Below are 72,089 nucleotides of genomic sequence, written 5' to 3' on the forward strand. Positions count from 1 at the left end.
ACAAGGACTGCCCTCAGAGCACGGACTTCCACCTGAGACGACAAAGAAGATCGTGGCCAAGACAACCCCAATGGCTACCCCCGCGTCCCCTGTTATGCTGCAACAACCTGGGGACCAACCGACCTTTCATGGAGCAGCTACAGAAAACCCTGAATCCTGGCTGGAGCCCTATGAACGAATCGCGACTTTGAACAACTGGGACTTCGACGACAAGCTACGGCATGTATACTTCGCATTAGAAGGCGCCGCCAGAACGTGGTTTGAGAACCGGGAGTCGACCATGACAACATGGGACCTGTTCCGTAGCGGCTTGCTGCGCACCTGTACGAGCGCCGTGCGCAAGGAAAGGGGCGAAGCTATGCTGGACGCCCGAGTGCAGCTACCTAACGAGAACGTTGCCATCTTTACGGAAGGAATGAGCCGTCTGGTCCGCTATGCCGACCCGGATATGTCCGAGGAGAAGAAAGTCCGTCTAGTGATGCGTGGTGTAAAGGAGGAACTTTTCGCCGGAATGGTACGAAGCCCACCCAAGACTGTCGACGAGTTTCTTCGCGAGGCCACTAGCACCGAGGAGACACTGGAAATTCGGAACCGGCAATTCAACCGCCGCACGAACTCGACAATCTACGCCGGAGTTCAGTCACTGGCCACCGACGACCTGCGCGAGACTATCCGAGCTGTCGTGTGGGAGGAGCTACGGAAGCTGTTCCCGTCATCACAGCCTCAAGTGGCTTCGATTGCCGACGTCGTACGTGAAGAGCTCCAAAAACAACTCGGAGTAGCCCCTGAATCTCCGCAGCCTCCGCCGCAAGCGATGACATACGCCGCTGTAGCCCGCCGTCATGTTCCGCCTCCGCGCCCACGGCCGGGCCCAGTAACGACACAGTTCCGTCGTCCGCCACCACCCCCACCGCCAGCACGCCAACCCGTCACCCCAGCCGGCATTCCAAGGAAGACCGACGTTTGGCACACCCCCAACCGCCGCCCCCTTTGCTACCACTGCGGCGAAGCCGGATATGTGCCGATGCCCATACCGACCGCCGATGCCCATACCGTGACCTGGGATTGCGAGGCTGCGCCGTCAACGCACAGCGCCCGAGGGAAGGTGAACGCCCTCGTGACATCGCCGACTACCTCGCCGCTACTGATTGGAGCCCTCGACGACCGTCCCGTTCGCCGCCACCAGGCCGCTACCTGTCGCCGCAGCGCCGACCATACACTGGCCCAGCCCGGGGCGGGTCAGTCAGCCCATATCCGGAAAACTAAAAGCAGCAACCAATGGAGGTGCGGTTGCTGTTCGTCGAACTGACGAAGATCCTCCGCCGCCGACGAACACGCCGAAAAGACGATCTCGACGACATAACAACGAAGACACACCGCCATCCCGACGAAGCCTGGCAGGAAAGAACACGCTGACGAAAGACGACTTGACGACGCGACGTTCCAGCTTCAGTTCAACAAGACGCAGCTGTGACCTGCCGCCAAGGCCTAACTGTAACGCAAGACAAAGAACCACCGACCTCGACGTCCTTCTCGACGGCCACGCAGTCACCGCCTCAGTAGACACAGCAGCCGATTACTCCGTCATGAGTGGACCCATCGCAGCCCAATTGAAGAAAGTTAAGACTGCACGGGAAGGCCCGTTAATTCGGACCGCGGGAGGACACCTCATCACGCCGACTGGAATCTGCACGGCAAGAATTACCATTCATGACCGGACTTACCCTGCCACCTTCCTTATCTTGCAACAGTGCTCACGAGACGTCATTCTCGGCATGGACTTCCTGAACCAACACGGCGCAATCATCGACCTGATGTCGAAGTCAATAATGCTGTCGAAAGATCAAGCGATACCGCCGGAGAGCCCTCGTAGTCACCACGCCTTGAGTGTGCTCGAAGATCAAGTTAGCATCCCGCCTCGCTCCAGCATTGTTATGCCTCGCCTCGCTCCAGCATCGATGACGAAGAAGGCGTCATCGATGGCGACTAACGTCTACTGCTCGACCGTGAAATTTGCGTCGCAACAGGGATCGCTCGACTGCACGGAGGAAACACCAAAGCGTTGCTGACAAACTTCAGCCAGGAGTTCAAGCACATCAACAAGGTCACGACGATCGCATCCACCGAGGAAATTCAGGAAACCAGCGATGCGTTTGTCCTCTCTTTTTCTGTCGCATCTACCCCGTCGACCGTAGTTCCCGAGCCGGACTTCGACATAAATCCATGTTTCCCCGTGATCAAGCAGCAACAGCTCAGAAGACTGCTTCGACGATACAAACACTGCTTTTCGACGTCGTCGAGGATTCGACAAACGCCAGTCGCAAAGCATCGCATAATAACCGAAGAATGCGCTAGACCACTCCGCCAGAGCCCTTACCGAGTTTCGACGCGAGATTGAGAAGCCATAAGACAACAAGTCGACGAAATGCTGCGCGACGACATCATCCAGCCGTCGAAAAGCCCGTGGGCCTCTCCTGTAGTCCTGGTAAAGAAAAAGGACGGAACCCTACGCTTCTGCGTTGATTATCGTCGACTGAACAAGATCACGCAGAAGGATGTGTACCCCCTTCCACGGATAGACGACGCATTGGATCGGCTCTGCAACGCTAAATACTTCTCGTCGATGGACCTCAAGTCTGGCTACTGGCAAATAGAAGTCGACGAGCGAGATCGCGAAAAGACTGCCTTCATCACGCCAGACGGCCTCTACGAGTTCAAGGTCATGCCATTCGGACTGTGCTCGGCGCCTGCAACGTTTCAGCGCGTCATGGACACTGTGTTAGCCGGACAGAAGTGGCAGACGTGCCTTGTTTACCTGGATGACGTCGTCGTCTTCGCCGGAAATATCGACGATCACCTTAGGCGGCTTGCGACAGTGTTCGAAGCCATCAAGTCATCAGGGCTCACTCTGAAGCTGGAAAAGTGCTGCTTCGCTTACGATGAGCTTTTGTTCCTAGGCCACGTGATCAGCAAATCAGGAGTACGCTCCGACCCACAGAAGACAGCTGCCATCGCAAAGTTCCAGCAGATAATCGGCAAGAAGGCAGTGCGCAGATTCCTTGGCATGTGTGCCTACTACAGGCGCTTTGTCAAGGATTTTTCAAGCATCGCGGAGCCGCTAACACATCTAACGGAATGTGATGTCGAGTTCAAGTGAGAAACGCCGCAGGCCGACGCATTTCAAGAACTCAAACGACGCATGCAGTCGCCGCCGGTACTTGCACACTTCGACAAGGAGGCCGATACTGAAGTCCACACTGACGCCAGTAGCCTAGGCCTCGGTGCCGTCCTAATGCAGAGGAACTACGGGCTTGAACGGCTGATATCTTATGCTAGCCGGTCGCTGTCGAAAGCCAAGGCAATTAGGCCTCGAGGCAAAAGGAATGCCTCGCCATCATTTCGGCTACAGCAAAATTCCGCCCTTACCTCTGTGGCAGGCCATTCAAAGTCGTCAGCGACCATCACACGTTGTGTTGGCTAGCTAACTTAAACGACCCTTCAGGACGGCTGGCACGGTGGAGCTTCAGACAGCAAGAATATGACGTCACCGTAATGTACAAGTTCGGAAGAAAACGCTCTGACGCCGACTGCTTATCACGCGCCCCCATCGATCCACCGCCGCAGGACGACGAGGACGACGACGCCTTCCTTGGAATAATAAGCGTGGAAGACTTCACTAAACAGCAGCGAGCAGACCCGGAGTTGAAAACCCTCGTCGAGTATTTGGAAGCACTTCCGCCTTTCTTTCGACGTTTCACAAACCTCTCTTGGCCGTGCATCGACAGTCAAGCATTACATCGACAGTGGCACTCACTCACCCCTGCGACAAAGACCATATCGCCTGTCCGCTACGGAACGTCGCGTCATTGCAGACCAAGTCGATGACATGCTCCGTCGAGGCGTCATTCAACCGTCCCAAAGCCCATGGGCCTCTCCCGTGGTCCTCGTCACAAAGAAAGACGGTTCCATCCGCTTCTGTATTGACTTTCGACGGTTGAACAAGATCACGCTGAAGGACGTCTACCCATTACCACGCATCGATGATGCTCTGGACTGTTTGCAGGGAGCCAAGTTCTTTTCTTCGCTGGATTTGCGGTCAGGCTACTGGCAGGTTCCGATGGCAGAGGCCGATCGCCCGAAAACTGCCTTTGTTACACCAGACGGCTTGTATGAATTCACCGTCATGCCTTTCGGACTTTGCAACTCACCTGCTACGTTCGAAAGAATGGTGGATAATGTTCTGCGTGGCCTCAAATGGAAGATATGTATTTGCTATCTTGACGACATTGTGGTGTTCGCCCCTGATTTCCCAACACACCTGCTCCCCCTCCAGAACGTACTCACTTGCTTGACCAACGCCGGATTGCAACCTGACTTGAAGAAGTGTCGATTTGCTGTTCGTCAGCTAACAATTTTAGGCCATGTCGTGTCAAAAGAGGGCATTCGCCCGGATCCCGAGGAGCTACGTGTTGCTACTGCGTTCCCAAAACCTACTACTATGGAAGAGCTACGCAGTTTTATCGGCCTCTGCTCTTACTTCCGGTGATTCGTTCGAAACTTTGCGTCAATTATATCGCCTCTCACGCAGCTCCTTGGTGGCACTAGAGATCTCTCATCATGGTCTCCAGAGTGTGACGACGCCTTCACAATCTTGCGCCGTCTTCTCACGACGCCACCCATTCTTTGCCATTTTGACCCACAAGCGCCAACCGAAATCCATACCGATGCAAGCGGTGTAGGCCTTGGCGCTGTGTTGGCACAGCGTCAACCTGGCCACCCAGAATACGGCGTCGCATACGCGAGTCGCACGTTAACCAAGGCGGAGACCAATTACAGCGTTACAGAAAAGGAGTGTGTGGCCATTGTGTGGGCGCTTGGCCAGTTTCGCCCATAGTTATACGGCCGATCTTTTGACGTAGTGACCGACCACCACACACTATGTTGGCTGTCGACGCTCAAAGATCCATCGGGCCGCCTTGCCCGCTGGGCATTGCGAATCCAAGAATACGACATCCGCGCGGTGTACCGTTCCGGGCGAAAGCACTCCGACGCTGACGCGCTATCCCGACCACCGCTTTCCCCGAAGGCCAGTCAGGACTGCCCCTGCGAGTGCACCTTATCCTCCCTGGAACTTGACACTATCGCTGCTGCACAGCGTAATGATCCCTGGACTGCATCTCTGCTCGACCTTCTCTCGGATACGTCGAAAGTTCCAGCGTCACGTACGCTTCCGCGCCAAGTGCCTCATTTTGCGATTCGCGACCAGCTACTATATCGACGCAACTATGCCCCAGAGGGACGCACCTGGTTACTCGTCATTCTGAGAATCTTGCGATCAGAACTCTGCTCCTCGTTCCACGTCGACCCTGAGTGTGGTCATGCGGGAGTCTTCAAGACCTACGAAAGAGTTCGACACCGCTATTACTGGCGGGGAATGTATAATTTCGTTCGAAAGTTCGTCCGTTCTTGTCATGAGTGCTAACGCCGGAAAGCGCCACCGCACAACTCCGCCGGTGAACTCCACCCTTTACAAGGCCCATCCCGACCCTTTGATCGCGTGAACATAGATCTCTACGGGCCACTTCCGTTGGCTCCTGCCGGCAACAGGTGGATAATCGTTGCGGTATATCACTTAACCCGTTATTCGGAGACTGCTGCTCTACCAAATGCTACAGCGCAGGAGGTCGCCAATTTCCTACTTCGCCGTTTTCTCCTTCGTCATGGAGGTCCACGTGAACTTTTAAGCGATAGAGGCCGCGCCTTCTTATCTGAAGTCATCGAACTGCTTGCTGAATGCACTATTGTTCATCGTAAATGCACTGCTTATCACCCACAGACTACCGGTACCACGGAACACTTTAATCGAACTCTTGGTGACATACTCGCCATGTATGTCTCACCTGATCACCATAATTGGGACCTAGTTCTTCCGTTTGTCACCTAGCCTACAACACCGCGACTCAGGCCACTACTGGATTCTCACCCTTTTACCTTCTTTACGGCCGTCATCCTTCGCAGACCATCGACACCATTCTGCTCCACCGGCCGGACCCATCCGAATGCCTGCCGATCTCGGAAGTCGCCAGACAAGCAGAGGAATGCCGCCAGCTTGCCCGCCGATTCTCCTCGGACGACCAGAACCGCCAAAAAGCCGTTCACGATGCCCAGAACTCGACCCCCACTTTTCTCCCGGGCGCTCTCCTCTGGTTGTTAGTGCCACACCGCACGCCTGGGCTCGCTTCAAAACTTCTTCCGAAGTACGACGGTCCATACCGTGTTCTCGAGAGAACATCACCCGTTAATTACCTGGTTGAGCCGCTAACGCCGCCGTCCGATATGCGACGTCGTAACTGCGAAGTCGTTCACGTTCAGCGTCTCAAGCCGTATCACAATTCTACCGTCTTTCCAGAAAACTTAGTCGCCAGGATGGCTCCTTTATTTCCGCGGGGCCATTGTAAGGAAGATGACGAACGTGCGCGCAGTCAGCAGCATCGGCAGCATCAAGCGCGCAGCCGAGGCTCGAGCTCGGGGACTGTGCTCGGTGCATCGCAGAACCGGTGGTCGCTACGAACCCCAATAAACCTCCTTTATAATATATATATATATATATATATATATATATATATATATATATATATATATATATATATATATATACATATATATATATATACATATATATATATATATATATATATATATATATATATATATATATATATATATATATATATATATATATATATATATATACATATATATATATATATATATATATATATATATATATATATATATATATATATATATTTTGGGGGGGGGCGGGAGTTACTGCAAAGAACAAAAGAGATGAAGAAAGGTACAACACGAAGCGGTCGTGTTGTCTGCTTTCTTCGTCACGTGTCTTCTTTGCGGAAGCTTCCCAAATTTGAATTACCAAGCCCACACTCTCCTATAAAAAAGGATATACCAGTGTTTTCAATATCGGCAACAATATTATCACGTACTACAATAATCCAAATTCAGCGGCTTTACTCGTTTGAAAGGCATACTCATTCGTGCGTATAAGGTAATGCTTTTCATGGTGTACAAATATTCTACAATTTCCGCTTTTTTTATAATTTTAGAAAACAAGAAGTATGAACATCGGTCGGTAAGCAGTGATTCAATCAGTGAGACCACCTTTATGCAAGGGAAGTATTCTATCAATTTCCAGCTTATCAGGAAATGTGCCGGTGGAAAAGATGAGGTTTGTAATGTCCCAAAACCAATCGCAGAATAAATGTGTGACTACTTTATTTAGTGCTGCTTCAATACCGTCATAACTACAAGAGTAGCTCCTTTAAATTCCTAATTATGTGTGCAGTTTCTGTATGTGTAAGAGGACAAATATACTTACTATTCTGCAAACAGGTATTCATATAGTCATCAATGTTGTTATTAACTACCGAGTCAAATGATCCAAAGCATAAAAACTGCTGATTGAATACTTTAGCGAGGGATTTGCTGCTTAGCACTTCATCGCCGGCTGTGAATTCCCGAGGAATGCTGCTTTTTGCGTGCGGCAATAGGGCCTGCATATATAATAAATATTAAAAAAACACAATATAAGGGAACATTACAATTTACAAGAGGATAATGTCGGTAAGGAATGTCATGCCTAGTCATAAGATTGCGAAGCACAATAATGGCCTCACGCACACCGTCTGCCAAGAGTTGTCAGCGTACCGGAAGCACCGAAATCGTTTGATTTGACTTTCTGCCAGAGGTGAAACGCATTCATTTATGGCACATTCTTAACGTGTTTCATCCTTGTACGATATGGCTACACCAGAGGTGATGCACCAGGAAAGCATGCTTTTTTTCCTATGTCAAAACTGCATTAACACACCCAGAAGTACTTAAAATTGATTGGTGTCTGTTCTCGCAAATTGTGCTTACCATTATTTTTTTTTGCCTTACGGGACTAAAGATTCGCCCACTGGAAATAAGAGGCCGAAAGAATGAGTGTCTCATTACATAACGGTGCTGAAACAGAAAACAGCGTACAGCTGTAGTTTCCAGGGCAGCCACACTGTCAATTGATATTTTCTACACCCAAGCTCGCGCGTGCTCTGTTGTAAGAAGTCTATCATTGATTGTCTGCTCTTACTAAAATGGGACATCGAATGCGGGACCTTTTCGTGCTATAATTAGCAAGGAGCACCGCGGAAATTAACCGTCAGTATACGTTGAGAAATTTGATTAATATCAGCGTCAGATCAGGTCAGGTGATGACCGAACACAGATTAGAAGCATCTGAAGTGAGCCGGTCTTCTTAGACGTTTGAGGTAAACTTTTGTGACTTTAACGTTACGGAATCCAAATATACTTCCTCCTTTTCTGGTGCCCCAGCAATTGCTTCTTAATGAAGGGGAAAGCGGTAAAAATTTCGCCAAAGGACATGGCCATGCATCGACAATCCAAACGAGATAAAACAACGTTTCTATCATATTGATGACCTGCGCGACCACTACGCCACTCTTTTTCCGGCAGTAAAGCCCGATTTTACTTGTGCAAAGGTAAGACCTGCGATATGGAAGTATACTACAAAATGTTACAGTGACAATTTATTGATTTCAATAATATTTGCGCTTGCTTGTATGGTTGGTAGACTGTATGCAGTGCCACAAGGAAACAGCGGGGCTATGGGAAACACTACAGTTGAATGCAATTGTATACATCATTTCAGCATTTATACTAAATGGTTGCCGAAACGAAGGTACTGGGCGCCCTTGTGTTAATCTAAATATTAATATGGCCATTGCTGCAAGAAGTTGAAACCAGGACATTGTGTTCAGCAGCAGAATGCTATATCAATGGAGTCACCGTGGTTAGGGCTTGATCACATATGTATTTAGTGTAAAAACGCACGTGTTCCCGTTGTAGCCTTTGAATATGCTGATTTGTTTTTGACACAACGGAAATTATTAAAAACTTGACACTTTCGCGGTGCGATATATAGAAACGTAGGCTACAGTTTATGTCACTTGCCATTATTACTGAGAACGAAATAAAGCAACATGTTTTAACGCCAGGCGGCATTCTACTCCTTTTTCACTTTGTGGCGCGTCGCTTCCTGTATCGCCTCGCTTTATGTAAAATCAAATGTTTGACAGATTTGGGAATCGTCAAGCACATAATCCGGATAATCTCACAATCCATATATTTCGTTCAATATTTTTTAACAGGCTCTAGTTTACGTGCATGTAGGCATACTTCGCCCTTCTTTCTTGTCGCATTATGCTAGCAGTAGGTGTATTTAGGTACTAATGTTACTTATGCTCAAGTCAATTCGACGCTCAAGCACAGAATATAGTGACACAAGTGAAGACGTAAAACTAACGTGAGGTCATTTCTGTAGGGAAGTTGTCTGCACCACTTCTCGGTAGCTGTGATGTAAAGCGAGCGCGACAGAAAATAGAACGTTCTGGAGAGGATCCTACACAGGAGCGAATGCACGCTGTAGTGACGGTCAGGTTCAGCTCACGCAGCAGTGAACGTTGTTGTTATAGGTATACGCTATGGTATTTATATATTTAGAACTCCAAGCATAAATGAACTGCCAACATAACGTTCACACTTATAGTTCACTCGTTGAAAAGCCGGCCAGCTTTTTCAGGCACTCGGCTCGTGTACCCCGTGCCATTACCTCTTCTTGTGGCAGCTCGTGCTTTGAGGCGCTGACGTACAAAGTGTGCGACTGTACAAAATTCACGGTCGGCCCACTTCATAAAGGTTTTCTTCGCCGAAGTAGAAATGTCATTGTCGTTTTAACTTACGCAACATGAAATTACGATATTTGCGTATTACTGTATAACACATAGTGGCTAATAATGTCACAATCCGTGTTTGTCTAACCAACGCTCGTCCGCTAATTACGTAGAACCCAGCAATCGCGATGTCATAAGCTCTCGTCAAACAGATGGCGTAGAAATCATGCCATTACCCTCATACGATCGTCAATAACGCGGTTGTCACCGTGCTGCTGTCGTCAGGTATACATAAGTTCCCGACCGCGCACGCAATTATTCAAATTGGAGGAATGCTTTCGTGCAGATGGTATCGTTGTGCGGAACACAAAGCAATGCTAGGTACCTGTAAAATAGATTCGAACGGTGAATGATGTCTGTTCGCACTTAACATACGGTGAGAAAAGATAACCCTGGGGAAATTTGAATGAAATCAGATTGGAGTGTGCTTTTCCTTTTAATTTGTGTGGGCAGAATGCCAAATTTCTAAAGGTCTGCAATTTCTCTAAAGCTCAACGACCGGGTGGACAACCTGAAAGACAAGGTCGACCAAATCGAGGAACACCTCGATGGGCTCGAATATTATATTAAGACAACGTTCACCACGATGATTAACGACAGGTTCGCCGCCATCGAGCGGACGTGTCAGCAGTTAACGAACGCAATACAGCAAATAACGCGGCAGTACAATCAGCAACAATCATGGCCGCTCCAGCAACAACAACTACAGCAGTGAAGGGTCTCGTGACCTGGCACTGGAACTGTAACGGTTTCGCTAGCAAGAAGGCAGTCTTGCAGCAACACATAACACAAGTAGCAAACAAGCCTGATATAATCATGATACAAGAGACTCGCACTGATACAGTGTCGCTACCCGGTTATCGCGTATACGCCAAGTCTCCAAAGGTCAGCGGCGGCAGAGGGATATGCACATTGGTTCGCAAGGGACTCACCTTCATTGAGCACGAGTTGCACAATAGTAAAATTGAATACACTCTCATCGAGGTCGTTACGGGCAAGAAACAAAAGAACAGCACCTTTCTGCTTAACGTCTACAGTAGCCCTTCACATTGGAAGCAAAAATTCAAGACGCTCCTTCTGAGAGCCAGCACCGTGGCGGGGACTCACAGGCTCGTCGCCTGCGGGGACTTCAACGCGGCACACCCGGCATGGGGATATAACAAGCAATTGGCCAAGGAGCGAGACCTGTTCCAAGACACATTAGACCTGGGCTTCACCCTCATCACAGACCCGACTGATCCTACGAGGATTGGCAACTCTCTGTCCAGGGATACGACGCCGGACCTCACGTTTGTGAAGAACGACGAGAAGGGGAATATCTCCTGGCGCAACACGGGGTCAGAGCTCGGCTTGTGCACTCCTTCGTAATCAGCCACGTCACCTACGTTGCAGCCTTCCACAACTGGATGCAATGTGAAAGGAATGAAATCGACGCCCTGATACGCCGAGCTTACAAGGCGGCGCTCGGACTACTCGAGTGTACGAGCACCAACAAGCTCCTGAGCCTGGGGGTACACAATACCCTCGAGGAAATTGCGGAAGCGCAACGGACCGCCCAGCTGGAGCGGCTCTCTATGACCGAAGCCGGCAGGCGCATACTTCAATACTTGGGCTTCACGCCCGGAGCGAAAGCGGCGAGTAGCGACGTTTCTGTCCCGGACGGAACCCGGCGCCGGATTCGGGTGGACCTCATCCCGAGAAACATGAACCCGGAGTACAACAAGGAGAGAAGAGCGGCGAGGGCCAAGGCGCTCATCGACTTTCACGCCAAGGACGAGCACGCAAGGTTTGTGGATGCGGCAGAATACCAGGGAGACTGCGCGGCGTTCGTAGCTACCGTCATCGAGGCGTCGTCCGAGGCGACGAGGGCAGCGGCGAGCTTACGGGTCCGCGAGGCGTGTCAGGCAGAGGAGGTGACCATTGCCCTGGCCATTGCCGACCCCGGGTGCCAGACGGTGTTGTGCGATTCCCGAAGTGCAGTGCGGAATTATGCAAAGGGCAAGGTGTGTGGTGAGGCTGTGCGTGTTCTGTGCTCGGCTGACCTGCAATGACAGAATCGGTGTGTTAGAATCAAGTGGTTCCCGGCGCACGCGGGCAACGATGCGTCCGAGAAGCACGATAACCACAACGAGACGGCACACGCAGTGGCGCGAGCGCTAACCAACCGCGCCGCTGCAACCGACCGTCCAACGTGGTGTAGTGCCAAGGACCGCATTACGACGTTCAACGAACTTACCCAGTTCCACCGCCTGGCTCGAAGGACTTTCCCACCCCCGCACCCGGGGCTGAGCCGAGCGGAGGCGGTGCTGTTCAGACAATTGCAAACTGGTTCTTTACCCACCCGAGTATTAATGACTCATCTATACCCTAAATCATATGTGAGTGATGTGTGCCGCGTGTGCCAGCGGGAGAGGGCCACCCTGACGCACATCCTATGGGATTGCACCAAGTTCCCCAATGAGGCTTCGACAAGTACAACGATTCCTCCGCGACTCGCGGCTGCGGCGGAATGCTACGACCACAAAAGCAAAACCTGGGCCGTCCAGCAGGTCTCGGCGGCTCTTGAAAGACAAAGGCCGAGCGAAACCGACGGAACGTTGCCCCACAGGGCGACCAACCGCGGGAGTAACACGCGCTGGAGTTGAGTAGAGACCACCCGCTGAGAAGACGTCAGGGCCCGCGTCACGGCGCCATTTAGTCATGGTGTCGTTCTGCAGGCGACTACATGAAGTTGTCTCTCTCTCTCTCTCTCTCTCTCTCTAAATTAGCCGCTAGAATTAAAGTAGACCGTACAGTTTGTTGCGCGTGTATGGTTCTCAAAAGTGCGCAAAGAAAAGAAATCGCGCAAAAAATTCGCTCTTAAAGGGGCCCTGAAGCACTCTTCTCCGAAGTCTGAAAAGCACCTTCAGACAAGTCTTGTAGCTCCCAGGAACATTTTAATCGAAAGAATTAAAATAAATACCTGCCAAGAGCGTAGATATCACGATAGGAATGTTTATCTTCCTCTTTCCCCCTCAATGTCCTTCGTTCCTACAGAGGGAGGCGGAGCCTATGCTGATGCCCGGCCGACGGCGTTGCGTCACGAGGCTTTAGTGTCGTGCTTGATCTTTCGCTGTTACTTTTCGCGCAAATTAACGAGGGCTGCGTGTTGTTGACAGCATGGTATCTCCGGTCGCCTGGTTTTCAGTGCACGCGGCTGTGGAACTGTGCACTGTGTGTTGGTGCAACTTATGCTGTTCATTGTTCTGGTGCTTCAAACCGCTCTTTGTAACGTCGTCTGTGCGCGGCCTGTTTCAATAGTTTGCTTACTTACATTGGTAGCGTGCCTAAAAGAGCTCGGCGATGGATCCCGCGCTCCGTGCTCGCATTGAGCGGATGACTAACGAAATGGCTTCGACCCTTATGGCGCAACGCCTTGAAGGAGTACAACCGGACGACCCAGAGCGTCCAGGACCTCCACAACGCTGCGGTCACGACATGAATTGGTACGTGAAAGTTTACATCATCATTGTATATTGGTTTTACTAAGCGAGAAACATACGTTCAAGCTTGGCACCTATGTTGCAATTTTCCGTGTGCTTTGCAACGTCTGTTGTAATTGGCGCAAAAGTTTAGTTGCTGAAAGTGTGGTTGGTTTCGCTTGATCGCTTCGCTTCGCAGACGCCGTCTTGTGCAAAATTTTTCGTTTTCTGGAGGCTTGCGTGCGAACACTTTCGTGTGGGTAATGGCTGCTGGCATATGTGCTACGTCGCGATGACACACAGCTGTGAAGTTGTCTTTCAGAGCGTTAAGCGTGCTTTGTCCAAACGGGTCGTTTGTGCTTGAACTGTCGTGTGCACTTAATAAGCAATATAGCGTGGTCGGACCACCTGCCCCACTGCTTTTTACTCTCTGGCTAATGAGCGCCAACCGCACCAGCAGCGTTAAGGCGCCAATACACTTCGACGTGACCCGGCGCGCGCGCGCGCGGTGCTTGCGCTACGTCACGCCACGTCGGCTACACCGCGCCGGGCATATGTCCGTCCCCCTACAGTACAACGTGGCGCAGCTGCCGCAGCTGGAGTAGCGCATGCGCAGAACAACGCGCCGCTCCGTGCCGCCTGTCGGGAAACATCCAAACAAATCTTTTCGCGCGCTTTCTCTGTCGGTAGCGATCGCCACTGCGGACCGGACTGTTGCTCGGTGATGGCACGGACGCAGACACACTCCGCAAGACGAAACATCATTCTCGCTTTGTTGGTGCGTCGTCTGCGTCGCAAGAGGAACAGGTCTCTCTACACTCTTAAACTGGTTACACATAGGTTCCTCTTAGTAAGGGCAACTTTTTTGCAAAAAGTTCCCCTTATATATGAGTAACACGGGAGCTGGATAAATTTTAAATATGAAGAACATTGTTGCTCTTAAGTTTACAATGATGTAAGAAAAACGAGGTTCCACACATTAATGTGTGGAACAATGTTCCCCTTCAGTGAAGAATGGTATAAGTAAAACCATGTTCCACATATTTATTCCTGCAGTGCCGTTTTCTGTAAATTGACTTCTATTTTTCCTGGTACAATAGGACATATAAATAATATCTGCAACACTATTTCAGCCAGCCAGGTCATCTATGTAGTAATAAATGGCAGGAAGTAACCCTGTAAAGAATTCTGCTAGCAGTCTTGCCGGAAAATGGTGCCGAAAACAGAGGTCTGCTGTTTTAAAATGGAAATACACTTATTCAGTAGTACGAAACACTACTGTAATAATTACACCGATGCTGTATTTGATACTTTATTACATAAAAACTTTTACATAATCGTTCAGAACCGCAACAATGCAAAAACAACATCATTGCAAACTAAACAATCAAGAGACCCATACTCCACAGCAATAAACAATGAAGCCGACTGCATGCCATCAGTACAATGTGGAATCATTAAAAAGAACGCTAAATAATAAAAAGCAGAGTTCTTCCAGTGTATTAAAAATGAAAATAGCATATATAATAATCAAGGTCACGCCCAACAAAAAGCAACATTTTGATAACGCAAAACATTCAAACATATCTAGATGTCTTAGCACCACTACTACAACAAGGTAGTGCTAAAGAAATAGATAACTCATAAAGCATTAAAAGAACACAGCTTCCTCCAAATGGGACTTTTCTGCCCGACTAGATAAGACGAAACTATAAGGCAGCTTGTAGTCTGAAAAACAGGTACAGACATTGCTTCAAACTAAATGTGCAGGCAGGCATAAACCTTCCAGCATTAGCTATTAGTCATAACAGATTACAATTCACAGCTACTCAGCATTTCCTACTGTATCATGAATTTTATCAAAACCGCTAAAGCAAGCAAGGTAGCTTCCTAAATTGCTATAACACCGCTCACCAGAGCTAAGCAAGCACAAGCACTAAACAGCTACTCCACTGCATCGACCACAGAGAACAAGGAGTAATTCAGAAGGCTACAAAGAGGAAAGAACAAGATGTGTTGCCACTAAAATGAAGGCTGACGGGAATGCTTCATATAAGAGGTCAAAATTCTTTTTTAACCTTTACATGCTTAGAAGGGAAGGGCTGCCTCTGCATCTAAAACCGTTATACAGCAAGAAGACATTCAAAACAGCCGATAAAAACACTAACTTTCAGCAATCACAAAATACTACTCTCACGTTGCAAGCCCTGTATATAAGGACACACTTTTCCTCCAAAAAGCATTTCTCTGACTATAGATAGGACAACTTGCAAGTCATTCACAACTCGTGAACTGAAGGGCAGGTGCAGACCTTGCTAAAAAAACAAAAGAACTGCCTACTAGCCTCATGTAGCATTCGACAATGCTTAATTTTTATGCAGGATGTCATATAAAAAAAGGTTTGAAATTAAAAACAGGCTTTCTTAGTTTAAAAAATTTGTCATAAGAAATGGAATTTCAGTAATGTCAGTTTTCCTGACATCTTAATAATGATCTCCATCCACAAATTGCCTTGTTCATTTATATTTGTAGCACATATACACTAATTAAAAACTGCAGCTTAACACAATTTCTTGTAGATACAATATTAAGTCTTTATAATCAGACTATCCTGGAACTATGACACAAGACTTGGTTATTCTAGTTCACCCAACGAATGCGTTTTTGGTCGAAATTTGGGCTCGAATGTTCAGGACCAATATTTGAGAACAGCGGGTTTGGCAATTCCTAATATGTGGAAAAGTTATAATCGGTGGAGGGCTGCAATTTTGCCATTACAACATACGCACAACAAATAACTACGAAGATCAATGCTTAGCTACGAGCTTGGAAAATGACACTTACTGCAAATTTGCTGATATGACAGCTATTTTCTTTTTTAATCTAGAAAGAGTAATGTATTTAATGCGAGCCTCATAAGCGTTGATATGCCTCACTGTAGCAACACGCATTTTTCTACAAAGTGCAACAGTATCGCTTTGAGTATGGCGCATACACTTGCAAAAAATCACACCTATCATTTGTCGCCCAAAGTCAAAAAAGAAAATAGACCAATAAACAGTTGCCATAAATGTGGTGACAATGCGTGCGCATGCTTAAAGCACAGCTGTTATGACTGGCCACAACTTTAAGCAATGCGTTTTTAGAACTACCAAACCCAAAAGCTGTCCTTTAGAGTTTGTAGGTTTGTGTGAGTCACTGCTACCTCTTTGCATTGTTTGTGCTCAAAGAAAAAAGGAGATCTTACATACAGCATCTCGTCAGCTAACGAGTTCTTGCAGGATGTTTCAACTGTTTTAAACACAGCGTAAGCTTGTGTGACATCAAGCAGCGGGGAAAAGGCTCCCTCTTAGCTAATACTGTCTGGACCAAACCCAAAGTTTGACCAAATGCATTTGGGTTCGTGATATCTAAGATAAAATAAAGTGTTACGCAAATGATTAGAGCATGCTCCAGTGATGATCCCGCAGCCAGATCAATGGTGTGGCCCTTGCAGACGACTTTGTGTCCATCTTGGGCGACGATACAAGGGCCAGGAATAGGCACACCTTGTTCATGTGTCTCCTTGAAAAGAAACTTTGGTTCACTGCACTGCAGCTAAATGCCCTCTAGCATTTGCCAGAACTTGTAGCTACTCAATTCCTTAAATAGGTATCTACAACTTTAGCAAAACTAAACAAAATGGCATCTAAGTTGAAAACTTTTTTTTTGCCAAAGCATAAATGTGACTAGATCAATGATTGATTTTTACAAATGTGCGAAAGTATGGACTAGCACGTGAGTGAAGGCGTGTTAGCACGTTGAGCATAAAGAATGCTTACCAATGAGATCAGGGCAAATTCAGCTTTTTTTGGCCGAAGGTACTCGTCAATCTCGATGAAGCTTGTTCGACCCAGCAGTTTTCGAATATGTTGAAGCTTGGCTAGCATGTCTTCAAACGAAACTTTAAACCTCAGTTCGGCCTCAAGTGCAAGCTGCAAAAATGTACACAATGTGCTCAGTATACCTAGGAGGCTAGACACAGTGACAAGGCTGAATCTCTGGAACTACACATTTCAATTGTGGTGTTCTTAGGTTTCAAAAAATGGTGTCACACAAAGCTAACACAGCACTAGTTTTGTATATAAAACAAGAATCACATTTCAGAACACAAAAACTGCAATTCCACAATGCTTGCACCTTTGGGCAGAAATGTGCGCATTAAAGAAAGTTCCTGCCGTGTAGCAATGTTCATAGTACTATTTTTTGCAACTGTAACAAACTTTACCAAATCAACTAGAAGACATGGTGGACAAGACACCTAATGTGTGCACTACATGCACCACTCTAGTGTAATCTGGTCTATCTACTTTGGGATCCAACATCACCACCATTTCTTAAAAAAGCGAAAACTGTCATAACATTTGTGAGAAATGGAAAATCAAGAATTTAAAGGTGGTCGTACCACGTCTGGGTTTAGAAAGTGCACAGGAAGTTAATTCTCCGGGCTTTTCCGCCGAGCTTCCAGCGTTGCCTCCAGCAAGACTTTTATTCTGCTGACGTCCAAATTTGTTGGGTCTGAAATGGCGTCCCTGATTGTCTGAAAGTAAGCGACATTTTTACAATATATTGCACACTAAACATTCATTGAATAAATCTTTACCAATCTCAACTACTATGACGAGGTTTTGAGCCGGTAATAAACTGCATCCTGTGATGGTAAAGCAAATCTGCCTAGTCTACGCTACAAGGTAATCCTTACCTTGAGCTCGCACTCTGCATCAGCACTTGATATTGCAGGCCTGTCAGGACCATTGTCCGCACTCACTGAAGACAACTCTTGTCGTTTTTTCATCCGTAGCTTCCTCGTCTTTCTTGTTGTGCTTACTGACCGCATGAAAGTGCTCTTTAAAAATAAGAGAAGCCAGCATCACCAGGGTGGCTTACCATGAGGTAGAAACTCCCCTAGGCAGAATTATCCCTGATTGTGGAAGCATTCTGTCACTTACCCACAGTTGCATTGAATTTATTTTTGACCCAATTTTTGGATCGATTGTTACTCACGCAGCCAAGTTCACGGTCAGGTTTCTGGACCTTCCTGGCTCGTTCCGTTTCCCATTGCATATTTGGATATGCTTCATAAAATGCCTCACAAAATGCTCGATACTCCCACCTTCGGATTGCACTGTTGCTGCTTTCAATTAAGTGGTTCTCGCTGAAATAAGTGCAATATGGTACAGATACTGCATAAGCCATTTAATGTATCAATTTCCAACTACCACACATTTGAGCTAGAACAAAGGCACTCTATCAACTTTCTGCTACTTCGGCACAGTGTCAACAGTATAATGAGCCACTTGTAAACTTAGTTCACTTTGGCTCGCTCCCCATGAATTTTACCTCTCCATGCAGTTTGGAACGGTATAGCAAAGACAAATAATAGATCAAGCTGGGTTATCAAAATATTTCTGAAACCTTGAAGTGTTCGTTCTATTCCGAGACCTAATTCCAGTGAAAAGCACGAAAATGAGCCTGTATTATATTAGCAAAACACAAATGGCTCACCAATGAACAAGGGGCCATGACATATCAAAACCATACTTTAGAGCATGCCACCTCTTAAGTATTGCAGAAAAAAATTCCAGGCAATTTGTTCTCGCCAAGAAGCTGGCAGTCTGAGCGAGTGAAACAGCACCCAAGGGCCAGTGCTATAGTCGTGACATGACGGTCTTATTGATAATGCCTATAAACATTCGCTCACAATTATGGATTGAATTTAACCCTTTTTAATCTTACAATAATGGGACATGATCCTGAAGGTGTGCCCTACTGGCATTGTGTACGCCAGCAAGGCCCACACGGACACACCCAACCCTGAAGATAGTGTACACTGTGTCCTAAACTGTAGCGGTACCGTGCAACAACACATGGATGCTCAATTTTCTGTGGTTTGCAATTAATTCACGAGGTAGAAAAACCAATGCGCAACTATACAGAACACCATAAAAATGCTACAGCTTGACATGAATGACAAATACAAATTTGATCACTAGTTTTGACATGGAGTGCAACACCAAAACTCCTTACGAAGAATAAGGTAGCAGTAAAGCAACGTATTTTCCTATCTTATAAGGCAAGGCAACCTTCCTATGTTTGGTTAAATTCTACTGACAGAATCGTAATGAGGGCATTGACCTCTGGTTGGTGTCGCAATGCCCCAGTAATGTTTGAAATAATCTGACATTTACCTAAATTTCTCACTTGCTAAAGCTGTGCTGTCAACAATATTCAAGTCTTAGGCATTCTAAGCATTCTTTTGTCATTTTAGCCTGACAATATTGACACGTGTACTTATCTTTATCGGGCGACCACGTTTCGCCGCTTAACAAATGTAATCGCACAGCGAGGGACGCGCCTGCATGTATCCGACGTTTCTGGAAAGTTATCGATGCTTCTACCCGGCTGTCTGTTGTCGCCGAACCTTGTGTTATCTGATTCCATCGCGTAACGTGAATGGTGCAGAACATTGTGGAAGGCACGTGGGTCCGAACGATTAGTCTGGAACATTCGACGACTGCTCTATAAAAGCCGACGCGCTTGACCCGCTGATTAGATTTCCGACGATCGCCGACCGTGTTCGCCGCTATCGTTGTGCTATAAGTGTAGCCTGTTTTGTGGGCACAGGTTCGCCCAATAAAAGCTAGTTTTGTATTCCACCGTACTGCTTCTTTCTTCACCGTCACTACCACGTGACATCTGGTGGAGGTGCTTTTCGTTCATGTACGGGACGCCCCGACAAGCCGTGATCCCAGCCCAGACCGCAAACAGAACACCAACGTAGTCACGGACCACCGAGCAAGCCGCCGTCTTCAACAGCTGCCCCCGGAGCACGGACTTCTACCTGAGAAGACCAAGAAGGTTGTGGCCAAGGCAACCCCAATGGCAGCCCCAGCGTCCGCCATCGTGCTGCAGCAGCCCAGGGAACCACCGACGTTCCGCGGTTCCACATTTGAGGACCCGGAAACCTGGCTGGAAACGTATGAGAGGGTCGCTACGTTTAACAACTGGGCAAGCGACGACAAGCTACGACATCTCTATTTCGCATTGGAGGACGCCGCCAAGACGTGGTTCGAGAATCGAGAAGCCACCTTGACGACGTGGGACCTCTTCCGAAGCGGCTTCCTGCAAACATTTCAGAGCGTCGTGCGAAAAGAGCGAGCCCAAGCTCTACTGGAGACAAGAGCGCAGCTGCCGAATGAGACGATCGCGATTTTAACTGAGGAAATGAGCCGTCTGTTCCGCCACGCCGACCCCGAAATGTCCGAGAAGAAGAAAGTACGTCTACTGATGCGTGGTGTAAAAGAGGAACTTTTCGCCGGTATGGTAAGAAGCCCACCGAAGACCGTCGACGAGTTTCTTCGTGAGGCGACGAGCATCGAGAAGACACTGGAATTGCCGAACCGGCAATTCGACCGACGCACCAAGCCAACAAGCTACTCCGGAATTCAATCACTGGCCACGGACGATCTATGCGAGACCATCAGGGCCATTGTGCGCGAAGAACTGCGCAAGGTCTTGCCATCGTCGCAGCCTCAAGTGGCCTCGATCACCGACATCGTGAAAGAAGACGTGCACCGATCGCTAGTAGTTCCTGAACTGCAACCACAATTACCGCAGCCCCAGCCCGAAGCGATGACATACGCCGCCGTCGCACGCCGTCCAGGTCCCCCTCCACGACCACGCCAGGGCCCTGCAACGACGCAATTCCGTCGTCCACCGCCTGCCGCCGCCAGCACACCCACCCGTCGCCCAGCGCACCTACGCGAGGAAGACGGACATTTGGCGCGCCCCCGACCACCGCCCGCTCTGCTACCACTGCGGCGAAGCCGGCCATGTGTACCGCCGATGCCCATACCGCGACCTGGGATTGCGAAGCTTCGCCGTCAACGCACAGCGCCCGAGGGAAGGTGAACGACCTCGTGACATCGCCGACTACCTCGCCGCTACTCAGTGGAGCACTCGACGACCATCGCATTCGCCATCACCAGGCCGCTACCTGTCGCCGCAGCGCCGACCATACACTGGCCCAGCCCGGGGCCGGTCAGCGAGCCCATATCCGGAAAACTAAAAGCAGCAAACGATGGAGCTGCGGTTGCTGTTCGTCGAACTGACGAAGATCCTCCGCCGCCGACGAAGACGACGAAGAAACGATCTCGACGACATAACAACGACACGCCGCCGTCCCGACGAAGTCAGGAAGGCAAGACTACACCGACGAACGACGACTTGACGACGCGACGTTCCAACTTCAGTTCAACACGACGCAGCCGTGATCCGACGCCACGACCTAACTGCAACGCCAGACAAAGAACCACCGACCTCGACGTGCTTCTCGACGGCCACGCAGTCACTGCCTTAGTCGACACAGGGGCCGATTACTCCGTAATGAGTGGACACATCGCCGCCCAGTTGAAGAAGGTTAAGACTGCATGGGAGGGCCCCCAAATTCGGACCGCTGGAGGACGCCTCATTACGCCGACTGGAATCTGCACGGCAAGAATTACCATTCATGACCGGACTTACACTGCCACCTTCGTTATCCTCCAACAGTGTTCACGAGACGTCATTCTTGGCATGGACTTCCTGAATCAACATGGCGCAGTCATCGACCTGAAGTCGAAATCGATAACGCTGTCAAAAGATCAAGCGATACCGCCGGAGAGCTGTCGTAGTCACCACGCCTTGAGTGTGCTCGAAGATCAAGTGAGCATCCCGCCGCGTTCCAGCATTATTATTTCCGTCGGCACTGAAACACCCGCTGACGTTGAAGGCGTCATCGAGGGCGACCAACATCTACTGCTCGACCGTGAAATTTGCGTCGCAAGAGGGATGGCTCGACTCCACGGAGGGCAAGTGGAAGTTATGCTAACCAACTTCAGCCAAGAGTTCAAGCACATCAACAAGGCCACGACAATCGCATACATCGAGGAAATTGTGGAAACCAGCAATGCCTTTGTCCTCTCGGATTCAGCCGCATCTACCCCGATGAGCATTATCTCCGAACCAGACTTCGACGTGAATCCAAGTCTTCCTATCAGTAAGCAGCAACAGATCAGAAGTCTTCTCAGACGATACAAACACTGCTTTTCGACGTCGTCGAGGATTCGACAAACGCCAGTCGCAAAGCATCGCATAATAACCGAAGAATGCGCTAGACCACTCCGCCAGAGCCCTTACCGAGTTTCGACGCGAGAACGTGAAGCTATTAGGCAACAAGTCGACGAAATGCTGCGCGACGACATCATCCAGCCGTCGAAAAGCCCGTGGGCCTCTCCTGTAGTCCTGGCAGAGAAAAAGGACTGAACCCTACGCTTCTGCGTCGATTATCGTCGACTGAACAAGATCACGAAGAAGGATGTGTACCCCCTTCCACGGATAGACGACGCATTGGATCGGCTCTGCAACGCTAAATACTTCTCGTCGATGGACCTCAAGTCTGGCTACTGGCAAATAGAAGTCGACGAGAGAAATCGCGAAAAGACGGCCTTCATCACGCCAGACGGCCTCTACGAGTTCAAGGTCATGCCATTAGGACTGTGCTCGGCGCCTGCAACGTTTCAGCGCGTCATGGACACGGTGTTAGCTGGACTGAAGTGGCAGACGTGCCTTGTTTACCTGGATGACGTCGTTGTCTTCGCCGGAAATTTCGACGATCACCTTAGGCGGTTGCGACAGTGTTAGAAGCCATCAAGTCATCAGGGCTCACTCTGAAGCCGGAAAAGTGCCGTTTCGCTTACGATGAGCTTTTGTTCCTATGCCACGTGATCAGCAAATCAGGAGTACGCTCCGACCCACAGAAGACAGCTGCCACCGCAAAGTTCCAGCAGACAATCGGCAAGAAGGCAGTGCGCAGATTCCTTGGCATGTGTGCCTACTACAGGCGCTTTGTCAAGGATTTTTCAAGCATCGCGGAGCCGCTAACACATCTAACGGAATGTGATGTCGAGTTGAAGTGAGAAACGCCGCAGGCCGACGCATTTCAAGAACTGAAACGACGCATGCAGTCACCGCCGGTACTTGCACACTTCGATGAGGACGCCGATACCGAAATCCACACTGACGCCAGTAGCCTAGGCCTCGGTGCCGTCCTAGTCCAGAGGAAAGAAGGACTTGAAAGGGTGATATCGTATGCTAGCCGGTCGCTGTCAAAAGCGGAAAGCAACTATTCTACGACTGCAAAGGAATGCCTCGCCATCATTTGGGCTACAGCTAAATTCCGCCCTTAGCTCTATGGCAGGCCATTCAAAGTCGTCAGTGACCATCACGCACTGTGTTGGCTAGCTAACTTAAAGGACCCTTCAGGACGGCTGGCGCGGTGGAGCCTCAGACTACAAGAATATGACGTCACGGTAATATACAAGTCCGGAAGAAAACACTCCGACGCCGACTGCTTATCGCGCGCCCCCATCGATCCCCCGCCGCAAGACGACGAGGACGACGACGCCTTCCTTGGGATAATAGGCGCGGAAGACTTGACTAAACAGCAACGAGCCGACCCGGAGCTAAAAGGCCTCGTCGAGTATTTGGGAGGGAACACCGACGTTGTCCCTAGGGCATTTAAGCGCGGGTTGTCTTCGTTCACGCTACAAAACAACCTGCTCGTGAAGAAGAGCTTCTCACCAGTCCGCGCCAGCTACCTTCTTGTTGTACCGTCATCGCTGCGTCCAGAAATACTGCACGCCCTACACGACGATCCAACCGCTGGGCACCTCGGATTCCCCGGACGCTGTCGAGAATACAGGAAAGGTATTACTGGCCGCGTCTGACCGCCGACGTCGCCCGCTACGTCAAGTCATGCCGAGACTGTCAACGACGCAAGACACCACCGACAAGGCCAGCAGGATTACTACAGTCGATAGAACCTCCGCGCCGACCATTCCAGCAGATTGGGATGGATTTGTTATTGCCGTTTCCGATATCAACATCCGGGAATAAGTGGATCGTCGTGGCGACGGACTATCTCACCCGTTTTGCTGAAACTAAAGCTCTACCAAAAGGCAGCGCAGCCGAAGTGGCGAAATTTTTTGTGGAGTACATCCTGCTGCGACATGGTGCCCCAGAAGTCCTCATCACCGACAGAGGAACGGCTTTTACAGCAGAGCTCACCCAAGCCATTCCGCAGTACAGCCAGACAAGCCACAGAAGGACAACTGCCTACCATCCGCAGATGAATGGTCTCCCGGAGCGCCTGGACAAGACCCTTGCTGACATGCTAGCAATGTACGTCGACGTCGAACACAAGACGTGGGACGCGGTCCTGCCGTACGTAACCTTTGCCTACAACACGGCGGTGCAAGAAACAACACAGATCACGCCGTTTAAGCTGGTTTACGGCAGGAACCCGACGACGACGCTTGACGCCATGCTGCCGCACGTAACTGATGAAGAGAATGTTGACGTCGCTAGCTATCTCCAGCGCGCCGAAGAAGCCCGACAGCTCGCCCGCCTGCGAATCAAGAGCCAGCAGAGGACCGACAGCCGACACTACAACTTCCGACGACGCTTCGTCGAGTACCAACCTGGCGACCGTGTTTGGGTCTGGAGCCCGATACGCCGACGAGGAGTCAGTGAGAAACTACTCCGACGCTATTTCGGACCCTACAAGGTCATCCGACGTATTGGCGCTCTGGACTATGAGGTCGTGCCAGACGGCATTTCGCATTCACAGCGGCTCCGCGCACGATCGGAAGTGGTCCACGTGGTGCGCCTTAAACGCTTTTACGGACGCTGACAAACTTCGCCATTTTTGTTCTTTTCTTTGCTACGAGTGCTTTTGTTTATTATCTTCGTTTGTTTGCAGCATCGGGTCGATGTTTTTTAAGACGGGGGTATTGACACGTGTACTTATCTTTATCGGGTCACCACGTTTCGCCGCTTAACAAATGTAATCGCACAGCGAGGGACGCGCCTGCATGTATCCGACGTTTCTGGAAAGTTATCGATGCTTCTACCCGGATGTCTGTTGTCGCCGAAACTTGTGTTATCTGATTCCATCGCGTAACGCGAATGGTGTAGAACATTGTGTAAGGCACGCGGGTCCGAACGATTAGTCTGGAACATTCGACGACTGCTCTATAAAAGCCGACGCGCTTGACCCGCTGATTACATTTCCGACGATCGCCGACCGTTTTCGCCGCTATCGTTGTGCTTTAAGTGTAGCCTGTTTTGTGGGCACAGGTTCGCCCAATAAAAGCTAGTTTTGTATTCCACCGTACTGCTTCTTTCTTCACCGTCACTGCCACGTGACAATATGTGCCCTTCATGTCAATTCAGGTACCAGTCGTTCTTCCCATAATCAACACATATATGTTTAAATATATGCCATACCCTGCCCAATCCACTTATATGGCTGCGCACCTGCCTTCTTTACTGCTACCTAGGGCTTCGCACTGATCTACATCCACTACACATTGAAAAATCAAATGGGCTATTTGATATACAGAACTGGTACCCAATTTCTGGGGTTGATGTTTACTCACTCTATAAAGGCAATGACGTCGTCCCTCATTTGTGCTGTCATGAGTTGTCGTGTCTTCGACTGCATATTTTCACCTTCAAGCAGGGACCGTAGGTATGCAGAAAATTTCGGCAGACATGTTTTGTTCCAGTGCCGAACGGATTTTGATTGTGCTTCCTGCATGAGAATGTGTGTAACAATTTCATTATTTGCACCATAGACACCTGCTGCTTGAACTTTGTGAAATGCACTTGACAATGAAATTTACATTTCTCTTGTCAGTATTCATATTTATTTATTTCGTTCGAAGCAGCTTGATTATACAGAGATAACAGGCTGAAAAAATGAGTACTATTTAAATGCCTTCATACTGCATTGCATCGCATGGACCTTGTAGGCATGGTCATGACATGACACAAATGTGGCGGAAGATGGCAGAATTCTTTGTTTGCATATTTTTCCAAAATATATCCTGCACAATAAGCAATTTTTCGTGAAACGCTTCTCAATCAAAGAGGTTCAGCTTAGTGAAGTTTTTATTGATACGTAACTGCAGGAGAGTCATTTGTAACCAAACTGGCAACTATTTTCAACAGGTACAAACCTAGCAAGTAAATTGTCACACCGAGAAGTCCCACACCATGCAAGCAAACTCCAGTAGAGGTCCGACACTTGTGTAACGAAGCATCTCTTGTAGACTGTTGAATAATTGACGCGCTCCTTAAACAACATTGTTTAAACACACACAGCACTGTCTGCAGTATTGGTCACAGTCAATGCAATGACAATTTTCACTTTTACCTAGTAAGAATGCTATGCTATGACATTCAAATAAATAGAAACCAGCAAATACAGTAAACACTTACGGAAGTTCTGTGTAATATTTACATAGGCAATAAAGGCCACCTTCACATTTGTATGTGTACACAGGGCAAGCGAGCAACAATTTTTCTTCTGTTACTACGGTTTCATGGCTTGTTTCCTTCAAAATAAAGCAGTTTAAACGGGCATCACGGCACTGAACTACCATTAGGTTGCAAACAAAAAAAAAACTTCTTCAGATGACGAACAATAGAAGCAATTTTCAAGAAGCCAGGGTCTCCCGACACAGTATGTGCCATTAACACGTCATTGGGTTTGATAAAAACATTCTCAATCGTAACTGCTTTCAATGAGCAGCCAATTGAATCAAGTGCTGTTGCTGGTGCACCTGCCGGAATGAATTGACGTGTTAAGGGATATGGTGCACCCGAGGTGTGCTCATTATCATGACCCAGAAAGCCATCCTTTGCTGAGCCATCTCTATGCCACATAGAATGTGACAGTTTTATTTGATGGAATTCACTGATAGAATATGGGACATTCTTGAAATTAAAAAAAAACTTTTTTGACTTAGGCAGTGCATTTTTTCCTTCGCATCTCATGGTCCAATGATGGTGACCTGGCCCATGCTGCTTTATTTGCTCCACTATGCGAACTAACATGTGCATTTTTGGCGTGAATGCTTCTTCCCCATAGCAAGCTAAGTACAACCTTTGGTGCTGCACAATCAAGGATTCCAAATCACCTAGAGCCTCAACACTCAATATTGGAGAAAGTACAAGCTGTGTTATCTGGGCAGCCATTATCAGACAATTGTAGGATTGATCCAGCAGGTTGAGAGGGACAATGCTATTCAGAATAAGCGGGAGGTGGAGAACAAAAACTCCCGTTGCACTTGTTTCAGCAAGTGCAATGGGAGTTTTTGAAGCAAGTGCAACGGAGTTTTGAAGCAAATGAAGCAAGTGCAACGGGACACCAATGACAGTGAAGCATCGAAGAGACGTGGGTGCTCTCCTGAATTTGCAAATGAATGAAAAGTGAACTTTCTTATTGCTTCATTCAGTTGTTTTCTACTAAATACCCGACGGCTGTGCACTTGGTGACGGAGAAACAAGGAAACTTCTTTAGGCAGTACACCTTCTAACAATATATGCATAGGGTCACTTCACTTCACTTTCACTTCACTTTATTTCCTTAAAGACCCCACAAGGGGGTGTTACATAAGGGGTGGGTTGTACAGAGATGTTACAAATGCCACAGGTATTTAACAAGACAGGTATATGGATACACTTTGAATAAAACGTGATGGACAGGTGATTGAAACAATGTCGTGGGGAAGGCCATTCCATTCTGAAGCTGCGCGGCAAAAAAATGATGCAGAAAAAGTAGTGGTGCCAGAACGGGGTCGGGTGACTTGAAGTGGATGGCCCGTGCGGGGGGATGTGCGAGCGGCGGGAGCGATGTAAGGTGGATGGCTGAAAGAACTGTGATAAAACTTGTGGTAAAGTGATAGTGTGGCGATCCTGCGGCGAGACGAAAGAGTGGGCAGACCAGAGTCATTCTTAAGGGATGACACACTGATATCATATGAATAAGAAGAATGAATGAAGCGAGCAGCACGATTTTGCACTGCTTCGATAGCGTTAATCAAATAAACTTGGTGAGGGCTCCAGATTGGTGATGCGTATTCAAGTTTGGGTCGAATTAACGATTGGTAAGCCAAAAGTCTTACGTGGTAGGGTGAGTGACGCAGATGACGTTTTAGAAATCCTAATGATCGGTTAGCCGATGAAATGATATTCGTGACATGGGTGCGCCAGGAAAGATCAGGGGTTAATGTTACACCAAGGTATTTATAGGATTCACTTGTTCCAACTGGTATGTTAGCGATTTTATAAGGAAATTGGAGTGGGTTTTTGCGGCGGTGGAAGGAAACTAATTTACATTTGTTAGGATTAAGGGTCATTAGCCAGCGGTTACACCAGTCTAACACTTTATTAAGATCATTTTGTAGGGCTGTTTGGTCAGATATGTTAGTTATTTTGCGGTAGATAACACAGTCGTCAGCGAACATGCGGATGTTACATGATAAATTATTAGGCAAGTCGTTGATATATATTAGAAATAAAAGTGGGCCGAGGACAGATCCCTGCGGCACGCCGGACGTTACAGGGAGCGAGTCAGACTTGACATTGTTAAGGGAAACAAACTGAGAGCGGTTAGTCAGAAATTGGGCGATCCAGTTTAGAACGTCGTGTGGCAGATTTAGTTGAGAGAGCTTCATTAGCAGACGCTTGTGTGGTACTTTATCAAAAGCCTTGGTGAAGTCAAGAAAAATGGCATCTGTTTGTAGGTTAGTGTCGAGGTTAGCATTCAGGTCGTGAAGAAAAAGGGCTAGTTGGGATTCGCATGAGAGGCCTTTTCGAAATCCGTGTTGAGAGGGATTAAAAAAGCTGTTAGAATCAAGGAAATGCATGACCTGAGAGTATATGATATGTTCCATGAGTTTGCAGCACACACTGGTTAGAGATATGGGGCGGTAATTTAACGGACAGTCTCTGTTGCCTGCTTTGTGAACTGGAATGACCTTCCCACACTTCCAGTCGTAAGGGAGAATTCCTGAGGAAAGTGACTGGGAAAACAGTAACAGTAAAAATTCGGCAGATATGTGCTTAGTGTTTTTCAAGAGCTTGGAATTTATTTCGTCCGTACCAGTAGAAGATGACAATTTCATTTTTTCAATTAAGGACAGGATACCAGCGAAACTAATGCTTATGGGTGGCATTTCTGGTAAACTAGCGGAAAACGGTTCTGTTTCAGTAGGGTTAGGTTCATTTGTAAAGACAGACGAAAAGGCTGTATTAAATATATTGGCACTTTCTGAACAACTTGCTTCTTGACCAGATTGATTAGTAAGGATAACGGGAGGGGTGTCATGTGGGTTTAGAATTTGCCAGAAACGTTTGGGTGAATCAGCAAGGATTTTTGATAGCTCAGTGTGAAAGAATGAGTATTTAGCGTTGCGCACTTCTGTTAAGTATGCTTTTTCTGCGATGTTGTATTTGTCCCATGCGCAAACACTGTTTCTAGTCTTGGCGATACGAAAAAGACGTTTCTTCTTGTTTTCAAGCGATTTTAATGATTTAGTAAACCAAGGTTTTTGGCGGGTAGGACGGAAAGTTACCTTAGGGATGAAGTCATCAGCTAATCGGTTCATTTTGTTCTTGAAGAGTGACCAGTTTTCGTTAATAGGTCGTTCCCAAAAACCATCTTGAAACGAGGGAAAAAAGGCATTAAGTTCACTAATGATGGTCCCATAGTTCCCCTTGTCATATAGTCGAATTGTTTTCCTGCAAGCGTGGCGTATTTCGGGGACAAAGGCAAAATTAGCATGAATTACTTTGTGGTCACTTATTTCTTTTAGAAATGTTATAGAAGATAGGCTCCCTGGATCTGTTGTTAAGATTATGTCAAGAATATTGGCGGTATCGGAAGTGACTCGTGTAGGTTGTGATACTAGCTGAGTAAGATTAAAGTTTAGGCAAACGTCAAGAAATTCGTTAGCTTCTTTCGCATTGGGTGCTGACGAGGTTAGGGTCATCCAGTCGATATTCGGAAAGTTAAAGTCTCCAAAGAGAACGACGCGAGCATTAGGGTATTTAGTCGAAAGTTTGGTTAAAGTATTATTAAGTTCGCGTGAAAAATCTGGAGTGTGTCTAGGAGGCCTGTAGCAAACTCCCAAGAGCACAGACTGTGGTGCGGAACGACAGATTAACCATAATATTTCAAGGTCGGAGGATATTTTGATAACAGAACACGAAAGCTGTTTGTTTGCAGCAATGAGGACGCCACCGCCACGTGTGCCGAGGCGATCCTTTCTAAAAAGATTAAAGTTGGGCAAGTCGGATAAAACTTCGCCATCGGTGACGTCAGAGGTCAACCACGTTTCAGTTAGAATAAGTAAGTTGCTACTGGATGAAGATACAAGGCTTGACACGTGGTGGCGTTTAGAAAGAAAGCTGCGAATGTTTGTGAAAATAATCGAAATAGAGAGATTAGCTTTGTGACCAGAAACTGAACCATTTAATGATTTGGGGCGGGGAGGGGGTTGCTATGATTTTTCTTCGATAGTTTCGGTTGCATTGTCGAATACGTAGCGTTTGGAGCCCATAAATAATGTTTTATATCGTAAAAGAAAAGGACCAGATTTTTCTTTAGCAAAAGCGAGAAGGTGCTTCCGTGCGTTCCGAACGAGAGGCGAGAAATCTTCCCCAATGCTAAAATGTGTATTTTTGAGTTTAGAGCCATTAGCGAGAACAGTTTCCTTGGTTTTAAATGAGGTAAATTTTACTATTATGGGGCGGCACCGGTCTTGCAAGTGGCGACCAAGACGGTGGGCACGCTCGATTTCCTTAGATTCGATGGCTACGTTGAAATGGTCCCTGCAAAACGCCGTGATTAGCTCCTCAGACTGAGCGTTGGTCTCGGATGGCGTTTCGTCCGCTATGCCGTAAAACAACAAGTTGTTTCGTCGGGAGCGGTTTTCCATGTCGTCAAGCCGAGTCTCCAATATCGAGACCTGTCGAGTAGTCTGAGAGGTGGTGGTTGCAACGGTGTCTAATTCCGTTCGGAGCGTTTGAAGCTGGTGGTAGTGAGATTCTAAACTGTCGATTCTTTTGCCTAGTTCGCAAATGGTTTTATCGGTGCTTGAGAGCTGGCTCTTTAGGCTCTGCACGTCTCCAATGAGCTGGGATTGACCAGAAGACAAGCCTTTTAGTTCATTTAGTATTTCATTTAGGGTGGGGGGTCCTGGGTTAGTTTCAATATCTCCGGATAACATAAGTAGCAAAGAACAAACGCTGTTAATACAATCAGACATAATACAAACACAGCACTGAGGGCTCGGTAGCAGAATAAGGCATCTATTGCTAGATTTTTTAGCGAAAAGGCGACACTGGTTACTGACCTGCATGGTGAACAGAAGTGGGTTAAGCCGTGTCGTGGCACAGCTACCGAGCCCACAGAGCGCGCCCGGCTGGCGGGGATGATTTATACGCAGTGTGCCTGATGAAGTCGATGACGGTGTGACCATGAATTCCTCTTCGAGCGTCCAGTTTCCAGGTTCCAGCGCCGCAGAAACTACAGTGGCCAACGCTGGAAGTAGGCGCCAGTTGTCCACGGTGACGAAGCAAGCCGGGAAAGGGTAGTTCACGTGGATGGCTGATACCGGGCCCAGAAGAACGGGGAACAGCACGCAGGAGATAGCGCAAACGAAATCCTGCATGGTGAACAGAAGTGGGTTAAGCCGTGTCGTGGCACAGCTACCGAGCCCACAGAGCGCGCCCGGCTGGCGGGGATGATTTATACGCAGTGTGCCTGATGAAGTCGATGACGGTGTGACCATGAATTCCTCTTCGAGCGTCCAGTTTCCAGGTTCCAGCGCCGCAGAAACTACAGTGGCCAACGCTGGAAGTAGGCGCCAGTTGTCCACGGTGACGAAGCAAGCCGGGAAAGGGTAGTTCACGTGGATGGCTGATACCGGGCCCAGAAGAACGGGGAACAGCACGCAGGAGATAGCGCAAACGAAATCCTGCATGGTGAACAGCAGTGGGTTAAGCCGTGTCGTGGCACAGCTACCGGTATATGGTATATGGTAATGGTAATATGGTAATGGTAATATGGTAATATGGTAATGGTATATCCTCAGTCAGTGAGAACCCTGTGATTAGGCGAAGCACTCAGGGTCCTTTGATGCCTGAAGCTGCCGATATTTCCTTCTGCTCAGCCAAATTCTTAGTTTTCTTGAGCAGTTCAACTTTATCTTGAATTTCACTGTCACTTCTCAAAGGGCAATCAGAGTGCAACAAAATCTTAAGGAAATTACTCGTGGGTGCATTGCAGCGGCGGCACGCATAACGAACACTTGGCGAAAACGATTCCTTGAAGCCAGCAATGTTATGCGCTGCTAAGCTATCACCGAGAAATGCAAGCAGACAGCCATAGGTCTTGATTTCTCTTTTCCCAACTTTGAATGAGATTCCTTGGTCTGACAGTTCATTCACGGTCTGAATAAAATCTTCAAGCAGTTCTGCTTTAGCATCTGGTGTTTTCAGGTCATTCGCATAACCAACAGCAAGGAAAAAAATTAAGTTAAGCTGAGACGTGGGTGGCGGAAAGTTGGCAAATATTACATAAAACAGTGTGAGTTTTCCACGCATGCCTCGTTTCATGCCCAAAGGGTTGGCAATTTCTACATCGTCACAGTACAGAAGCATACCAAGGCCTCTGTTCTGGTTATTCATCATGGCATGGTGCCTGAACCTCAAACCATCGCACAGGTCCCTCAGGAAACCATCTTCAGAGAGAACAAACCTTCGCTGAAGATAGGTACTTGTTTCTGTATGTTGGTACAAATTTTCTAAGAGTGACCTTAGCGATACATAATAACCATGGGAACCATTTGGAAGTGCTTTTTTGCAAGGTTTAACATATATGTTATTACATTCATACTGATGTTTTCTCGCCTTGTCAGTTAGCAAACCTGATGCATCTAGCTGAAGGCCGTTGGCATGGAACATTTCAGAAATTTTCTTGACAACAGCACTAACAGCTATTTTTGCACATCTGTGCTCACCCTCCAAAAGCCTACACAGATCGGAGAGCCTTGCCTCATCACTGAGCATAGACGGTTCAAATTCTGAGGACACCTCAGTTTCAATGCTCATTCCGTGGTGGACTATATCGATGTCGCTACTTGGCACATGCTGCTCTACATCGGCCACAATCAATCTGTGAAACTTCTCAAAATGCTGTTTATAACGAGTAACAGCCGCTAAAGTGACCTTGCAAATGGCACAGGCGTACTTTTTAACACACGGATGAACAAGTTTCATGTGAGATGCAAAACGACTAAAATAGTAAGATGAAAAGTCACAGTGTCCGCACTTATGATGTACCTTAGTAGAGGAACTTGAATGCAAACTTTCTTCGGCTCCTTGCGTTAGCATTGTGGGGGAAGCACTTCCTGGGTGCTGAACTTCATCGCTTGGTGCACTGTCGAATGGATAACCTGCGACAGATTGTGCAGGCTCACTTTCTGGGTAAGTTGTGGTGTCTCTTGGACACTGATCACATATTTGTCTACCAAAAGACTTGTGGTGCACTGCGAGATCCAGCTTCCTGCGGACACTCTGCAGAAGCACAAAAATACAAAGCAGTGAGGCCACGAAAATTTTTTTCAATATGCACCGTGTGCTAAATCCATGCTCAGAATTTTAATGCTCTAAATGACAGTTTTTATTAAGCCATGAAGAAATTCAGCTGATTACATGTTGGTAAGGGCAATCAATGCATCTCAGGTGCACCCCATGAATGTATCAAGCACAGCAAACACTGGAGACTGAAATTCATCCTGCATATGTGCTATAATTCTATATTGAATAGCATGTCCTACTATTTATGCCACAATAAAATTTCCATAGGAGTATTTGAACTTAAATTTGGTCCTTCCTCATGACTGAGAAAATCGTTGGAAGTAATTTGTTTTGAACTGACAAGTAGTTTACAATAAAATATTGCAGCGAAGTCATCGTGGTTGGAGCAGAGGTTTCACTGTATTGGTGCATGTGTTTCTCATAGGCGCCCTAATAATCCTGGTGCCTCCTTCACCTTTTGTAGGAAATAAAAGAAAACTGAAATGCACTTCAAGAAAACATTGACACCTTTTATAACGTGCCATGACAAGACTTTTTTTATTCTGGGAACTGGACAGAGCTTAGTAGCAAGAAAAAATATTGTTTGAATATTTTCAGGTAGTGCAAAAACAGTAGCTTGAACATTGAAGAAGACATGCTGCACTCCTGACAAAGCTTTTGCACCTGCTTTTGAGTGGAAATAGCAGCTCAATTTAGTCTCAAACAACTTTCACCCATTTTAACAGCCATCTTCGTGCAGAATTGCCCACGATGAATTCACCTTATAAAGGGCACAATGAAACTGCAATCTTTATCAATGGCACCAGAAAAAATCACCCAATTTTGCAAAGCTGTTCTCAGTGAGGTTTTTTTGCTGCACAAACCTTTGACCAAGTTCTTTATCAGTTATCAAAGCAGAAGTATCATTCTGAAATTGGGCATAAAAGTGACCTTCTGAAGAATGTAATTAGCACAGACGATAAGAGACAGCAAACTAAGACAATGCTCACTCCCGACTAAAGTTTATTTCAGAAAAATCTTGGATAAATTCACAACTTATCACACGTGTCTACTCGATTTCTATTATGCCATGCAACTTTCTCGCATTCATTTGATATTGTGTTGCCTTGTTCTGCTTTTAATGTTTTCTAGGTGACAACATGTATTTATGATAGCTTATTATAGGCTATTCTTGCGAAATGAAATTCACTTACGAGTCAGTGCTTGTCATTTCTTTCACTGTCCCTTGTCTGCACTATTTACTTTCTTCCCAAAGATAGACCAACTTGCCTAAGAAGCTATTTTACTGCATATGGCATGACAGCACACTTTAAGCAGGTAGGATATAGCTTTTGTGAAGCTACTGCTGTATACAGCCTTTGGGTACTGAACTAATTATGGAAATATTTAAGACGGGAATAATTTTGAACTTCTCAAGCTTCGCTTACAGTACGACAGCACAGCACATCAGCATCTTTGTTTTCCCTGCATTGCAGGGTATAGGATATAGAAAATATGATGTAATGAAGTATTCCATTTAGGACACAGCACATACCTGCATTGCTTTTATACTGAGAGCAAAAAATTACATCTAGAAGAACGTAAATGCGCCTTACATTTGAAAGGACACAAAAGATGATTTCCTCTAGCATGCCAGTAACCAAACAAGAAAGAAAAAAAATAGCAGCAGCCCAGTGAAAAACCTGTCTCATACCAAGAACGCTGCCAGCATAAGCGTCAGTTATCACAAAGGAAATGTTGCTGAAGGGGCTGAGCCTAAGAGGATATGCATAAACATACAAAACCTCCATATGTCAGGAAGTTTGCTTGTTAGTTACAGGCATGACAGTGTGGTGCCAACCTAAAACAAGGCAGTTCAAATTTTGGGAGTTTGTATATCAACTGAGTAATACTTACCTTCTTGTGCACCCTCATAGAGGTTGACGAGAGCTCCGTGTGAGACAGGCGAGTGCCCACAGAGAATGCACCAGCCAATAGCTACTTTTTCATGGCCAACTAGATCAACAAGGCGCTGAAAGCCATTTCATTCGCACTCCTTGCAGCGCCCTCTGAGCGCGCCGGTGATGTCCTGTGGCACAGTTGAACATGCCATTATTCATGGACGTCTCCACCTGTGAAATTATTAACGCTCTCGCCAACCACACTAATAAACGAAACGCACACGCCCCCACAAAAAGCATGTAAAAATTAAACATTTTCTCCTTAGTGCGCGCTATTAATAAAATCGGCAGACTTTTCCGTCTTCTAAGTCTTGAGCATAAAAAGGCTCAAGCGGCAATAGTGAAACTCACTGATTACACTGTGATTACGATGACAATGGCTTACTTCTCCATCGCCCCGATAAGAACTCCCCCTCTAGGCACCATATGAATTTTTAGGGAAACCGGCATGTCAATTTATTGTTCACACAATAGCGGGCTACGCCGCCGCCCCTTATCAACACTGTGCCAATTCGGCGTTGAAACAGCGTTAGAAAATTACCTGTTCAGGTGAGGACACGAAAACAAAGCAAAAAAGAGACATATGTACAGTCTGTTTCACACTTAGGGGAAAACTCGGAACGTATTGCGTCGCGATGCGGCAGGCAATGGAGTCGTGCGGCGGCAGCAGCTCGAGGAGGCGCAGGACAATGCGCCTCCTCGAGGACAATGCGCCTCCTCGAGGACAATGCGCCTCCTCGAGGACGAGGACAATGGCGCGAAAACGTGAGCGCCGTAGGTTTGCATCAAAATTGACATATACAATGACAGTAATAAGTAAAAGCGCTTACCTCTTTGTGAAGTCCGTGACGGATGCTAAAGCCAGGTCTGCTGTGACATCGAAATTTCTTAAACCGAAGAAAAAACCCTCACTTTTCAAAACAGTAACAATGCAGCATGCGAACGAACAAAACTTCGCCTCTTCGCAGTTCGCGCGGCTCCGCTGGCGCGACGGCGTCCAATTTCGTCGCTTCCCGAGTTTGGCGCTGCGTTGGACAGTGATAAATTCAACAGCGGTCGATACGGCTGATTTCAACTTGTCATACCCCGAAGATACTATAGTTATCAGAAACACTGCCACGTCATATAACTTTTGGACAGTTTGTCCTTTTGAAGGCGGTGTGTGAAGAGTTCTCTTTTATTTAGCGTGCTACTCACGATAGAAAACATAAGTGGCGCTGAAAGCTGTAGCGACAAATACTATTTTTGCTTGAGCAATCCGTAAACTTTGTGTCTTGAAAGATTGAAATTCTACGACGTTTATTGCTCACTAGCTTGGGACTTGATTTTTTTTTTACCCGGAGTTGCAGTTATAAACAAACGATGCCGTCGTATACCAGCGTAGCCGCCGAGCCATCATTCTCGTTCTCGAGAACCACGAAGGCTGACCGTCCCACGCTGGCGATCAGACGAAAAATTGCTGCAAATGTCTCATTCATTTCATATTTATCGCGAACGCACAAACCATTTTCCCCCCTCTCGCGTGCTCAGATCCCACACTTCGCTTACGCTATAAATTCTTTGTTCAGTAAACATGGACGCGGCGCAAGGCGATTTCGTATGCGTTTCCTTTTAGCCACGCTTTGTGGCATACGGCGTAAAACTAATGTGTCTCCGATTGTTAAAAAAGAAAAGGGGGAAAAAAAGCTATCGGGCAGCGTAGCAATGCTATGCCAAATACTCATATTCGCCCACTTAGAAGCGTCGACACGGTGGCATGGGGACATATGTCATTCGCTCGCGTTTTTCTGAGAGCATTGAATTCTCTTTATTTATTTATGCATGTTTTCAGTGTCAGTCTACCCGGAAAGCTGGCGCTAGCTTGTATGGGTGTTGTTGCCTTGAGCGGTTCAATTCCACACAATTTGAAATAATGTGTGCCTCGTGTGTTGAAGCGTTCTTTCCTGACGAAATAACCGCATTGAGTCGCTTGCTCCTTCTTGCTTGAACCTGGCGATGTTTCTTCTTATAGTTCGATTTTAGTGTGAACGGGCTCGGCAAGTTTCTCGCGGTTTAAGCGCTAGAATAAAATAAAAGTGAAGAAGTAGAAAAAGGAAACGACGCTTTCACAAATAGACCTTTGGTGTTGTAAAAAAACGTTTGCAAGGATCATCCAAATTGTGGCCCCTATGCCATTCCTTTACACTTTGGAGGCTAAAGGGCAGTCGGCCATGAAACATAGCACAGATGAAATCAAACCATAATATGGTTGCTCATGCGCGGCCTCAAAGCAAAAATAAGCGAATGTATTAATATACGACGGATCTTTTGAAAACGGTAGGTGAGTTTTTTGTTTCCCAGTTTGCCACGCGGAATAAGTTGTGCGGCCACGCTTGGTCGCTATATAGTTATAATTTTGACACCATAATGTGGCATTTTCGTACTTCGAAATTAATGAGCAGATCGTCATTGTCTCACCATCGCGGGATAACTTCGCCAGTTCTTTCATGGCGAATTATTCCAATCGCATCGTCCTCGAATATTGCCTGTACGTATCATACCACTAACAATAATTGCAATCATTGTGAACAAATTAAAATTTTCAGAGACTATATTGCTCTCTGCTTGCTGCGCTATTTCTGGCGTGGTCGACAGCTACCCTCTCCGCTTCATGCAATAGCAGGCACCAAATACGATACGAAAATTGATTTAAAAATTAGAAACAAGGGCTGGCGCTTTGAAAAAAGGTTGTGGCGCAATTCAAATCCATTGCAAGACGAATTGTAGATGTAATCTTGTCTACTGCCTTTCTTTGTCCTGTGACAAGGTATACATTGGGTACGATGGGAGCTGCCTGAATGTGCGCCTTCGAGAATACCACAGCACGCTGAAGTCTGCGCCGGGGTTGTATATGTCTGCTCATTGTGCAAAATGTGGCTGCGCTTCAAATTTTCCGCACACTTAAGTTGTGCATCGTAATCATGACGCGAAAACTAGGGATATAGATGGTGAGTTCACAGTCTACATCACTGTTAAATTGTGAAATTTCATTTCTAGACGGCACTTGAATTTAGTTGACTTTGTTTCTCTCGGCTACCTTCCCCTTATATTCATATGAGCCATTCTTGCTACTACTATTCGTGGCCCTATGGTGTCTGTAAAACGCGATGCAGGCATTGACGAATAGAATTATGCTCATAACAATTTGGTTCTGTGTAAACATAGATGTCGGAATACTGGAACCATAATTTTACGGTCTGCTCTTTTAACATCTTTGCAGATTTTTGGCCACAGGAGGGTCCATGGAGGACATTGCATTGAGCTACCGAATGCATGCATCTACTGTAGCTAGCGTACTGAAGGAGACATTACCAGCGATCTGGGACTGCTTGAAGCCCCTGGTACTCGCACGCCCAAGCACACAGAGGTGGCGCGACATAGCAGAGGAATACTATGACAAATGGGATTTTCCAAACACAATTGGGAGCATTGACGGCAAGCATTTTGCGATCAAACGTCCTAACAAGAGCGGCTCAGACTTCTACAATTACAAGGGTTTCTATTCACTAATTATGCTGGCTATAGCAGACGCCAACTATAGATTTATAATGGTGGACATCGGAGCCCAAGGCCGATATTCAGACGCCTCTTTTTTTAAGAGGAGTCCCCTCCAGGCAGTATTTGAAGAGGGTACTCTGGGGCTGCCTTCAGATATGTCGAAGTGGCCACCTTGTTTGGTTGGCGATGCAGCCTTCCCTTTGCGGACTTACCTGATGCGGCCCTACCCTGGGAGGGAGCTGGATGATAGAAAAAAGGTCTTCAATTACCGCTTGTCGAGGGCACGCAGGTGCATTGAAAATGCTTTCGGCATTCTAGTCTCCCGTTGGCGGGTGTTTCTTGGAACGGTGGAAGGCGCACCAGAGCTCCTCAACAACATGATTCAGGCTGCCGTGTGTTTGCACAATTTTCTTATGGGAGATGCTGCCTACTGCCCTGATGAGTACAGCGACACGCTATGCGGCGAGACGGTGTATGACGGAGAATGGCGCCGCGCTGTCACTGAAATTGGCACAAAGACAGTGCCGTCAAACAACCGCCCCACTTCAGCTGCCATGGCAATGAGGGACGAATTAGCAGACTATTTTATGTCTGCAGAAGGCTCACTGCCGTGGCAGCTGAAGGTTGTCAGGCGATGCTAAAATATCCTGTAAATATGTATTCATAGTTTGTACCCTTAATGTTCTCTTTATTCCTAGCAGAAGACAGCCCGTTCGAGTGCTGTGTTTTGTAAGACTGTATTATATGTAATATTTTTTTTATTTTTGCCGCATTTCTCTTAAGTTTAGCACTGCCTTACAAGCTGATTTTTTGTCGCTTATTGATTGCTATTTGTTTATGTATTTTAACTACGTGCACATTTCGCTGGTTTTATACGCATGCAATCCACCGCTTCTTATGTTACCAAGAATTGTATTTTTCATTCTTTTTCTGAATAATGTTAATTTTTCTTCATTCAGTTGTATTTGTAACACTCTTCAAGCGCGTTATTACTGCAAGCATTTTTGGCTCTTATGTGTTTTTTCTGTGGTGACCCCCTTATAATGTACCTTGAAATAAACAAATAAAGCGTTTACTTTTTTTCGTCTTTGAACTAATCCAATCCCCCTCCCCTACGTTTGGCTGCGAGTATCGTCCCCTGATGTCCTCCTCTTTTCACCTGCAAGCTGCGAGATGGTTTCCATGAAACCACGGCTCAGTACTAGCTGCCCTGCCAGTACTGAGAAAACTGTCTCCCATGCAGCTGTGGGCCGGTTCGCTTGAAATCCAAACACCATAATTGGGACCCGATGGCGATCGCACATAAAAGCATACATCGGTCGTAGCCGGCCACGTGGTAAAGCTACCGCGTTTTTACGGGCATTCTCAGAAGGCGCACATGGATACCAAACATCAAACCGACTGGGCAGTGTCGCGTCGCCCAATTTCCGTGACCGAGAAGGTCGACGGGGCATTTAGGAAGCGCCCCTACCTTTCCATTTCACGCTCGTCTACTCTTTTGCTCCGAGCGAGCGTGCAGATCTAGTGCCTTTTCTACGGCGAAGCCATTAATCCGCTTTCTCTGCACGCGTGGCTGTTTCTCGCGTCCCCTCTTCGCGGAACCCACATGCGTGCTTCGTTTCCGGTTATTCGCCGATACAGCAGGTGCCAACTCGTCCTGCGCGTTGCTGTAGTCGCCTAAACTGAGCCACAGCAAAGTCAAGTCCCTAATCTCAAACTGACTCCTTCTCACGTAGGATTTGCCAGCAATGTACGCAAATGAATGAGCAACAAGCTGTTATTTTGTTATATATAAGCCAGAAGCACGCTGTAGCCAATTTTTGAACCAGGAGGCATTTGCGTGTCTTTTTATGTCAAGTGTACATTGCAGTGGTCTGTGAGCACATTGTTTAAAAACATTTACTGCATGCATAGATAACACAGAGAGCATCACGTAGAAAAAATGATATTTAATGATAAGGTTCAAATGAAGTGCACAAAAAACCAAGAGCAGTTACAGTTACGTATGTAATAACATGATATATTTGTGTTCAACACAAAGATAAAAACGCAGCAAGTGTACACAAAAATGCAGATATTCAAATATTCACACACACACACGTGTGTGCGTGTTATCTCAACTGCCAGCCTGTGTCCTCCGTTTCCTTGTTCTGGTATGTTGCATTGGAATAATCTGAACAAACCTCTGAAATGTGTAGGAAAAGCACCTGAGAATAACATATTCATATTCACAGTGCAATTGAGCCTTTTGTTTGATGCTGCATGCAAACTGTTGCCTATGTATTAGACTGATGTTGAACTTTTGTACTACTGTATATGGTGCTCAATATACCTTGCGCGTGGCAAAAATGAAACTTTCTATAAGGTGCACAATGAAATTAAAAATAGGTAAGAATATCTATCACATATTGTAAAGTATTCCCACACTAGAAAGACCGACAAGAAATGCAAAACAAATGCACTTTCTGAAGCATGTCATGCTGAAAATACACACAAAAACACAGAATACCACTCTTAACGCAAGAATAAGATTTTGGATAGTAATGGAACGAATACACATCACCATGAAAGAAATGCTCACAATAACATACCATGTAGTGTTCAACATATAATATTGTATGCATAGGAACAATTGTCCGTATACTGGCACTTCAAATGTTTTATCACAGCTTTGTTTATCACAGCTTTGTATACTGGCACTCCAAATGTTTTATCACACGCAAAGTTTAACTAATGTTGATGGTTTGCACATTTTCTTCGTCCTCCATTTCTGCAATTACTGTCATTATTTTCGCGTTGCATTTCAGGGCCACCTTACGGGGCATCTTGTCCAAGCTGAGGCCTATAGATATCCCAAATGCCTCATTTTCTGACATCTTGCTGTCAAGCCTAGACAACAGCTGCTCTTCAAAGTGGTCATTTTTTTTTCTTTCTTAAGTTTCGGTGCAGCCTCGTGTTTACCGGCTACCGACGGTGGTTCTGCCAATGGCGGCGGCGTTGCTGGCATTGGCAGCTCCTGTGGGGAGGATTCTTCGAAACTTTCAACGCCTGAGGGTGATGGCGGCGCATTAGTCATAGATGCGAAGATGGTCTCGGCGGTCTCGCCATCATCACCACAAGTGGCTGGCTCCAGGCTGCATGTCGTTCTGCAGAGAACAAGCCTACATTGTTGCAAAGGGAAGCAGGTGCACGACTGTAAACTAAACACATGCTTCTGTCCCCTTTACATTTGGATTTATCGCTCGCTCAGAATGCCGAAGGATTTTTGGGGCCAATAGTATCATATGTAGACTATACTACCGCTCTACTCACTTTTAAAAGAAAGCGGGTTTAAGAAGTCGCGTGCAAGTCATAGACGCCGTCCACACGCGGATAACTCCATTGAGACCGGAAATCTAGTCGAAGTACACAGTGTTCATTTCGTGCAAGGATTAAAGGGACAGTTGTATAGTACCCTGAACAGTCTGTGGAGGAAGAAATAAATGGCCGCAGGAGGAGGCAAGCACAACAAACTTGTATATCTTAAGTGAACACACACACAAAATGTTAATGATGAGCACTCGGAAAACGCAAAACGAATCACGATCGCGTAACGGGCCCAGCAAACTCCGTCTGTTTCACTGCATGACATAATTGCCGTGAGGAACAAACCAAGTCATCAAAACATAGTCATCTAAGTGAACGCAATACTAAGCAGCTATGAATGTGATCACACAACTTCGAAATGCATAACTTACTTCCTCGGACGGCCGCAATGTTTGTAAAAGGCCATGGACTCCGTGAATTCCCAGGCCCGCCGAGACACGTAGCCGCTGCCACTCCTTTTTGTAGCTTCAATGGCTTTCAATTCACGGGTATAGCGGTCCCTTATCCGCTTCCATAATTTCAAGCGCTCTTCGACTAAAACAGGGAAAACAAGACAAACAATTAGGCGCTGAGTGCATAGCATGCCCGGAGACGTATACACACACGTGCGAAGCATTTACGCACCTGTCGAGAGGCCGGAGTACACGCGTATCTGCTCCCACGCGTTGTTTTTCCGCTCTGCATCCCGGTAATCCATTCTCTTCGTGTCGTAGACGCACGGGTGTTGCTGGACGGCGTCCAGAAACCTTTCAATTTCGGAGCCGCACAAGTCGGGCACGCTGTCTTGGGAAGAGGCCATCTCGTTCTGGCTCAGCCCGGCGAGATGGCTCAGCCTGGCGAGGTAGAGAGTCTCTACCTCGACGAGAGAGGGCGCTAGGCGCTAACTTGCTCTAGTGTTCCTGTATATGCTCCCGCAAGGAGCATATATATGCTCCCCGCGGGAGCATATACAGGAACACTAACTTGCTCGGCGCGAAATGCAGTCGGTTGCATTCGGCGCCGAACGACGTCCGAGCGCGCTGGATGCCGCCGGCCGCGTCGGCGCCAGATGCCGCCGGACTGTAGGGGGTCGTGTTTTCGCCAACGTAACGTCGCCATGACGCGCGCGTTACGTCGGAGTGTATTGGCACCTTTACGGTTGACAAATGGGCAGGAGGACACCGCGTAGTTACATTGGTAAAACGCTAACATCGATTGCTTTCAAGAGATATCTTATTGCGTGGCGATGAACGCAGGTGCATCTGTGGGCTGTGTGTGGCGAGTGAAAACGCTGTGGAGAACAGATGGTGCCGATATATTTTGAAGATCACTGAAAAAAGCAACGACGGCTGCATAACTCGACATGCACACTTTTCAAGCCTTTGCTTCAACCCAGCAATACTAGAAGCGGTGTACTGGGACGTGACGGAAAATGGCACAGACCTGCAAAGCATGCTGTTGATGTGGTTTTTTCATGCGTACTTTTTGCTTACCGAAAATGACGCTTCGTGGCCTATCGGATGTTCACCCGTTGGATGTGGAAGGGGCTTGGGCCACACAATCTAGTGGTGCTGCCTGCTTGCGTTGTAGCAGGAATAAGGGAAGGGTTCCCATGTGCATCTTAAGTCGGCTTGCAGTACCCCGCACTATGAATTGGGCTTGAACAAGTGTGGACATGTGTGGCACATTTGTAGGGGTGTGCGGATATTCTAAACTTTTGAATAACGAATCAAACATTGCCCAATTTGCTTCAGTCCTCGAAACGAATACTCTCTATTCAATAACGAATAGTCACTATTCGATTAGGTCATCAAATTTAACAGCCACCACATGAAAATGCAAACATTTTGCTAATACTTGATTTTGTTGACGGCACACAATCAAGCATGAAATTGAAGCACTGTTGCTCCATCCACAGAGGATGTGACGTACTACAGCACATTGCATTGCTCAGACCACCGTACCTTTACAGCTAAACACGATCACTCCAATGAAAACGTTGTCAAGACACGCCATTCTGTAGTTGCTATTGTTGGTAGCCTATAGGAATCCAGCGCCTTTGTACTCTCAACCGAATAAATCAGGATACCTTTCTTTGCAACATACTTTATAGAATAGCGTCGCCATCTGCTAAGAACATTTGAACTTGATAGTGTTTTTCTTTACTCTGCCATTGCTGCAGACAGTGCACATCTGGTTTGGCTGCAAAAGTGTAAGCACATAATAAGTTGACCGACATTGTTACCTTTATCATCTTTGAGCAAAACGAGACCAAGGTGAATGCAGGAGCCAACGTTTCGACAAGTGGACTTGTCTTCTTCAAGGCTGCTGCCTTGAAGAAGAAAAGTCTACTTGTCGAAACGTTGGCTCCTGCATTCACCTTGTTCACGTTTTGCTCATCGTCTTGAATTTCCATCTCCCGCATTTCCCGTCTTTTTGGTGAGCGTGAAGTTTGCGAGTTTGTACGGCACGAAAATCGCACCAGTCCCGTGTGAGCGCGGCCAGGCCTAACGACGGTTGGGCCTGGCGCATCCTCGGGGATTGAACGAAATACCACCGAGATGGAGATCGAAGAGGCAGGAACTGGGGAGACCCCGGACAAAGGACCCAACGACGCAGAACACGTTTCCGTGGGAGAAGACGCTGACACTTCGCATCCTCGTCTCTGCTCCGTCAGGGTAGGCAGAGACGAGAATGCGAAGTAGGATGCACGGGCGTCACGGTGACCAGAGGGCACAGACATCCTGCGTCGTTGATGGCCAGCCGTATCGGTAATACAAGGCCCCAGGAAACGTATGGCTGTCACGATATACAGGATCACTTAGTCGCCCTGCTCGCTGGGTGCACTGTTGCCGGACTGAAGAGCGAAGCAGGGATTCTGTGCTTATGTAGGCAGCCGGGCACTCTGCTCCGTCAGCGTAGGCAGAGTCGAGGATGCGCAGTAGGATGCACGGGCGTCACGCTGACCAAAGGGCACAGGCAGCCTGCATCGTTGATGGCCAGCCGTAGCGTTGATACAAGGCCCCAGGAAATACGTGGCTCTCACAATATACAGGATTACTTAGTCGCCCTGCTCGCTGGGTGCACTGCTGCCGGACTGAAGAGCGAAGCAGGGATTCTGTGCTTATGTAGGCAGCCGGGCACTCTGCTCCGTCAGCGTAGGTAGAGACGAGGATGCGCAGTAGGATGCACGGGCGTCACGCTGACCAAAGGGCACAGGCAGCCTGCATCGTTGATGGCCAGCCGTAGCGTTGATACAAGGCCCCAGGAAATACGTGGCTCTCACAATATACAGGATTACTTAGTCGCCCTGCTCGCTGGGTGCACTGCTGCCGGACTGAAGAGCGAAGCAGGGATTCTGTGCTTATGTAGGCAGCCGGGCACTCTGCTCCGTCAGCGTAGGTAGAGACGAGGATGCGCAGCATTCAAAATGTTTCGTAACGATAGGCAAACCAGAGGTCGAGGAGTCGCTGTCATAATGAAATCCGACCATAGAAGGCATTCTTCCATACCTAAATGATGTTGAATGTTTATGCTAAAAGGTTAACATTCATACGTGGTTTCAATTGTGTGCTGTATATGAACCACCAGAGTCCATGCCGGATCTACTGATTAAGCTAATGGATCATATGATTCAATACATCAAGTAAAATTTGATTGTGACTGGTGCCACTTCAGGTGCCAATTCTGTCAGCAATACCAATACTATGTTTGATAGCATGCTTGATAATAACCACACTCAAATCGTCAGTGAACCTACGAGGGAAGTCAACTCTTCTTTTCTATTCTTGATTTGATTTTTCTTCATCGCAGCCTCGATGATTATGAAGCGTCTGTCGAATGCTGGGGGAATAAAATTCTCGTGGCTTATTGAACTGTGGAGCCAAGTTTAAGTAATGGCAGTGATGTGTGGGTCATAGGCAAGGAGAACTGCTTCAAGTAGGGTGGTGTTGTTAATAATAGTCCGAGCATTTATGTTTAATAGCCTCATTTGCCTGTCCTGAACAGGTCATGTGAGAGACGCTTGGGGAGGGGGGTTCCAATTATCCGCCGTACATATTTTGTGTCGTCCCAGGCAAACACGTCACTGTCGATGTGCAACTTGTCGTGTACAAGAGACACTTTCTTGCCCTGCAACTTCTCAGATTTCGCACTTAGCCGCAACATCTGCTGTCTTTTTAGCGTCGCCGGCGAATAATTGTCCTGCATGGAATTATATTTGCCTTTAAGTTGGTTACATTTTTAAAAGACATTTTTTTTTCGTTGAAATGTTTACGAGGTTGGCGACCCACACAAGTTTGGGACGTAGGGAGCGCGTTTTCAAGATCTTTTAATGTCACGGTCTCAGCTTTAATTTCAGGAACGTGATCTGCAATAAGCAAGAACCAAGCTCGGATGGCGTTTATCATGATTTCTGTTTATTTTTTTTAGGCCAAGTATCTCTGTTCGTAGGGTGGCCTCACCTTCGGGTACCTTTTGAAGTAATTCATTTTCCACATGGGACCAGGATTTACTTCAACGCCTATTTCAACGAATAAATCAACGTAAAATTTTGTTCCCATCCGCTAATGGTTAACTCCGCTAACAACCACGTGAAATCTCTGGTGACCTGACTGTCACGCGCTGCCAGTAAAGCCCTGTCTGGCTTTGGCAGACCTGCTATATGTATTTTTTTCGTTATGCGCCATAAAGATTGTATTGTACTGAATCGTCTCCGCATAGGAGGAGTTCAAGAACATGACAACACTTATACGCTATCTTAAGCCATCGTGGTGGGCACGGTAGGACAAGCAGGAAATGACAGTTACTTTTGAGAGAACTATAGTGCGAACTAACCTGCACGAAGTAAAAGAAGCGCTTGATTAACGACATGCTCTTGGCAGGCCCACCGTGCCCATTGAAGGTGAAACGGTGAAGGCAGTCCTTTAAGTAGACGTCAGTTGGTGACGTCATGAATCCAAGGGGGTGGGGGGAACGGTCGTAGCGTAACGGTTCCGTGGTTGAGAACACGTAGCAGAAAAAATTTTGGGTCATTACTGATCGTGCGAATGTTATGCTGCATGGATGGCACGTGGAAGGCAGTTTGTTTAAGCAAACACGATGGGTCAGCGGCACAGGAGCATATCGTCGACGTTCCGGTGAAACAGAGAAAGAATCCCTGCACGAAGTAAAAGAAGGGCTTTATTAACGCCATGCTCTCGCCAGGTCCACCGTGCAGACTTCTGAAAGATGGTTAGTGATAGTAGACCGACAATGACACGACCGATGACCGTGGGTTGCGGCAGTGCGATGCGGATTCGAACAGACTTAGTACAACGCCGGCAAATCCAACCTGCCCACTGGGTTCTGCTGGTCTCAGTGCGATCGTTGCTAAAGCATCCAACCGAGTCAAGATTGCCGCAACGTCTGTGCCTGGTGTTTGTTTGTTTTGTTGCGCTTTAAACGAATGGAAATGCTTCCGAACTCCGAAGTTTGTATAATCAACACTCTCCTACCGCCGGTGTTTACGTTACGCGTAGGCTTATAGCGTCCATCGAGTTCGTAATTGGCGAGTGAGCAAGCCCAGCTGAGAAGCGCTGTCCAAGGAAATGAACTTACAGTTCCGTTTGGCGCTGCAGCGATTTAAAATATGGGACTTCTTACTTCGTGGGGTGTGTGATGTGGTGAATGAACCGTGTGGAATTTCAGGTGGTGATCCGCGGCGTGTTTCGTGTGCTCGTAGGTGACACAAGTTTAATGGGTGAACTCTGTGCTCTTTTCAGTGGCAAAGAGAATTTTCGAAAGCGAAAGACACTAGTAGCCGAACAATGGGAATGCGTACATCAACAGCCATGCCCTCCGTTGCAACTTACAGTGCGCTATTTTCTTCGGCATGTGAATGAAGTTGAGTACATGTTCACAGTACTCGTTCACTCACTTTTTTTCATATGCATACGTCGTATGGGCTAGTTCGGGATAAATCTTGAGTGCTGCAGGCACTCAAGAACATATACGCACTCAAGAAAACATGACACAGCGCGGTCATGTTAGAGCCAGTGTTCCTTGAGCACTTGAGCACTGCAACAAGAAGTGATCTGTTAGCAATATGTGCACCGTGTGCAATGTATAGTAGGACCTGCATCGTGCAAGACCTGCGCATGCAGCCGCGTACACCAGGATTCCTTCGATGCCTGTTTGAGAATCAGCAGGTGCTGTGTCAATTAAATTGTAATTCGCTTTTGATTACTTTTGTTTATGGAAAGAGCAGATTGAGTGCATTGCAGGGAAGATGTAAAGGTCTCATCAGTGTTTTGTGCAGTCGGTGTGCTCCAGCGTCTACTAAAATGTTTCTCGCTGCGATACTATAAACTGTGGTCAGGAAAAAGATCGACTAAATACCAAGTTCCTAATGAATCTTCGCAGAATGAGCTTGATTAACAACTTAACACTTCCACTGAAACGTTATTCCTATGTACAGCATATGCACTTGAAATAGATAGATTCCGTAAACGTTAACGACTGGACTTAAAATAACAAGCTTTGCAGTAGCAGTGCAAAAATGCTGTCATGTGTATCAGCCGCAACTAAACTGCTCCGTGTCCAACATACTTCCTCGGAGGCACCCCTATGAAGACTGTTCGGGCCTTTGCCATTCTGGGTGTATATTCAGCCATTCTCTCGACTTCTCTGCATATGTCGCCAGCACTATATCTCAGGATCGTCGCATACTTGGGTTTGTGTACCGTCTCTTCCTTCTCTGTGGACCTGAGCTTTTCCTAGCACTCTACACTTCCATCATTCTGCCACAGCTTGAGTTCTGCTCATCAATATAGTCCCTGTACAAAACTCATGTCGCTGACAAACTTGAGGTTGTTCAACGCTGGACAACATGCACCCTCTACTTCCGTCTTTTCGTTCATCGCAAGCTCATGCCAGCATACGAGGATTGCCTCAAAGCCCTCTAGTGGCAACCGCAGCAATACCAGCGCAACATTGCACTTGTCTGTCTATTCTGCAGGGTGTTTTACGGCTCTCTAGACAACACTCATCTTTCTCCTTCAGTCCGTCTGATGAAGCCGTCAGCACAGCCTGAGCCCCATCATACCTGTATGGCCCGACACTGCAACTCGATGCTTATAGCCTATATCCGGACTCCTTTTCATTGCGAACAGACTGACTTTGTACTCCGGCGTGTTGCGTACCCGTCAAATGTGTGCTTGTGTGCCGTGCTCTGCGAATGAGCAAGTGTGCGTGCATGTGTGTGTGTTTGTGCACAGCAGGATAGTGCATCAGCGGCAAAAGCACTGATGAAAGCAATGATATTCAAAATGCGCTGCATACATCTGGGAACATTTATTATTGAAACTCTGCTGCAATTTCGAATAACGTGCACAATGTTTTGGCAAAATGAGTGGGAAGGTAGGTGGTTGGGTGCTTTTACTCGGCGTCAGTATGTTTTTCCCCATGTCATGCACCGCGCATGGTTTTGACGTGGCTGGATAAGTGATTTTTAATCTTTCAAAAAACACGAAACAATTTATGTTCCCATATTCAATGCTCCTGTTGTGGGTTTTCGCGTGGAGTTTACATACTGTAAAATTGAAAAAAAAAAGCTCAATAAGCAATTGACAATTCTCAATCCTTTCTGAAGATGTACGCTTTCTTGTTTATGAAGATGCAAGAAGTGTAGTGAAATGAAGTTTTCAGTCAACCAGATAAAGTGGCGTCTGAAAGAGTTAAAGTGTAAGCAAGCATACTACCACTCGGAAGGTAGCATGGATTTCGTGCGTACGCAAATAGGGTACTAGACGTGAAGATACTAACTGCCTGCTTATATCTATCCTCTGCACTGCGTCAAAAGTGTTTTACTCGACAGTGCATTCCTTGATTTCTGTTAGTGTTAAGAGTATTTTCTAAATGAACAGCACGGCCCTATCTGTCCACGACTTAACGGTATTTGAGACTGTCAACAGTGTTCATTGCATCCACCTTCAAAAAGAAATTTTCTGATCTTGTCCATAATAAATTGATGTCTATCTCCACGCTGCACTTTTGCCATTCTGGTGACCATAGTTCTGACTTCTCAAATATACCTCCTCTCACAGCTCTAGGCTCAAGACTCAATTTATCAAACCAATGTTGGTGTGCTTCGTTTGCACAAATGTTTAAATATACGTAAAGCATTTTTCCTGCGCTTGCGTATTTTGTCTGCTAGAGCGAGTTGTGCTTCGCCAATCTTTCCCACGACCTGGCAGGCGCGTACCGAGAAAAGATAACGAAGCGCTCGTGATTAGAGGATATAACATCGAAAGACCGCCAGCACAAGTAAAACCTTGCATTCATTGTCTTTTCTGCTGGGAGGTAGCAAAGCAGAGATGCGAGAACGGAATCTTTTGTCTTTCTGAACTGCACATGATAGATGGCGAGATTATGTACATATGACTCACTTATTCATCAATTTGCGAGAAAAATTAGGAGAAGAGGATCGGGAGACTCACGTATGCTCGATAGAAGATGACGTTGTAGATGTATGGATAAAACTAGAGTACTGACATCAGCGTCGTGTCTGCTACTACAAAAGTCTCAATCTCGATTAAAAACTAATTAGGTTGTTTTCCTCACGACGCGCCTCATCGCTAATGCAGTTTAGCGAACAGAGTCGCTTGCAGCGCACAAATAATGATGTGATTGGTGCCATTTTTCATGAAGCCTGAACTGCTTATAACATTGCTAGAATATGCAGAAGACCTACAGGGAGTCCTCTCTGGCATTGTACACGAGAAAAAATAACACGCTAGATGTTGGATCAGGGGTCAAAATAGCAATTTTGCATCTTTAAATTCACTGAACATTTTCGAAACGGGTGCGTTCGTATGCAAAACACCCTTAGTGCACCCTGTAATTATTTGAGGCTGCCAATAGTTGCCTTTTTGATAAAGTGCAATTTGGACAACCTAAGCCTACTCACGCGCCTCAACATTCTAAGCGAGTAAAATGCCATAAGGCTATATCTTCCGCCGGAATGTGTCAAATGATGGTTGGAGCACGCCATGTCACCGCTGATTGACAGATTACGCTTCCGACTGGAAATCTGTACGGCCACTGTCGGCACCGCTATGCGCTGTTTGTCATTCCATCTTTTACAAAAACATCTCGGAACACACATCGGAAACACTTCAGTCGGCGTTTGTAAAAGTTGGATATTGATATTATAAATGATGTCTCTGTATGAATAAAACGTACTTCTTGTTCCGCGAAGCAGGAATCCGGGTGCAGTGTGCAATTCCAAAATAATATTACCAGGAAGCACATTAGGGACAGTATTTTCAAGGTGTATTTGCAAGGGTGGCAAACACTGGCGAACATGGAAGCCAGGCAGCATCAAGCAATGCAGGACGTCGTGCTAAGGTCTATCCAAAAACGCTTATGGGCAATTCCCACTAATTATAAAGTCAACATCATCTTTAAGTAGCACGTTGTGTGGCCCCTGGCGGCAGAAATGCCGGCCCGGCGCCACTAAGGACCCCACGCACATGGAGGGTGGTAATGTTTGAGTCTAGAAAGCTGGATGACATCGCCGGGAAACGGAACAGAAGATGTGTTGGCATTGGCGGACACAATCTCATACATGACGTCTAGCACTTGTCAAAAGACGCGGTATGGGTCCCTGTTCCGATAAACGAGTTTTTCAGAAAGCCCTACACTTTGGAAAGGCCTCCTTACTAGCCCGAGGGCGCCTGCAGGAAAACCTTCGTCGCGGTGTCGCTGGTCCTAAAGGTGCTTCTGATTGTCTGGCGAAGCAGCATGTCTACTGCCGGCTATTTGCCGTGAGTGTATAGCCTGGCGTGCTTATTCACTTTTCGAATTTGCAGGGGAAGGAATATGTGTGTCCAGCGCTACAGTTGCTTCCCGTCCGAGCGAAAGCTAAAAGGGAGAGTACCCGGCAGTGTCATGGCGGGAGGTATATTCGTACGTCATCATTGACAGTGCAACGTCCGAATCATGGTGGTGAGCGGACACGTACTTTCAAACACGTCTGATTACGTCTGATTCATGTAATCGGAAAGCCTGTTCATATGGGGAAGGCATGACGTGATGATCTTATGCTGCGTTAAGCAGACGCCGCATATTGTCCATGACTTTGGACTCGAAGATACGGCCTCGGTCAGTCAGTAGTTGAGGTGTGGCACAGTGTGCGAAAACTTAGTCACGGAGCAGAAATTCCACCACATCCGTAGCAAAGCTGGTCGCCAGCGCTTGTGTCATTGCGTAGCGCGTCACGTAATCGGTATCGAGACAACCCATTTGCTTCCTGAAGCGGATATGGAAAACGGTCGAGAAGATCCAAACCGCCACGGAACGAGGGCTCAGGCGCGACGTCGAAGTGCTGTAGGTACTCGGCATGTAGCGTCGACAGTTTCTTACGGCATTGGCAGAGCTAGCAGGCGGTGACATAGCAGCGCACCGAGCGGGCTAGGCCAGGTCAATGGAAGCGACGATGCAGGCGGTCATGTGTGCAAATGACGCTAAGGTGGCCGGCGGTTGGCACGTCGTGAAGCTCGGAATGAACTGTGGACAGCAGGTTTCGTGGTATAACTAGGACAAAATCAGCACCGTCAGAGTGCACGTTATGCGAATTTAAAGTAGCATCCTAGAGGAGAAACATGTGCTCATAGATATCGCTGGGACAGGGAGTCCTGTTGCTTGGTTATTACTGTTCAGTAGGCATCATGACGCTGTTCGTCCGCGATATTAAGCAACTGGCTCACGGAAAACACGCATTCGAAGGACTCAGTGCACAAAGATTGACAGTCGGCCTCAGGGTAGCGGCACAAACAATTCAAGTGCTTCTGCAGGTCTTGTATACCACCGTGTAGGTGCGCTCTTACAGGTGCAGTGCCCATCTTGGAAGGCTGTCTGTAGCATACTTCAAAGAGGCGAGCCAATAGAGGGCATGGTGGTCGGAAACTACTGTAAAGCGGCTGGCGAAGAGAAAAAGGAGAAATTTTTCAACTGCCCTGACAATAATGAGGGTGAGAGATTTATTTTCTCTAATCGGGTAAATTCGCTCTGATAAGGACAGCAGATTGATGGCACAGGTAGTGTAGCAATTCGCTCTACGTTGACGTTGGACCAAAACAGGGCCTATTTCGCATTTAGACGCGTCGGTTGGGGATGATGGCCCGAAGTGGGCCAAAATGTGAGGCGTTGTCCGTAGTGCTGTTAAGTCCGAGCAAGCCGCAGCTTGTGCGAAACCCCCGGTAAAATGAGCGTCCTGTTGAGGAAGATTTGTGAGTGGTTTCGCAATCACTGCAAAATTCTTTAGCAACCGGCTAATGTACGAGCAGAGCCTCTATATTCTGTGAACATTTTTTGTAGAAATAAACACATGAAATTCTTTCACGGGCCCGATTTGCTCCGATTCCAGTTATACACCAGCTGCATCCACAATCTGGCCAAGGACTGTAATGAGGTGAGGGCCAAAACGACACTTTGATGAATTTAGCAGCCCTCCGGCTCGTTGCAACAGATGGAGAATCACCGACAGGCCTTCGAGGTGTGCATCAAGCATAGTTGAAAGCACAATTACATCGTCTAAATGCTGCAAGCTTGTATACCACTTGAACCGATACAGCAGAATCCATCATTCGCTAGAATGTGACTGGTGCATTACACAAACTGAAACCCGACCTTGAACTCGTAAAGTCCATCGGGAGATACAAAACCCACTTTCTCTCAATCCATTAGGTCCACAGCATTCTGCCAATATTCAGGTGGAAGGTCGATAGAAGAATAGTAAGCGGCATCATACAGAGAAATCAGGGCATCATCAATTCGCGACAACGCGTAAGCGTCTTTCTTCGTACTATTGTTGATGTGGCGATAGTCCTCCCAAATCGCCACTATCTATACTTCCTTTAAACTAAAGCAACAGTGAAAACCCATCTACTGGATGAAGTTTCGGCAATGTGTTTCGCATGCATCTTGTTGACTTCCTGCTGCTTGACGCTTCGCTCAGACACAGGCACTCGATAGAGGGCGTCGATGAATAGGACTGGCGTGGCCTGTGTGTATGCGATGCGTGACAGTGGATGTCTGGTCGAACGGCCACTTGCCGATGTCAAAAATATCTGGCTACGACAAGAGATTACGTCTAAGGGCTTCAGTGTGCTCAGCTGGAGGGTAATTGGCGATTATGCTGCAAATTTCTCCGCTACCTCAAGTCGGCGTGGCAGTGCCGATATTGAAGACATGTAGCCGCCAGTACAAAAGCTTCTAGTGGAAAAAATTGCAGAGAGAATAGTTGAGCGGCAGAATGCACGTGCGGGACTATTTCCAAGTGGAAGCGAAAAGTCACAAGTAGAAGGGAGGTACTTTTTGCCATAATGCTGCACCATGTAATGTGCAACGATACTGTGAATGAGCAGGATATCAGTAAGAGGCGCCGAGCAGTAGTCAACAAATGGCACCGCTGGCGAAGATGACAATTCGATATATTTCACGTGTTTCGGCGGCAGGCGAACAAAGGCGCCGCAGTGTTACCAAGAGGGAGAAGGTTGGTCAATGGGGTCAAAGCGGTGAGGAACTTCTAAGCAGAGGGCACCGAGGGAGCAATCAATCAGAGTAAAATTAGGAGAAAGAAAATCCAGTGCAAGTGTGAGGTCGTGAGGGCACTGCGGAAGGGCCATAACAACAACGGATAATCAGAGAGGCTGAAATAATCTCATGGTTGGCGGCAATAGAAAAACAACCTTCCATGAGCAACTGCTTAAGACGAATAAGCAAAATCAGGAAAGAAACAATTCATTCAACGCTACGTCTTGCCATCAACGCCACGGCTGGCCGTCAACGACGCAGGCTGCCTGTGCCCTTTGCTCACCGTGACGCCCGTGCATCCCACTGCGAATCCTCGTCTCTGCCTACGCTGACGGAGCAGAGTGCTCGGCGGCCTACATAAGCCCAGAATCCCTGCTTCGCGCTCCAGTCCGGCAGCAGTGCACCCAGCGAGCAGGACAACTAAGTGATCCTGTATATCGTGACAGCCACACGTTTCCTGGCGCCTTGGATCAACGCTACGGCTGGCCATCAAAGACGCAGGTTGCCTGTTGCCTTTGGTCACCGTAACGCCCATACATCCTACTGCGCATCCTCGTCTTTGCCTACGCTGATGGAGCAGAGTGCCCGGCTGCCTACATAAGCCCAGAATCCCTGCTTCGCTCTTCAGTCCGGCAGCAGTGCACCCAGCGAGCAGGACAACTAAGTGATCCTGTGTATCGTGACAGCCACACGTTTCCTGGCGCCTTGGATCAACGCTATGGCTGGCCATCAAAGACGCAGGTTGCCTGTTGCCTTTGGTCACCGTAACGCCCATACATCCTACTGCGCATCCTCGTCTTTGCCTACGCTGATGGAGCAGAGTGCCCGGCTGCCTACATAAGCCCAGAATCCCTGCTTCGCTCTTCAGTCCGGCAGCAGTGCACCCAGCGAGCAGGACAACTAAGTGATCCTGTGTATCGTGACAGCCACACGTTTCCTGGCGCCTTGGATCAACGCTATGGCTGGCCATCAAAGACGCAGGTTGCCTGTTGCCTTTGGTCACCGTAACGCCCATACATCCTACTGCGCATCCTCGTCTTTGCCTACGCTGATGGAGCAGAGTGCCCGGCTGCCTACATAAGCCCAGAATCCCTGCTTCGCTCTTCAGTCCGGCAGCAGTGCACCCAGCGAGCAGGGTGACTAAGTGATCCTGTATATTGTGACAGCCACACGTTTCCTGGGGCCTTGGATCAACGCTACGGCTGGCCATCAAAGACGCAGGTTGCCTGTTGCCTTTGGTCACCGTAACGCCCATACATCCTACTGCGCATCCTCGTCTTTGCCTACGCTGATGGAGCAGAGTGCTCGGCGGCCTACACAAGCGCAGAATCCCTGCTTCGCGCTCCAGTCCGGCAGCAGTGCACCCAGCGAGCAGGACAACTAAGTGATCCTGTATATCGTGACAGCCACACGTTTCCTGGCGCCTTGGATCAACGCTACGGCTGGCCATCAAAGACGCAGGTTGCCTGTTGCCTTTGGTCACCGTAACGCCCATACATCCTACTGCGCATCCTCGTCTTTGCCTACGCTGATGGAGCAGAGTGCCCGGCTGCCTACATAAGCCCAGAATCCCTGCTTCGCTCTTCAGTCCGGCAGCAGTGCACCCAGCGAGCAGGGTGACTAAGTGATCCTGTATATTGTGACAGCCACACGTTTCCTGGGGCCTTGGATCAACGCTACGGCTGGCCATCAAAGACGCAGGTTGCCTGTTGCCTTTGGTCACCCTAACGCCCGTGTATCCTACGGCGCATCCTCGTCTGTGCCTATGCTTACGGAGCCGAGTGCCCGGCTGCCTACATAAGCCCAGAATCCCTGCTTCGCTCTTCAGTCTGGCAGCAGTGCACCCAGCGAGCAGGGCGACTATGTGATCCTGTATATCGTGACAGCCACACGTTTCCTGGGGCCTTGTATCAACGACACGGCTGGCCATCAGCGACGCAGGCTGTTTGAGCCCTTTGTTCACCGTGACGCCCGTGCATCCTACGGCGCATCCTCGTCTCTGTCTACGCTGATGGAGCAGAGTGCCCGGCTGCTTACATAAGCCAAGAATCCCTGCTTCGATCTTCAGTCCGGCAGCACTGCACCCAGGGAGAAGGCCACTAAGTGATCCTGTACATCGTGACAGCCACACGTTCCCTGGGGCCTTGTATCAACGATACGGCTAGCCATCAACGACGCATGCTGCCTGTGCCTTTTGGTCAGCGCGACGCCCGTGAATCCTACTGCGCATCCTCGTCTCTGCCTACGCTGACGGAGCAGTGTGCCCGGCTGCCTACAGAAGCCCAGAATCCCTGCTTCGATCTTCAGTCCGGCAGCAGTGCACCCAGGGAAGTGGCCACTAAGCGATCGCATATATCGTGACAGCCACATGTTTCCTGGGGCCTTGTATCAACGCTACGGCTGGCGATCAACGACGCCGGCTGCCTGCGCCCTTTGGTCACCATGACGCCCGTGCATCCTACTGCGCATCCTCGTCTCTGCCTACGCTGACGGAGCAGAGTGCCCGGCTGCTTACATATGCACAGAATCCCTGCTTCGCTCTTAATGTCCGACAGCAGTGCACCCAGCGAGCCGGGCGACTAAGTGATCCTGTATATCGTGACAGCCACACGTTTCCTGGGGCCTTGTATGAACGCTACCGCTGGCCATCGACGACGCCGGCTGCCTGTGCCCTTTGGTTACCGTCACCCCCGTGCATCCTACTGCGCATCCTCGTCCCTGCCTACGCAGACGGAGCAGAGTGCCCGGCTGCCTACATAAGCCCAGAATCCCTGCTTCGATCTTCAATCCGGCAGCAGTGCACCCAGCGAGCAGGGTGACTAAGTGATCCGGTACATCGTGACAGCCACACGTTTTCTGGGGCCTTGTATCAACGCTACGGCTGGCCATCGACGACGCAGGCTGCCTGTGCCCTTTGGTTACCGTCACCCCCGTGCATCCTACTGCGCATCCTCGTCCCTGCCTACGCAAACGGAGCAGAGTGCCCGGCTGCCTACATAAGCCCAGAATCCCTGCTTCGATCTTCAATCCGGCAGCAGTGCACCCAGCGAGCAGGGTGACTAAGTGATCCGGTACATCGTGACAGCCACACGTTTTCTGGGGCCTTGTATCAACGCTACGGCTGGCCATCGACGACGCAGGCTGCCTGTGCCCTTTGGTCACCGAGACGCCCGTGCATCCTACTGCGCATCCTCGTCTCTGCCTACGCTGACGGAGGAGAATGCCGGGCTGCCTAGATAAGCCAAGGATCGCTGCTTTGCTCTTCACTCCGGCTACAGTGCACCCAGCGAGCAGGGCGACTAAGTGATCCTGTATATCGTGACAGCCAAGCGTTTCCTGGGGCCTCGTATCAACGCTACGGCTGCCCATCAACAACGCAGGCTGCCTGCGCCCTTTGGTCACCGAGACGCCCGTGCATCCTACTGCGCATCCTCGTCTCTACCTAAGTTGACGGAGGAGAATGCCGGGCTGCCTAGATAAGCCAAGGATCCCTGCTTTGCTCTTCACTCCGGCTACAGTGCACCCAGCGAGCAGGGCGACTAAGTGATCCTGTATATCGTGACAGCCAAGCGTTTCCTGGGGCCTTGGATCAACGCTACGGCTGCCCATCAACAACGCAGGCTGCCTGCGCCCTTTGGTCACCGAGACGCCCGTGCATCCTACTGCGCATCCTCGTCTCTACCTAAGCTGACGGAGCAGAGTGCCAGGCAGTCTACATAAGCCCAGAATTTCTTCTTCGCTCTTCAGTCCGGCAGCAGAGCACCCAGCGAGCAGGGCGACTAAGTGATTCTGTATATTGTGACAGCCACACGTTTCCAGGGGCCATGTATCAACGATACGGCTGCCCATCAACGACGCAGGCTGAGTGTGCCATTTTGTCACTATGACGCCAGTGCATCCTACTGCGCATCCTCGTCTCTGCCTACGCTGACGGAGCAGAGTGCTCGGCTGCCTACATAAGCCCTGTCAGAAGCCGAGGGCACTGCAGTCCACGGTTGGGTTCGTTGACCGGTCGGCTTCTCCGGTTGTTGCAGCTGTCGAAATTTGGCTTTCCAGTCTTGCGAGCCCGTAAGATCAGTGCCACGGCACACGTTGCAGGAAGGAGACCACTCGTGGGGCGCCATGTTGCCGTCTTCGAGGACTGCGACCGTTTCGCCGCAGTGTCCACAGTGATTGTCTTGAGGATTCTGGTTTAAGTCCGGACGGTGACCGAAGGTGCCGCATCGTAAACACGCGGGAATAGTCCGCTTATGTTTGCGCACCACAGTCAGCACATTGCTATAGTGCACGTAACGCGGTACTCTGTGTCCCACGAAGGGGAGCAGGGCAATCGTCTACTTCCCCAGCTTGCAGATGAAGGCTATCTCTCCTCCGCGCCACTGGACTTAAAGATTTCAGGGTGGCAGTACTTTCCTGCTCATGAACCGTAATAATCCCCCTGCAGATTTCACCGTTGACTTTGGCGTGTCCGACCATCGGGATGGGGCCTGCGGAAGCATTGGGTGTAAATTCACGAGCGAACGCATTAGCCGCATTCACATCTTAGGTGGTGACAATGACGATATTCTGGTCTCAGATAGGCCAGACACTAAGAATGACCAAGGATAGGATAGGAATAAACTTTATTTGTCCAACGGTTATTGATGTTGGTGCCCGAGGCTAGGCAGCCAGGGGTCCTACAAGGTCCAACGAAGATGGATTTACATAGGCAGAGAGGAAAGCACCAAGCTCACCGTTCTGCTGGTCTATCTTCACGGAGATTGTCACTCTGTGCGGTGATGACAATCCTGAAATCTTCTTTGCGGAGTCGAGGCATAGCGGTGCGCCGCCATTGCTTCGGTCCCGCTACTTGCGATAGCTGAGGGTTGGAGTTTTCAGGATTCGGAGGCACAGAAACTCCGGAACTCATGGAGAGTCCGTTTACCACTGAAGTGTTCGAGCGTTGCTGGCGTTTACGAAGTGCCACCAACGAGAAAAGGGCTTCATCCACTGCCATCTCCGTCGGAGTGGAAGTTTCAAGCGAAGACGAGGCTTCTGCGACGATTACTGACCATGCCATCGTCTAGGGATCGTACCCGCCCCAAGCAGAGGCCGCCATGGTGGCCGCGGAGAACGATGGAGATTTGAGACCGGGGCGTTAGGCTCAGTTGGGTGAAGTGGCGGAGACAAAAATGGGCCTAAAAGGCCCCAAAATTAGCCCACCTCCTCCAGAGCGGTATCTTCGGGCGCCGGGTAATGTTAACCTTCTAGCAGAAGCAAACTTTGACGGGGTCCCTTGGAATTTTCGGTAAACCGGAGGAAAATTGCCGGAGCCGTAGTGAGGCGCGTCCGCTCGCTCCGCGCTCGCAGCGTTCCCAATTTTGCATCTGGGTCGCAAGCCCCAAGGGTGGCATTGGCCTGGCGGCCTGGGGCACAGCTGGAAGCATCCGAAGGTCCTGGCAAAGGATGAGTCGATTGCTAACAGAACAACTTGTTTATTATAGCATCGCAAAAGAGCGGCCGGTCAGGTCGACCCAAGTGGAGAGACGGGAGAGCACATTACTCGCCGGAAGAATTCGAAGCCTCTCTCTTGGCGTCCGGGGGCAACTGCTTTTATACTCTCGGAGTCGAGGGCAAGAAGGAACGGCTCGGATGAGACGCCCGTGACGGCGGCGCACGGACACGTTGAGACAGGGAGTGACGCATCCGCCGGGCCGGCGCCGGTCAGACCTCCTCGCTTCATAGTTGGGGGAGCTCCTCTCCCATGCTGCCGCGCTTTGACAAGCGTGGGCACCAACATGCACACACACTCACACACACACAGGAAGACACGTGGCATTGAAACATGCCTGGACGCGATTGGCGGGAGGCGTTGCGGCAGCGCTGAACTGGCCAAAATGTCCGCCGCTATGGACGAAGCCCCGGCGTCCGTTGCATCCGCGCCGGCTATACCGTACATCGGAGGCGAAACGTAACAGACCACCCCGCCGGGAGAAGGAGATCCCGATGGTCACGCGACGGCATCCGCTGTCCGGAGGGATGTCGCTCGATGATGCTCATAACCGAAGTCGGTCGTCCCTTGGCGTTTTTTGAGCGCAGCGCTCAGAGAAGGCCTCGTTCTCACGTTCAGGTTCACACAGGACACTGCAAAGTGACTTCGGGAGAGTTGCCATTTTTGTTCACGTTCCCAGCAAGCTTTAGAACTACGCCGAAACTCAACCGCACAGTCAGCAAGCACGACACAACCTTCGCTAAGCCATGCCAGGCTCTTGCCCCTTTTATGCTACTGCCTAGTTCCTTACAGTAGTCTAGCAGCACTCAGAACGCGTCCACAAATTGGAAAATTGCACTAGAAAGCACGTCATGACTTTTAAACACTAAACAAAAGCAATATGTTAAAAATCATGCCTCAGGAAGAAAAACATCAGTAACAAATACCTTGAGGCTGATTCCTACGTTAGGGGCCTCGACTTAAGGCATCGGCGTTACCGTTGAGACTCCCCTTTTTGTAACGCACCTCAAAGGAATATTATTGCAAAGCGAGGCTCCAGCGCAGGAGGCGGCCATTTCTGGAAGAGGTGGTCTGCAGCCATTGGAGAGGGCAGTGATCCCACTGTATCAATAACGAGCCGTCTAAAAATCTCCGTAATGATAGGCACGAACTTCAACAGCGTCCTTGATTCGTCCCCTGGTTTGCCCACCCGCTGACAGGTGTCACATGTCCTCACAAAGTGTTCTGCGTCACGAAAACACCCTGGCCAAGAGTACTCTTGCAATAGACGGTCCCTAGTCTTCTTAACTCCTAGGTGTCCGCACCACGAACCTCTATGCGACAAGCGCAACAGATCCTGACGGTAGCACTGAGGCACGATCAGCTGATTGAACTCCACTCCCCTGCGGTCTAGATACTTTCGGTACAGGATCCCACGTCTTTTCACAAAACGAGCATTTTTCTTGGCGATACCTTCCTTGACATTGCAGCGCATGTTTTCTAGGCTGCCATCCTTTTTTTGCTCGGCTATCAAAGCCGACCGGCTGACTTTTAGCAACCTATTAAGCCCATCTGACGTGGGCGCGATGAGCAAATCTGCAGATAGCTCTTCTAACTTTCCCGTGTCAGGCATTTCCTCTCCAGTATCTGGTGCCTTCAACGCTACAGGCTCAATTTTATTTAGTTCGGACGTGCTCAGAATATCAGCTTGCTGCGCCTCCGACCCTTTCTCATTGTTCGACAACGTCGGCCCCGCAACTACCACCTTCGCAGCGAGCTCCCGAGCTCTCGATCTGGTTCAGGCCTGAACGCTAGCCTCACCAAACAAAAGCCCCTTCTCACGCAGGAGGTGATCGGACCTGTTCGAAAATAGGTACGGGTACTGGGGGGGGGGGGGGCAGCATAGATGACACTGCGGCCTCCGTCTCAAGTGCTCCGAAAGGTCCTTCAATAAGCACTTTGCTACGGGCAGACACAGACTGTGAGCTTCCACGGCTTGCTTGATCCATGCGCACCCGCCAGTGAACATATCGGCTTCTACGTAAGAGGGGTGAACTACATCCATTTTAGCTGCGGAATCACGAAGCACTCGGCACTCTTTCCCTTTCACGAGGAGGTCCCGCATCTAAGGTTCGAGAAGCTTCATGTTCTCGTCAGTGCTGCATAATGACAAAAACACGACTTTTGTTTTTATTTCTGGACACTGCGCCGAAAAGTGACCCGGCTTCTGGCACGTATAACGCACGCGCGCTTACCTCGTCTCGAACCGCTTTCTGCGTTCGGCTTCGGCTGCCGCCGTCTCCTTACGTTCGGTCGGATAGCTTTCACTCGCATCCGCACTACGTGTGTCCCCCCTTGCTCTCATGGGTGTGAACTTCGGCCTGTCAAACTCGGAGCCAAATTCACCCTTTTAACCGTCCTTAGCTCCGCGAGCCCGACGCGTTACAAACTCCTCGGCTCGCTCGGCGGCTTTAGTCACCGTACTAACGTTTGGCCTATGCAAGACCCAGTACCGCACGTTCTCAGGTAACCGACTATAAAACTGTTCCAGCCCGAAACACTGCAGAACTTTCTCGTGGTCACCAAACGCTTTCTCTTGTTTGAGCCACTCCTGCATGTTTGACATAAGCCTGTAGGCAAACTCTGTATATGACTCACATCTGCCTTTCTCATTTTCCCAAACTTCCGACAGAACGCCTCCGCTGACAGCCTGTACATTTTTAGCAGACTCGATTGCACTTGGTCGAAATCCTCTGCCTCCTCTCTCTTCAAGCGAACGACTACTTCGGCCGCCCCGCCGTTTAACAAAGTGAGCAAGCGCTGTGGTCACGTTTCCCGAAAGAACCCCGGCTTCTCGCACGTTCGCTCAAAGTTAACCAGGAACAAACCAATGTCCTCTCCAAGCTTAAACGGCCGCATCAGGTCAGTCATTTTGAACGATACTCGTTCTCCTGCACCGTGTGCCTGACTTCCATTACGAGCGCGTTCCATCTCTACCTCAAGACGCTTCATTTCCAAAGCGTGTTGACGGTTGCGCTCCTCTTTTTCTTTTTGCTCTTTACGTTCGCGCTCCTGTCTTTTTGCCGCCTCCCTCTCCTCAATGGTCTCAAGGCATTCCGACAGCTCGTCATCCTCAGCTTCTAACTCAAGAATAGCCCCTAGCAGTTTTGGTTTTCTGAGTTTGTCTGAGACATCCATACCCAACTCTCTTGCAAGGTCCAGCAATTTCGGTTTGCGCAACTTCCAATCCATGGCTGCTCTGAATGCTGCTTTCTCTACTGCCTACTGTTGTCTTCCGCAGACTAACCCGGCAGCAACGACAACCACAATTACCAGCTCTGTTTCTGACACTAAGAAAAGCCTGGCAAAACTCAGAAGAAGAAAGTCCCGCACTCACCAAACCTCGCCGCCAAGAATTCAGCGCAGTCGTTCCGCTGTAGGCAACCAGTCATCACACAGGGCTCGTTGCACTGCTCCCGGATGATCGTTGTGCTGCTCAGCATACAGTCGACCGAATATCTTCGCTGCTGGCCTCCGTTGTCGCAATCCCACCGTTGGCAAACAGTTGTTGCAAATGGGTCGCAAGCCCCAAGGGTAGCGTTGGCCTGGCGGCCTGGGACACAGCTGGAAGCATCCGAAGGTCCTGGCAAAGGATGAGTCGATTTCTAACAGAACAACTTGTTTATTATAGCATCGCAAAAGAGCGGCCGGTCAGGTCGACTGAAGTGGAGAGACGGGAGAGCACGTTACTCGACGGAAGAATTCGAAGCCTCTCTCTTGGCGTCCGGGGGCAACTGCTTTTATGCTCTCAGAGTCGAGGGCATGAAGGAACAGCTCGGATGAGACGCCCGTGACGGCGGCGCATGGACACGTTGAGACAAGAAGTGACGCATCCGCCAGGCCGGCGCCGGTCAGACCTCCTCGCTTCACAGTTGGGGGAGCTCCTCTCACCGGCTGCCGCGCTTTGACAAGCGTCGGCACCAACATGCACACGTACTCACACACACACACACGAAGACACGTGGCATTGAAACATGCCTAGACTCGCTTGGCGGGAGGCGTTGCGGCAGCGCTGAACTGGCCAAAATGTCGGCCGCTTTGAACGAAGCCCCGGCGTTCGTTGCATACGCGCCGGCTATATCGTACGTCGGAGGCGAAACGTAACACCAAGGAATCGGCGGCAGCGCCGACGGCCGCCTCCCCCGCCTCCGCTGCTTACGCAACACGGCGGGGGCTCCAGTTGTCTCAATGACACAGCTGCTTGCAGACCTCGCAACCTACCGCTGCCAAGACCTTAAAGGTTCGCGTCCGTCACCCCGCATGTCCTCCGAGTGTATTTCTCAGCTCATCGATTTGTCGCCCCGCACTGGTTCAGGACTGTCCGAGTAGCCGCGTAGACCGATGTTCATTCGCTATTTCTACTGTTTTCTTGACTGTCAGTACCACGTGACACTAGTGCACTACCGGGCCGACCCGCGGTGTAGGTGAAGGAGGCTGTAAGCACGCCCCATACGTGGCCCGATCCCGAAGATAGCGCAATATCGGGCCGAGCCGCAGTGGAGGTGAAGCAGGCTTTAGGAAGTCCCCACATGTTGGCCAATCCCGAAGATAGTGAAATACCGGGCCGACCCGCAGCGGAAATGCTGTTCGCCATTACAACGCCACATACAAAGGTTCGCTGGTCATCGTTCTTCACATAGTGGAAGGGCGGCGAATGTTTTGTCTTTCTTTTTTGCTTTTGTGTATTCCCACAGGTGTTTGCGTATGCTAAGTGGTTTAGTGGATATTTCCTGAGCAATACTCTAATCGGTCCCTTTACATTTTTCTGCATTTAGTGGAAAGTCTTGTCTTTCTTTGTAAAAAGAAAAAAAAATTAGAACTATAGGCTGCTTAGCCTTCCCCGTGAAACGAAAAATGTGGTGCGCCCCATGCCCTGGTTTTAGCTGAATTCCCAAGTTACCTTTACAAATCTTTCAATTTGATTTTCCGACTACTCGCACTTTTCAAGCTGGCCAGGCCCGTCTACAGAAAGGAAAACTAAATTTTGACTCCGCCTTCTGTCCTCCATATCACTGACTTCTCTTGTAGCTCATTAACTTGCTGAAGCAAAAGGCCGTTTAATGTATGCGCCTGCTCTGATACGAAATTTACTGACGTCCTAAATGTGGTCCTGGGGGATACCAAGGTTTTTATTCATTTCTTGTACCACGGCTTCAAGCTTTGCGAACCCAATTTCAATGGTGTCTAACTTTTTCATTATCGACACGTTGCCATTTAGCAAACACCATCAGGACCGGGTTTCAGTTCCACATCCCCGGCAAGTAGCAACAGCAGAACCAAATATAACGAATGATTTCAAAAATGGCGAATTCGCCTTTGAGACAGTTTGGCTTGGATACCTCTACCATACTTAGCAGCAGCAGCAGACGCAATTGTGGGAGAAACCGGCAACTCAATCTTTTTGTTCAAACTTGAAAAGGATAGTAAAAACTAACCTGTACAAACAGCACCGTTGTCAGCAGCATCTCGACAAGCGTGTCGGCTCCAAACTCCGTGAAAGCTTAGTGCTGCACAATGCGTTGGCGGGTTAGTTGGTGCGAATCCATGAATACTTTGTTTAGCGCAAAAAGACAGACACAAGAAAGACGACAGGACAAGGCTATACTCTCAACTGACATCATTTTATTGCGTCACTCCTTTATAGACCGCTCAAAGCAGAGGAACATGCGCAGTGAGCACCATGCGGTGGAGCCACCAACATCCGATCCCAAGAGCGCACTCATGCGACAGAATCCAAAAAACCATATTCAGCGCTGTACAAGGTTAAGGAAGGCACACTAATGCACTGTGGCCCCAATGACTGAATGAAAAATGCTTGCGATAACTCTCGGGCGGTGGTGTCAAGGCTCTTCTTCAATATCGTGGTATCACGAAACATGGCTTTGCACTTGCCTGTTTTACAATGCTGAGCCAAATGCGAACCTGTGCCTGTTGGTATGGATCGCTCATGTTCTCTAAGGCGCTCGTTAACACAGCGGCCTGACTGCCCTACATACACTTTGCTACATGACAAGGGAATCTTATAAACCACACCGACGCTGCAATAGATTGCAGCGTCGGTTTATAAGATTATATAAACCACACCGACGCTGCAATAGATTACAGCGTCGGTTTATAAGATTCCCTAGTCATGTGGCAAAGTGTATGTAGGGCAGTCAGGCCGCTGTGTTAACGAGCGCCTTAGAGAACATGAGCGATCCATACCAACAGGCACAGGTTCGCGTTTGGCTCAGCATTGTAAAACATGCAAGTGCAAAGCCATGTTTCGTGATACAACGATTTTGAAGAAGAGCCTTGACACCACCGCCCGAGAGTTATCGGAAGCATTTTTCATTCAGTCATTGGGGTCACAGTGCATTAGTGTGCCTTCCTTAACCTTGTACAGCGCTGAATTTGGTTTTTTGGATTCTGTCGTATGAGTGCGCTCTTGGGATCGGATGTTGGTGGCTCCACCAAGGTAAATATACCTGGTAGCGAAGCTTCCATAGGAGCCCATACGTTCAAAACATGGCGGTCCATCGGCGGTTCATGGGGCTTAGCGCCATCTGTATGTGGTGGGAACACTTCCGGCGGAAGAAAAAATAATGTGGCGCCATGTCCGTTAAAAGCAGAAGTGACGTCATTTTGTTTTCGAAGGTGCGAAATTTGTTTTGTTGTCCTTCCTTTGCAGCTATATATTCAAATGTTCCGCCATTCGACTTGATGGGCGTTCCGAGCTTTCAGCGTTGAAAGCGATGCAGGAAAAGGCCAGCCATACGGTTGTCGAAATCGCATCCCTGCACAGAACATACTTTCTTTGGAGGCCGACGGAAGCTTTAGGGGTAGAGTGCTGATCCTATTGTCGGATGCCAAGCCCGTCGGCCAGCGCAGTCGCACGAAAACAACTACACAATTATCTTGCGGTCGTAACTCACTAGTTTTGACTGAACAGATTATGAAGCGATGAAGCTACCCGCGCCACCAAATTCAGACAAACTTCGACAAGCAAGAAAGCACAAACTGTGAGGGGGGCGTATTTCAATTACGAGTGCGCCTTTCTGCCCATTTCAAGACGTGCATTGCATTGCGAGTGATAGTGGCGTCAACGCCCCCTGTAGCGATAGGCGCTGAAAAGAAATGCATTTATTAATAATAATAAAATTAAACTTGTATTTTCTTAACTCGTCACGAATATATAAAATCGACTGGGAATTTTATTTTCGTTGAATGAATCTAACGTTGTCTCGTTTGAATTAAAAAGCGCGTTTTTCTTTCCCAATGTTTGTTCCCTCCAAACATAGTCGTGCTTCAATCGCTTCTCCCATAACACCCCATGCTGATGTCGGTGACAATCTGTACTGAACCGCTTTTCGCCCGAAGCTTCGCGACCTATTTGAATCGACCTTGGCTCCACCGCATGGTGCTCACTGCGCATGTTCCTCTGCTTTAAGCGGTATATAAAGGAGTGACGTAATAAAATGATGTCAGTTGAGAGTAGCGCCTTGTTCTGTCGTCTTTCTTGTGTCTGTCTCTTTGCGCTAAACAAAGTATTCTAGTGCTGCACGTTGATGTAGCCTCCCCCTCCCCTTCATGTAACATGCTTTCTTAAGTTCGAAGTTTATTGGCGGCTCATCGCTGGGCAGGATGGTTGTCATCGGAAAACTTGTAAGCCGCCGTCGTTGCTCAGTGTTTATGGTGTTGGGCTGCTGAGCACGAGGACGCGGGATCGTAGCCCGGCCGCGGCGGCCGCATTTCGCTGGGGGCGAAATGCAAAAACACCCATGTACTTAGATTTAGGTGCACGTTAAAGAACCCCAGGTGGTCGAAATTTCTGGAGTCTTCTACTAGGGCGTCTATCATAATCAGAAAGTGCTTTTGGCACGTAAAACCCCATAATTTAACTTTTTTTAAAACTTGTATTGCAATCTGACTGGCAGTGCGAATGTTCCGCCGACGAGCTCCACGCAATTTTCTATGCGAACGATAGTACAGGCGTGCGCGGTAACGACATTTCTTCACCTACAGCACCATTGTTCACCAAAGGGCGGCAAGAATCTGCCCAAACAAAAGCAGTGACAGTTGCAAGTCAGCAAGGGTGCCGGCTCCAAATGGTGCTCGAAACGGCCGCACCGCAGAAGGCATGAGCCTGGTCACTTTCCCAGCTACAGAGAGGCATGGCAGCTTCTCGCCAAGCTTAGGAAATCTTTTTGATCCCTGGCCAGACGAAGCGGTGTTTCATAAGCCACTTTGTCGATCTTATGCCAGGGTGGCTTAGCAATTGCCGTGAATCGAATATTGGTCGGCTAAAACAAAGGCACAGCCAGGATCCACAACAGTGCGTCAGCTGCCTGGTTTTTGGTCCCAGAGATATGGCGGGTGCTTGTGGAAAGTGCGGAGATAAATAAAAGTTGCCCAAGCGGTCGTTCTGAGTACGATGAACTGTTGTTATTGAAAACTATGGTTAACAGCTCTTGCAGGGTCAGGCTGTAAAAGCTGCCGCCTTGAAGAAAAAAAACGCAAATACTTGACAGTGCAATAGATGGTCCACATCACCCTCCCGAACATGCTCTAACGACCTTCTGTAGGTTTGAGGCGCTTTGAGAACAAGGATAACGGTCTTTGCCATTGTGCTGCTGCAGTTCTGCACCCACTGCTATGGTCCACGCGTCTACCATAAGGCGAGTTGGCGCGTCGGGCAACGCCAGTGGAGTTTAGGCCTCCTGGAAGGATTGCTCTCCCTCAAATGACCAATGTAAGGTAGGCGCTTTTTTATGAAGTTGCGACACAGCAGATCGGTAAGTGGCTGAAGAACCTGCGGATATAATGTTATGAAGCGCCTGTTAAAGTTTATGAGCCCCAGAAAGTCGCGCAACATTCGGGAGAAGGTTGGAGAGGAGAAGTCCTCGATTACCCGCACCCGTGATTCCAGTGGCTCGATGCCTCGGGGTGAAATGGGGGGCTTCAACCCCGAAAATGCATTTCTGAAGCTTTATGACCAGGTCGTGTTCATCCAATTGCGAAAATGCGAAACGAAGGTGCTCTTTGTGCTATTCATCTGTGCAGTTTGCAAAGAGAATGTCGTCAAGGTAGACGAAAATAAAGGAGTATGTGAGTAACCTCGTCCATCAGCCTTTGAAATGTTAGCGCCGCGTTGTTCATAATGTCAGGCATACCGGTAAACTCAAAGCCGCCAAAGGGATTAGGGATTGCTGTCTTCGAAGTGTCGCTGCGTTCGACTGGAATTTGGTGGTACGCGCTTATCAAAGCGATCTGGCTGTATATTTTGGCTCCTACGAGACGGGAACCGAAGTCTTGTATTTGGGGAAGGGGATACTGATCGAGAGGAGTGACGGTATCCAAAGCTCTGTAATCAGCCCAAGGCCACCAGTAGGCGCTTATCCTGCTTTTGAACCTGATGGAGAGGCGAAGAACAATTGATTGAGCAATGACAAATAACACCGAGCTGAAGCATGTGGTTGAACTCACGGCTGGCGACATATGACGTTAGTCCAGCGAGCTTCCATAGCGGGGCGGCGAGAGGTGGTCTGGCGGTGGCGATATGATACGTCCCCTTGTGTTTCAAAGGGCAGCGCATCGTTTCGAGGCTTCGCGAATTGCGGTTTCTCAGCAAGCATCTTGTACGTTGAGACCGGCCGTAACGTACGGATGCCAGGTGAGGGGAGGTTGGACTGCTGGGCAAATACATTAAGAGACTGGACGTTACCTTTTAAGCGCCCATCGCGGACACTAACATCTAGACGGAACTGGCTGAGGAAGTCCGCTTATAGTATGACAAAGCTGACGTCAGCGGTCAGAAAGACCCATCTGTGCTAGCGACGGAGTCCGATGTCTCGTGTTATTGACCGGAGCCCATATGACACAATGGCCGTGTTGTTCACTGCGTGGGATGCGGGTGCGAACTTCTGCGTTGGTGATCTGGGGCCGTGGCGGGAACTATGGACAGCTCGGCTCTGGTGTCGACGAAGAGGCGGGTGCCAGTGATTCGGTCGACTGCAAAGAAGAGGGGGCTTGCTCGAAGGCCCATATGCCGTTAGCGACTGGCCGGTGTGTTTCCCGTCCACGAACAGGGCTGAGTTCAGCGTTTTGCTTTTTCACAAAACGGCGGTTGCACCTGCACAACTGCGGAGGCAAGCTTGCGAGACTGTGAAGGCAAATCGTTGTGCCGCAGATGAGCAGTCGCATATGCGGTCAGCGAGTGCAGCTAGCTGATTGAGGGCCCTCTCATTGGAACCTGTCTGTACCATGCGTGCGGAATTTAGGAGGCGCTGAAAGGACAACTCCCTGAAATTTGCAAGCTGGCTGTTTTTTGCGGAGTGCTCATGCTATAACTGACGCAACCGGTGCAGTATTCGACACCACCGTTGGTCGGCCAGTGCCTCGGAGAGGACCTGTTGGATTCTACTCTCTTGCGATTGCTCGAGGCGGTGCAGGACCGTGCGTTTCAGGCGCTGGTATGATGTGGCAGAAGGCATGCAAAGTAAGAAGTCATCTTTCCTATCGGCGATGTCGAAGGGTAGAGCGGCGGCGACGTACAGGTACCATGCTGCCTACGAAGGGATGCACCGGAGTTGAAAACGGACCTCCACTTGCATGAACAAAACTTGGGGACTGTCGGGCCAATTGTTTGGAAGCCGAAGCTCCGCGGTGATGACAGTATATGTAATTGCGCCATCGTGTTTGTCAGCAGGAGTAGCAGTGTAATCGTCACGGCTAGTGTTAGAAAAACGTAAATCTCCTGTGTCATCACTTGACTGGAGCTCGTTATAGCGGAGGCGAGGGATACACGTTTTGACAGTTTGAGAACGGAGATTCCACAAGCTTTATTCAAAAGTAAAAGCAGGTTTGCCGAATTGCAATGGTGGCACCCCAGTTCGGCAGCCACCTCGGTTAAGATAAACAGTAGGGGGCATTGACCCCCATGGGGAGGCAAAGATAGGTAGCAGCAGCAAACGAGTTGATTGGGGTCCTGAGGAGCTATGCGGGTGCCTGCAGGTCTCTACCCAGCCGTTGGCTAATCCCATGTCGGAACAGAGGCCATGCCTCTCCGCTCGTTCACGGGCCCTCTGGACGGCCAGGAGCTGGACGTCTTGTTTCGGGTCTGTGATGGCCTTCATCCAGTCTTCTTCTCGGTTAAAATCCTGTAACACAGGGCAGTGCCAGAGCATGTGATTTAATGAGCTAAATTCAGTGCCACAATCTGGGCAGAGTGGATAGATGTCCGGGTGGAGCATGTTCAAAAAGCCCATAGAGGGGTAGGGCCCCGTCTGTAGCATGCGGAGCGTGCTAGCTTCTGTAAATTAGATTTTCGGAGCAAGAGGCAATGCCTCCTACGGTGAGGCAAGGTGAAGTAAAGGGC

At 48.5% G+C, this 72,089-nt stretch overlaps 1 pseudogene; it reads right to left on the bottom strand.

Annotated features, from left to right (window-relative positions):
* Positions 1–16,537: 16,537 nt before the first annotated feature.
* LOC142586079 (uncharacterized) lies at positions 16,538–43,447 on the bottom strand (annotated as a pseudogene).
* Positions 43,448–72,089: the final 28,642 nt, after the last annotated feature.

Source organism: Dermacentor variabilis, chromosome 6 (genome assembly GCF_050947875.1).
Source record: "Dermacentor variabilis isolate Ectoservices chromosome 6, ASM5094787v1, whole genome shotgun sequence".
Lineage (NCBI taxonomy): Eukaryota > Metazoa > Arthropoda > Arachnida > Ixodida > Ixodidae > Dermacentor > Dermacentor variabilis.